This window comes from Misgurnus anguillicaudatus, chromosome 7, assembly GCF_027580225.2.
Source record: "Misgurnus anguillicaudatus chromosome 7, ASM2758022v2, whole genome shotgun sequence".
Classification (NCBI taxonomy): domain Eukaryota; kingdom Metazoa; phylum Chordata; class Actinopteri; order Cypriniformes; family Cobitidae; genus Misgurnus; species Misgurnus anguillicaudatus.
This window is the reverse complement of record NC_073343.2, coordinates 29,790,555-29,862,643: the sequence shown is the minus strand read 5'-3', so window position 1 is coordinate 29,862,643 and position 72,089 is coordinate 29,790,555. Positions and strand designations below refer to the sequence as shown.

General features: G+C 36.9%; 1 protein-coding gene across 2 annotated transcripts; it reads right to left on the bottom strand.

Moving 5' to 3' along the window:
- Positions 1-25,315: 25,315 nt before the first annotated feature.
- Positions 25,316-64,294, bottom strand: htr1d (5-hydroxytryptamine (serotonin) receptor 1D, G protein-coupled). Of its 2 annotated transcripts, XM_055172991.2 has the most exons (3): positions 63,918-64,294; positions 50,392-50,508; positions 25,316-27,566 (listed from the first exon to the last, which is right to left on the bottom strand). In XM_055172991.2, exon 3 carries the CDS (start codon positions 27,055-27,057, stop codon positions 25,897-25,899), a length of 1,161 nt encoding a protein of 386 aa, XP_055028966.1. In that variant the 5' UTR covers positions 27,058-27,566; positions 50,392-50,508; positions 63,918-64,294; the 3' UTR covers positions 25,316-25,896. The 2 variants fall into 2 exon arrangements, with proteins under 2 accessions (XP_055028966.1, XP_055028965.1); XM_055172990.2 differs by lacking the exon at positions 50,392-50,508.
- Positions 64,295-72,089: the final 7,795 nt, after the last annotated feature.

Below are 72,089 nucleotides of genomic sequence, written 5' to 3'. Positions count from 1 at the left end.
TTTGTGTATTAATTTTCTAAATGAACGCGACGTATAGTCCAGTGCGACTTATATATGTTTTTTCCTCTTCAGAACGCAATTTTGCCTGATGCGACTTGTACTCCGGAGCGACTTATGGGCGTTTCACACGGTACGTGGCAACCGCGAGTGTTTAGTTCTTTTTCAATAGGAGACATACGGAAAGCGTCAAAACGGGGGCGGTTACAGAAGTGAAGCGGAGTTGGTCCACACGCCTTGCTTGTGCACCTAGAATCCTGTCCCTTCTCCGGGCATGGCACTTCATGGCAGGCGCCATTGAAGATAAACATATTTGCACTAAATGCTACATAAAACACTTCCAATACAAGAGAAAAGTTGAAGCCACGCGGCGATTTTGCCGCGTACCGTGTGAAACGGCCGGAAATGACTGTACTATTTTTAATTCTGATTATAAAACTTATGCAAAAAGTAACTTAATTCGGTAAGTTAAAATAACATACGTTGACATGACTTATTGATCACATTAGTTTTACCATGTAGTACAAGCAGGATTTCATTTGATTCATCAGATTCATAGTGATATCACAACAGTCCTCTCTGCAGACGTAAGGAATCAGATTATAAAAAAATTAAAAATGATGATGTCTACTGATAGGAAGAGCGCAAAGCAAGGCGTCTTCAAAGCACATCAGTAGCCAGTAGCATCCCAACGGATTATAATGAAACCCCAATTTAAATCAAAATTAATGAGAGCTTGTTGAGTTGTATGCATTACATGGCCACTCTGACACGGCTTCACCCACTAGAAAATCATGCAATTTGTGGTGGTTTCGTCATGTATTGCAGGCATTTGGCTATATCACAATTCTTTACATATGCAGAAGCAATGCAGCATTTGAAACAAAAAGCAATGGGGACGTTGTAATGATTGCAATGATATAGGGCACAGAATTGAAGTATTGAAGTTATAGATTTTATATTATACATTTTCATTAGTTGTTTTTTCGCCAACTTACAATATCAGTGCCAAACACACTCACACTTTAGTTTTATTATGACCATTTCCCACTCACTCTCTGAGTTTTATAGTAGCCGTTAGTCAGGGTAGATGCCATATTTAATGGTTTGGGAAATGAAAGCAAAGTTGTGACAGATGGACATAAGTGACCCTGCCTATGAAAAACCATGCAGGGGCCTTATTTATAAAATGCTGCATAGAAACCATCCTACATTTGATTTTACGATCATTTATCAAAAATGTGTATGTGTAATTCATAAACCAAACCTATGCGCAGAAATCGCACGTACCCCTTTCTTTCAGATGTGAAATCTATAAATCACAAATGATCTTGAACTTGTGCGCAGCGGAGCAGTTCAGATCTCTGCCTTTAAACGATGCATACTTAATGTCATTGACATATAAAATAGCGCTTGTCAATGTTTAAACCCTTTTCGAGCAAGAATGGCTTATATTTCCAAAAACCTGCAGACAAGCAAAAATGTGTACGTCTGATCTACCCTAACGTGGCGCTAAGCACTTTTAAAGACAGTTTTTATAAATATGGACTTTGCCGTGGATGTTGCGTATGCACACTTTACAATCAAATTTATGCATACGCATGCTTTATAAATAAGGCCCCAGCTGAAGTCATTTTTGGTGATTTACTGCAAAATCATCCTATATAATGTAAAGAACATCTTAATGGGAAATTTTAAGGGAGGTCAAAGATTGAAATGAAAGTAAAATCAGTGATTGAAATCAAACTTTGATGCTCCAGATCTCATCATTATATTATGAGAGTTTATCATAGAGAGGGTCACATGTCATAGATCATATGATATATGCAATATCAATAAAAGTTAGACGGAAATATTTTGCATAGAAAACACATCATACAGAGAGAAAAGATTTTTTTTTTAATTTAAGGGTATAAAGTGGCTCATTTTATGTTGTATACTGGCAACTTTGCCTGAGGTTTTCTAAGTCAAGCAGACCTAAACTGATAAAGCTATGCAGCTGTTGCAGTAAAAAAGTATACTTTTAAACTATAAGGGTATGCATTCACTAGGAAGAGAGGAAGAATGTTACTTAAAGTCTAAGTTCTGTCAGTTTGGGAAGAGAGGTTTGGCTTATTCGATAGGTAATATTGTCGTACACGGGATATACATTTTTCATTCCTAAAGGGTCAAGACCGGATATGTTGGTAATAAATCCATGAAGCTCATTAGGGAATTTGAAAGCAGAAGGAACAAGCATGTTATGTTATACATATCAGTGAGGAATTAATCATGACATAAACAACAGTATGACAACAACAGTTTCAGAAAGTACAACATGCATCCCAGTCTAAAAATAATCCCAGTCAAATTACATCCAGTGACACGACTATTTAATGAAGCTAGTGCAGAACTACAGTATGTTACAAATGTAATTGAAAAGTCTCATACATACATACATACACATATATATATATATATCCATGGCTTTGTATTTTGAGAACAATCACGCTTTATGTCATGATGTATTATTATGGTCCATTATTTCGGATTAATTTCTGTTAATTTTGGAACATGATTTTATTGTATGTAATGAATGAAGTTGTTATTAAATAATGAAAATAGCGCCCCCTGCTGTAGGAGATTTATTGAGCACAGCAATGGGGGTCAGAGGAACAAACCAGCAGTTTATTTACAGCAGTGTGACAGTGTTTATGTGGCTGACCCCAAGACAATTTAGTGTTTTTTTTTCTTAAGACCTTCAGGCATTGTGTTGTTGATCACTTTTATAAAGCAATAATGAGGTTTAGATTTGTGACCCAGTCTGTAAAAACCAGCTCAAGTCATTTTTTGGCGATTTAGTACAAAACCATCTGGCAAAATGTAAAGAACATTGTGTAAAGTATAACCTTGATATATTTAATATTGAGAAAGGTCATGTCATAGATTGAAAGCAATGTCAAATCAAACTTTGATGTTCCGTATCTCATCATTAGATTACAAAACTTCAACTTTAAACTGATCTTCTCTAGACATATGATGTAGGTGCCATTTTCCCCCGGACACGTCCTGGCTAGGATTTTGGGTGTCCCAAAAATCAAACTAAAACCAGCATAAGCTGGTGAGCTGGTTTTAGCTTGTTTTGCTGGTGTAGGAAGCTGGTCTAGCTGTGTTTTGGTCACTTTTAAAGAGGTCTAGCTGGACTTAGCTGGTCAGGCTGGAAGACCAGCTTTGCCAGGCTGGAAGGACCAACTTTAACCAGCTACTGCCACCTTAAACCAGCTAAAACCAGCTACCAGCTTATGCTGGATTTTTCAGTAGGGGTGTCCTTCGGAAGTTGCATTTGTCAACCGCATACAGTATGCCATCGAGGTACTCACATTTCAGTTAAAAACATTATTAATTAAGATTTATTTCTCTTAAGACATACAATCATTGTAGTTTTATTCTTACTTTGAAATTTAATGGTTGCTTTATTGAAATAGAACCTGAAATATTAAACCTCGATGACGAAATCCTGGCCAGGACGTATCCAGAGAAAATATGGTCACCCTAATATATGCCAGCTATTTACAGACAGTTGCAAGTTACTATGTTCACGCTACATCCAGCCTAAGTTTTGGATATTAACAGCTGGCATGGAAGTCCGTTGGCGTTTTAAAAAGTTAATGCTGAAAGCTTGAGGGTGCAAATTGCCTCCAAAAGCATCCACTTAACAGGGAAGGTTGCTGAGCAGATGTGACTGTACGCCAGATGCTTTGAGACAGAGTACAACCAAACATAATGTTAAGCACTATTTTCACCCACACCCACTTTTACAGCTCATCGTTGGTTCTTGTTGAGAGGAATTATCCACTAACTTTTCTATATTTAATGAAAATGCCCAAAACAAGCATTTTTGATAAACAATATTAATAAAACTAATAGGATGGTTTTTTTTCAGTTAAGTATATTTAAATACAATTTGATTTCATGGGCCATAAAGAAACAAATGCAGCCATTGGGTTAAATTAAAACAATGGTTTCCTGGAGGGGGGGCAAGATGGTGCCGGGGGGACACAGTTGTATGACATTTTATAAAATACAGTATATTAATTTATTATAAAGTCTGTTAATTAAACCTAAGGAAAATAAGGCTACAACCAACAGCATCACATTGTATAATTGTTTTGTTTAATTGAAATTCTAAGTTTGAGATTGTTTAATATTATGAATTTTCATTGGGGGCCATGAAGAGATGCACCCTATACAAGAGAGGGGGGGGGGGCATGCCAAAAAGTTTGAGTACCACTAAATTAACCCATTATCCCAGAAAATGTTCAACAATGGGTTAAAGCAACCCAGCATAGGTTATGATAATGAAACGAAAATAACCAAGCCATTTTAGAGTTGATTATTATTGTTTTAAAATTAGACACGGCCAATATCCACACTATTCCTGAGGTAAATGCGGGCAACGCCATCTTGAGGTCAGATGGGTAAAACTTCCGGTGAGCCACTACAGCTAATAGTAGGATACGAGTCTGCCGTTTTGACTGGCATTTTAATGCTTATTATGAAATCCAGGAAGATCGGCATAATTTGTGCAGTTAGGGATTAACATAATAGATGATACAAACGCAGTAAATCTTTACAAAACGGTTGTTTTTACTATAATACACGCACAAGAACTGAATGTTTATGTGGCGCATGTGCATCTATTAACTGTATCCACACATCCATCCAGTAAAACCGTTCATACAAACTGACAGTGAACAATAAATACAATAATTATTCAAAAACAACATATTATGCAGATAAAAATATGCTGATTTATTTATTCTGCTACTATATATTATTACAAAAATGAGATTACAGTACATAATATAAAGCCTACGACATTAACTGCTTATTAGTTAATGTTTATTATAGTTTGTGATGTGTTTACGCATACCGTTACTTTTGTTGTGTTTTAAATGAATTTTTTAAGCAAATAATTTCATAAGCTCATGTCTTATTTACTGTATAATATTTTCATAAAACGAAAACTGAAAACATGTAATAGGAGTTAAATATGTTTATTATGGTTTGTTTAAATAACTTACATTGTATTGAATGAGAAGCATAAGTTACTGCTGCTGTCGGATCGCGTGACTTGATGTGTAGCCATAAAAACTCGGTAAGTCGATTAAAAATTGCCGTTTAAAAAAACCTCACACCAGGGACAGTTGTGACATTTTAAACCATCACCTGAAAAGTTTAAAAACAAGAAGTCTCTGTATATTCCATGTATTAAACACTCGACTGACTGTCCCACTGTAAAGATACGGCATGTCTCTGTGCTTTTATTTGCACATTGAAGATCCGTCACCCCCGAGGAACAACATGAAACGATTAAATATATCTTGATGTATCAGGACACTTCTTAATTTCATCCTCACACTGGTTCATACATGAAATTATGACCGTAATCATCATGGAAATCACAGGCTCTGGTCCAGTGACAGTACGCGCCGGAAGTCGCACCCACAATTCGCGCAAAGCGTCATGGGGCGTAGGAATAGTGTGGATAGATACAAAAAAATCCTGGGTTGTTTTTAACCCATGGGTGGGTAAATATTGGACAGAACTTAGTACAACAGTGCATTCTGTCCAATATCTACCCATCCATGGGTTAAAAACAACCAAGCTTTTTAGCATCTAGATTGGTTTTGTTTTTGAGCCTGACTTTAACATATAAAATAATATTAAAGGTGCCATAGAATAAAAATTTATTTTTACACAGGCATAGATGAATAATAGTTCTGTACATAGTAATCACATATCATGAGCCTCAAACGCATTTGTTTCCTAATTTTTCATACAAAAGACTGCTGGAAAACAGGCCAATCTCAACATAACACCAACTGTGTCCCAAACATTAACTTACACATTAAATTAATTACAAAGTTTTTAAAATGCTAAAATCAAAGTTGTGACTGCTGAGTTAGCGCTAAATGCTAGTTAATGCTATATGCTAATGTTTAGGCTGAAGTTCTACTTTTGACATTAGATTTATGTTTTGCAGGTCCATAAAAGGTCCAAAAAAAAACCCCACAAACTTGCCACTCAGAAATGTCCATTTACAATCTCCAAACAATTAGTTGTTTCTCAAAATCTATGTTTTCATCTGATACAGGCTCAAACATATAAGGTCTGTTTACTAATGTGAGCTACTGGCATGAGCCGCAGAGCAGGGCAATCAGAGCAGAGCTCAACATTATTATTCATATTCATTCGAAGGACAAATCCTAGGGTTGTAAATAGACATGTTAAAACATTTCTGGATAATTTTTGCACTTAATAAAGTTACATACCTTCTATGTTATTATCAGAGAAAAATTTTACATATTATTTCAATGCATTCTTTGGCAACATTTAACTCTAAAATCTGCTTGGTTATTTTCAACCCCGCACTGGGCCAAAAAAGGATGAACCCAACCCATTGGGTTGTAATTTAACTTATGCTGAGTTGTTTCACCCCAAAATGCTTGGTTATTTTAATCGATTTTAACATTTAAGATTTTAACACATCTAGGCTGGATTTGTCCCTTTTTAACCCATAAGCTCTTTGTAGTGGTGAATGTAGCTGTTTGCATTTATGATTAATTTCACATCGATTTCAATCTTTGATATAACCTACTGAGTCAATATTAAAGATATTAAGGTTATTTTCACAGAATGTTCTTTACATTATGGATGATTTTATGTACAGTAAATCACAAAATTGACATTGGCTGTTTTTTCACAGACAGGGTCATATATTTTCTCTATATCACCACCTGTCCATTTGGAAAATACCGCAGTAGAGACTGTATGAATTATAAACAGCTCCCAGCATCTCAGAGGTTCACGGGCCATCTGTTCTTTGCACCAGATTGAACTTAGAATGGATAAACGAGACTTACAGTACAACTCTTGAATGTGGTTACCCGCCCGCTGAACTATTGATGGATGGAGATCTTCGATCCAACTCACCGTGACATAGGATTTTCTTCAAGCGGGGATAAGGAATGTAAGAAAGGACAAGGAACAGCAGAAAGCAAACAAGAGATTTTTTGTTGAACCACTGAACATTTGAACTCATCTGGGTTACCCGATGCCTGTTGCGAAGACTTAAATCCAGATACGATCCCTCGTCTCTACACTAGAGTAATAATTTAACAAGTTCAGCTATGATCCCACAACTTCAAACAAAAAGTTTAGTATGAGAAGAAATGGTCAGTATGTCTTGAATAAATCTTCAAAGACATAAAAACCAATGCTAAATTCAAACATTTATATATTTTTTTTATTTTAATAATTTAAATAAATATACATTTAATCCAGGATATAATTCAAGGTAAGTACTGCAAACTTGTTTTTAAGTAAAAATATCTAAAAATTGAATTAATATGCTTTTTCTTGATGACGACACAAGGAAATAAGTCTAGTTTTTAGACCAAAAATATAAAATAAGTGCATAAAACAAGCAAAAAAATAAATAAAATCTGCCAATGGGGTAAGCAAAAATTCTTGAAAATTTTTCTTAAACACTAAATTCAAGAAAAAAATCAAGAAAAATTTGCAAAATTTTTTGCTTGTTTTATGCACATAATCACTTAAATTTTATATTTTTGGTCTAAAAACTAGACTTATTTTCTTGTGTCATCTTGCTCATCAAGAAAAAGCATCTCAACTCAAGAATTTTTTTATATTTTTACTGAAAACAAGACTAAAATACTAAGAATTTTTTTTCTTGAAAATAATCTTTTGCAGTGAGGTTGAAATGAGTGTCTATATTTCATTCATATGAATGTCAGGCTGACTCTCATATATTACCTTGACAAACCCACAACGGCATGTCAGAGCAAAAATCACATTATGTTGGAATACTTGTATGGATTACAGATCCAATGAGATGGATGGGCAAAGCAAAGATTTACAGCAAAGGTCCTTGAACTCAAGCAACTATTATCGTGTTAACAGTTTTAGACTGTACAGATCCATTGTGGGCTGAATGTCCACAGAGCAGGTTCCTGTATATAGCAGGTATCGTCATAGCAACCCCGAGGACAGGCCGTTTTCGTTTTGCAAATGCACGGATGGATCGTTTGTCTGCCTCTCAATCTACGCATGCAGCTTGTGTTTTGTAGCACACTGTACATGTACATCTACCATCAATTACTACTTACTGTTCTGTGCATGTTGTTCTACACAAGTTAATGAAGCCTTAATGAGTTCAGGGAATATTACAAGCCATGTAAAAAAGCTTCATGCTTCAGAATCGGGTTTAGCAAAGGAGCTTATTGCACTTCTCTAGAGACATGGCGTTTAACTCATTCCCCGCCTGCCTTTTTTAAAAGTTGCCCGCCAGCCGTTTTTGTGATTTTCACAAAAATTTCGCAAAATGCCTCCAGGAAAATTTTCTTATATAAATATATAAACATACAAATATATCAGATGAAAGAACAGACACTCTGCTTTGAAATAAACAAACAAACAAAACAGGGAAAAAATTTTCATCCTATAAAAATTTTGAGCGAAAAGCTGAGATAATTGCATTTAAAACTATAATGGGCAAACACGAAAGCTTTCTTCGATCAGACAGCTTTGTTCCCAGGTGGACTGTTAAAGAACACAAAACACACGTCTCCATCTTGTATAATTCAACCAATCAGAGCATGACTTTAAAGACCCACCGCGGAACTTTTTGGCCACTAGGGGGTGCTAGACATGTATTTTTCACGCTTAGCGCCCCTAGAGGCCACAAGCGCTGCAGCAGTAAGCTTATGACTTGCGAATGTAATGCTCAGTTTACTTTAATAAACCAGGCTTGATGACGTATGCAGCCTGCATATTTGACCTCCGGAGGCTGCAGCCTTCCAATTGAGAAACGACCAGAAGTATTTCCTTGCCTTTTTCGAAACAAATATTGTTGCATCGTCCCTCTTTTCCTCGCCACCAGGATTTCCGCAATGGCACTCGTTTTTCCTCTCTTTGTGTGAAAGTTGTCGCTCCAAATCCAAGTAAACCGATGTGTTTAGGTCAGCGGATGTGTTTAGAGTGAGGAAGAGAGAAGAGAGAAACGCTCGGATCTGATTGGTGAATGAATAGGGTTTGGTTTTACACTGTGTGAGTTTGAGCAAGTTTGACTGACTAGCATGCTGGATTGTAATGTAAGTACCATAGACAGTAAAAGAAAGGTAAATATGTGAACACGTGAATGCAGCATCTGAATACAGGGAACTATATGCAAGATAATCGCCGTCATTTATAAAGAAGATCAGATTTATGTATGAATCAAGTGAGTTTATATAAAAAATTGCCTTAAAGGGGATTCAAACCCGGGACGCCCGTGACATAGGTCCATGACACTAACATGGTGCCACAGAGTCACAAAATAGAAGTTGCTCTCTACACTCCTTAAGTAGCCTCCAGCTAAATTCACGTAAAAAAAATTGTGTTGATGAAGTGGAGGAAGTGACGTATGCCGTAAAGCAGTCGAATTTTGTAGTTTTTTTGTGCTCTGGTTACTACCCGAAACCCTAAGTTTTAAAGTATGAGTAAAAGCGATACAGACCCCGTCAGGCTATGGTAGACATGTCATTCCTATTTAAAGTCGATGTACTATCACAAGGGTCTTGAAAATTTATTATGAAGGTTGAAAAACTACATGGTGTCGCTTTAAAATGCTTTTAATTAAGTGTCTGTATCCATCAGACGTTTTAGCCTGATCTCACGAGAATTCGTATATATTTTATAATTTGGCTAATTCATATGAATTTGTACGAAGTGAATCGTACAAAAACATACGATTATCATAAAAAACAATAACGAAAACCCACCCCTAACCCCACCCCAACGTCACAGGGACTAGCAAATCATACAAAATGTATGAATTTGATCGTACAAATTAATATGAATTAGCCCCCATATAAAATTGTTTAAGGACAAGTTTGGTATTTTACACTTAAAGCCCTGTTTTCAGATTGTTTATGATGAAATAGAACGTTTTTGACTGAAATTTCGACATATGCGGCTACCCCGAGAATTTTCGGGTATTTGTTGTTTCACCTCCCACCTCTACAATGTGTGTATAGGTGCACTGGAACAATCCTTCCTAAAATGCATTAAACGTTCGTTTACAAAGACGTGAAACTCACCGAGTGGTCAGGGGTCACTGATATGCTCACCCAAAAATCGCTGCAAAAGATGCTTTCCAACAAGTGTTTTACCATTTGTTTTAAACTTGTGGACCTATTTTTCCAAACGCCTCACACCCGTATATTCTTCTGTTGAGAGCTTGGATAATAGACACTCCAACCCAGTTGGTGGCGATAATCGACCTTTGCCATTTGCAAGAATACAAACAAGGTTCCCGGCGCGGAGTAATACCGGACCTCACAGCACAACTTATACAAGTCAATGGAGTTGGCAAAAACTACGATAAAACCTGTTGGAGTGCATCTTTTGCAGCGATTTTTGTGTGAGCATGTCGGTGAGCACCCCTGGCCACTCGGTGAGTTTCACGTCTTTATAAAGTAGAGTTTAATGCATTTTAGGAAGTATTGTTCCAGTGCACCTATACACACATTATAGAGGTGGGAGGTGAAACAACAAACACCCGAAAATTCTCGGGGCAGCCGCATATGTCGAAATTTCAATCAAAACTGTTCTATTTCATCTTATTACACAGCTCTCTGGAATGCTTGATTCTGATTGGTCAGTTGAGACATTTGCAGGTTCGTTCTTTTCAAATAATAACCGCTCTAAAGTAATAACGCATAGCCGGTACTACTTGTATGTTTAAAATCCCTCCGCGCTAACAAAGATAACTGTTTGGCGCCATCTTGTGACAAACACTGGACAACCACAATTAAGAATGGAAAATTTTGACATTCATTTTAACATGTACGGAAAAAACAAAACATTTAAACAGTGGATAGAAGATCGAACAACGACAAGACACCGAGAGCTTACTGAGACTGAACTTGACAAAATAGAGCATGACAGCTACGAAGCCAACACACAAAAAATACAGAATGGTCATTAAAACTTCTCAAAGACTGGCTAAAAGAGAAAAAAATGGAGACAGACAGGTATGAAGCAGGAGACAGACAAGTATGAAGCAGAGGATCTTAATAAGGTATTACGATCATTTTATGCATCTGTGCAAAGTTTCGCAGAAGGATAAAAATGTTAATTTAAAACAAATATGCCAATAAAATGTTTCAAATTCATGTCCAGTTTTTTTAACTTATGTGGCAAGTAGCCGTGTAATAAGCTGGATAATGTACAGGCAGCCTGTAGTTATCGCGAAATAAGCCCCTTCAGTGTGATACAAGACCCTCCGCTTCGCGTCGGGTCCTGATCACACTGTCGGGGCTTATTTCCCAATAACTACTGGCTGCCTCTACATTATACCTTACATAAACAATCTGAAAACAGGGCTTTAAGTGTAAAATACCGAACTTGTCTTTTAATTTGGAGGAATTTATATAATGTAAATTGTACAAACATGTCCGGTTATTTGAAAAAAGCAATATTGAAGCACCACCATTAAACCCACTGACGCAAAAGTAGTTTGTACGACTGAAATCGAACAAACTTGTACTCTTATGAATTATTCATATAATTATTTAAAATTATTATTCAAAACCACAAGATTATGTTGGTTTGGAGCACAATGAGGGTGAGGTAATGATGACAGAAATATGTGAAATATTCTTTACAAAAAAGAAGTGAAGAACATTACGCACTATTTGAAGGCCACGGCTCTCAGTTATACACAAGCTAAAGTCATTATCATGAATCACATCAAACTGTTCCTCTACCCAAGAGCAAACTATCCTTTTATGATGCAACAGTGTGACAGGAGACATTTTGGGTACGTCCTGCAAAGCTTGGTATCCTCGCGGGTCTCCATTATTTCACTCGTCAAAATCGTTTTTTTGACATATCCTAACCTTTTGTTCTATAATTATCACTGTCTTTAAATCAGGGACTTCAGACCGTCTCCAAGGGTCTCCCACTCAATTCTGTGTCCTGGTGAAATATTGCTCGGCTTTCATCCGTTTCATATTTGCTTTCTAGTCATGTCATTTGTCAAGACAACATCAGCGCGGCGTGTGTGGTGTCCCCTGATTATTTGTAATAACCGGGAACGAGAGGGAGTCTTATTAGAAACAACTCCAACTGAGCAACCCCGTCTGTTAGCAAAGCAATCTCAGCAGGACAACTGACACATTTTAGACAAAACCATCAACACTGATCATCTGTACTGTCACGCTTAATAATTAGTCGCTGTTGTTATAGATGGTTTATGGAAAATGTTTCCCTAGGGTCACCAGATTTGAATCATGAGACAAGATGCATTAATCACAAGAGTAGTGATGGTACACAGGTTCCTGAAATGTACAATGTCAGAAAAAAAATAGTTTAAAACTGTACATTTTCTGTTGGGATGGTACCCTCAAATATATTTTTTTGTATATTTATGGGTACACAACACATTGAAATGTTTGGAAACAATAATATACCCTAAGGACCTATTGTGTACCAATTAAATCTTATGGGTACAAAACATTTAACTGTTCCTTTAAAGTTACACATTAGGTACAGTAATATAGGTACAACATTGTGTTATGTTTTGTATACCTGTAAAGGTATTAAAATTAACCAAACCAGCAAAGTTTTGTACCTTTTATTCTGACAGTATATCGTCGTTGCCCGATGAAACTCACGTATGTCCAAAACGGTTACTTTTCAGGATGTGAAAAAAACACCGTATTTCAAAAGCAGTTGAATGTAGCGTTGGTACAACATCTTAACATGTAACCATATTCTTGCCAGTGTAATGATATAATCCACATTTGACCAAAATTTAGTTTAAATAGACATACGTGCATATTTTACAGTAACGGTGGTCGATACGCGTTCTTCCGATCATTAATTAGAATGGCCAACTCGCGTTTCATATTGACAGATGAATACGTTCAGTTTATTAAATAGCCTACATCTTAGTTTATTAAATACACTTAGTTTATTTAATATTAATTATACATTTAATAAATGTCTCTTGCAAACTATGAAGGGACAATGAATCAATACACTGACATCAGGCTTGTGCAGAATTCAGAATTGAATTGAGAATGACTCCTAAATTCCAATTCAATTCTTGAATTTGAATTGAGATTGAATTTATGTCAAAAACAGGATGTGGAATTACAATTCGAGTTTGAATTAAAGGAAGCAGAATTGCAATTCAATGGAAATTCAAAGAAATTCTTATACATATTATACAGTAAGTGAAGTGTTAAAAATGAAGCTTTCAGTATATGTCAGATATGATTGCATTACATATTCTATAGATCTAATTCAGATTATATTAACAGGAAATGTTTTTCCCCAGCAATTAATTTTAAAAACACTAGTCACATAACAAATAATTAAGTTTAATTTTTTGCAATTGTAATTTTATGGAACATGATGTAACATGACTTCATTTCCCAGAATGCTTTAATTTTACCAAGTATTTAAAATGGTCGCCAAACAATTTTCCAAAGCAACTTTCCTAACACTGAATGTATGTGAGATTCTTTCTGTTGTGTGACTGTGGAATTTCTTTGAATTGCCATGAATTTAATTCCACTTCCTGTCATTCCAATTCCAATTCAACTTCCTGTAGGGTGGAGTCAATTCAATTCAAATTCCAATTCATGAATTGAATGGAGGCCAATTCTGAAATTCTGATTTGTGCACAAGCCTGACTGACATGGTAATGCTAGACAGATACTTTGTTTGCACAGTCCTACCGTAATTTTGTCACTCCTAGACGTACGTCTGGCGTCAGGGGGGAAACGTTTACCTCGACGAAGGAAAGTCATTTTTGTCTCACCAGGCTATGTTTATTCGGATATCCAGTGCTGAGCTTCAATAAAACTTCACGAGACCGGCGAGATGCTTACACAGGGCGGGGGATATGCGGCGTGATTGACAGCTTTGACACCAAATGGATATACGTGAAAATCAGATGACATGATTTCACAACTTTTTATTGGCATTTAGATATGTGAAGCATACTGTATACGGAAATTAACCTGGACATTCAATCCGTCTAAAAATCTCAAAATCTGCAAAATGGACATATGTGGTTTTCATCGGACAGCGACCCTGCTGGAAAAAAAACACAGTAAACTGTTAATAAACAATTTCTACTTGATTTTATAAGTTGTCACCTTTTCACAAGCCAAAACTTAAAGGGGCCATGGCATGAAAATCTGACTTTTTCCATGTTTAAGTGCTATAATTGGGTCCCCAGTGCTTCTATCAATCTAGAAAATGTGAAAAGATCAACCCAGTAACTTAGTTTTGGTAAACCATTTTCTACAAGCATGTGAAACCGCCCCTTAATCTGCACTATCCAACCACTGCTCAGCCATTTAGTTCAGAGAGAAAGAGAAAATAATTCACAGCACAACTGAGTTTCAATTGCAAAAAAACCACCATCATTGCGATCAGTGTTTGAATTTCATCAGCTCATTTGCATTTTAAAGAACCCACCCAAAAATGGCACATTTTTGCTCACACCTACAAAGTGTCAATTTTAACATGTTATAATAAATTATCTGTATGGTATTTTGAGCTAAAACGTCATATGTGTCTTCTGGGGACACCAAAGATTTATTTGACATCTTAAAAAATTATTGTGACATGGCCCCTTTAAAATAGTATGTTGAATTGACTTAGCATGTTGCTAAATATCTATAAATATATTATAGTATATATTTTTTATTTAGTGCAGTCAAATCCTACAATACAGCTCACTTTAAACTAAAAGTACCTTCAAGTTAGATATTAGATGGTTTACTGGTATTGATAGTTCATAAAACATCTAATAAGCACAAAAAAGCCTGGTGTCTCTGTTTCATATTTTTTTCTTTCTCTCAAATGTTATAGGACATCAAAACGTAGCGTATTTTTAAAAAGTGCCTGAAGATTTTTAATGTCTTTTCTTTTGATTTACATTCACCTCAGTCATTCTTTAACTCCAGAGCTTCAGTTTTCTCCAGCTGCTCTGGAGCTGCAGTCATTTCTCTCAGAAGTCAGACGCCTCATCGATGTGCACACAGATGGCAAACTCGGTTTGTTTTCTTGACTGTTGTGTCCGTGTGCATGTTTGATAATTCCTGATGTCCACTCTGTGTGCATGCGGTGTCGTTTAATGTTTCGTTTGTCCTCATTTAAACTCCTAAACTGTCCTGTATGGGTGCATGTGTTTTGTTTGCCCGTTGTCTCTTTCTGTCCCTTAAATCTCTGTTTCCTCTTAGTGCGAACAGACAGACACCACCCAGTGAGGTTAAATGGACGCTGACCCTCTCCAGTCCGATTAAGAGCAAACTTAACATTATCTGAACCTTTAATTCTTTTAAAGTGAGGTGGCAGGCTATTTCTCTTCTCTTTCCCCCTCCGACCGTAATGCCTTTTTGTAATTTACATTTCCATTTGCTTTAAATTGATTCGCCAATGCTGTCGATGTTAAAGCATCCTGAGGCTGAATTCTGGAGATATCTAGCTAATTGCTTCTCTGTGTCACCTGTGATTACCTTTCACTTATTGAATGCTCTCGTGCTACACCTTTCTGGAAGAGAAAACAGACGAAGGAAGGAAAGAAAAAACAGGTGCTTTCTTGGAAGCTTGCAACATACAATATTGTTTTTGTAAATACATTTTTGCTAATCGGTAGAATACATCATTGCCAAAAATTATTGTATTTAACCAGTCCTAAGATATTTGAAGACTACAAATCTATTTGTATATTGAAAATGAATGGACTAGCCACATTTGTGTCAAATTAAATGGTAAAGAATTTTGTTATTATTAAAATCATAGAATCATAGGGGTCTTGACTCCCACATTTTGGTCCATAGTGTAGATATAAATATGCTGGGTTATTTTTTTAACCCCTTGACTGGCACAAATCCCTTTTTTTGGGGGGGGGGGGGGGTGAAACTATGATGTACACCTTCGAATTAATATAACTTTGGTATTTTTGGTATAGAAGCCTAATATTGGTCGACAATTTTTAAGGTTTCTAGAAAAAATGTAATTAAAAAATGTTATAGCAGTTTACATCTATTTTAATAAATAAAAATAATGCAATAACATTAATTGTATAAATAAAAATTAAAAAATGTATGTTTTACAAAAGTAATAACGTAAATGTGAATATACGCGTTTCAAGTTAAAATTACAAAAATTAGGGTTTGTGTCACAATTTTAGTGGTTTTACCAACAACGGCCACTAGGTGTCAACGGTTTGCTGCATACTCTTGTCACAAATTAATAAATTACTGTCACTGCATTATTATTAATGCAAAAAAGTTTTGAAATATGAAAACTACATTTTTAGAGCTTTCCAATGATACATAGTTTGTCAAAAAATGTTAAGATTTATAATAAGATATAGTGTTATGAATAAATAATAATTAATATGCATTTCTATGGGGCGAGGTCATGTACAGTAAAAAAAACTGCCACTACATTATATCTATCATCAGATGAACTTGAAATATGAAAACTACATTCTTAGAGCTTTCCAGTGATATATAGTTTGTCATGATTTTTTAGGTTTGGAGACGAACATTTTTAAGGTTTCTCACAGAAGTGTCTGGAGATGAAAATATTAAATAAAGAAAAAAATGTTATAGCAGTTTAAATTTATTTTAATAAAAAAAAATAATGCAATAACATATTAATTTTATAAATAAAATTATACAAATGTAATGTTTTACAAAAGTAAAAATAGTAAAAAAGTAGTTAAAATCACAAAAATTAGGGTTTAGGGGTTTTACCAACAGCGGTCACTAGGTGTCAATAGTTTGCTGCATATTCTTGTCACAAATTAATAAATTACTGTCAATGCATTATTATTAGTGCAAAAAAGTTTTGAAATATGAAAACTACATTCTTAGAGCTTTCCAATGATACATAGTTTGTCAACATTTTTGAAGATTTATAATAGTAGTGTTATAAAAAAATAATAATTAATATGCATTTCTAGGGGGGAGGTCATGTAAGAAAAAAACTGCCACTAAATTATTTCTAATATCAGATGACCTTGAAATATGAAAAGTACATTCTTAGAGCTTTCCAGTGATATATAGTTTATCATGATTTTTTAGGTTTAAAACAGGGTATTAGAGCTATACACATGTAAAAACAAATTGGGTCCACCTGTGGCCGTGTGACATTTTAGAAACTGACTCTCACTACGTCATCATTTTCCCAAAATGGTGATTAAATATCAAAACTAAACTCTTAAAGTTTTCCAATGATATAAGTTTGTTAAGATCGTTTAGGTTTAAGATAGGGTATTAGTGTTACAAATATATAATAACAAAGTGGGTCCACCTATGGATGGCATTTTCATTTCTTTACCAAAATGGTGATGATAAATGAAATTTACACTAGAGCTTTCATTTGATATATAGTTTGTCATGATTGGATAAGAATTCACATGCAAAACACTGAAGTAAACATAGGCGTCCCCCTGGCGGGACAGTGACATTTCTCAGGATCTAAATGTTTTGAGGCACGCTCTTTTCATAAATGAATCAATTACTCTCCCTACATAAATTATTTTATTAAACCCTGTTGAAATATGTATTCTAGAAGCTTAGACATTTCCAATGATACATAGTTTGTCGTGATAGATAAAAATTTACTTGCAAAATATTAAAGTGTCCCACTCACGGGACGGTGCCAGTTAAGGGGTTGTACATATTCAAAATAACCACTTGGATGGATTTTCTCTTTGCTTAATCAAATTTTTAAATGGCATAACCTTTTATCTATGCCACTCTAAAAATGCTGGGTTATAATCAACCCAGCGTTGGGTCAAAAAGGGATAAAATTGGGTTAAATTAAAACAGGAAATGTTTTTGGTTGACCTAACAATGGGTTAAAATAATCCAGCATTTTGGGTTTAAACAGCCCTTCAGGTTATATTACAATCCAACCGGATGGGTTGGTCCATTTTTGACCCAACGCTGCGCCGAAAATAACCCAGCATTTTTAAGCGCTCCGGTATTACACCGGTATTAGTAAATGAACAGCATACATGTTGGAGCAATACAACTAAACCTTCACCATAAGCCCATCGTGCACATCATTTGCAAAAACCAATACAATAAATATTATCCTCTCACTTACTGAAGTAAACAGTTGTTATAAATACTGATTTTGTATTTTGGGAGATAAAGAATAAAATGGTATTTTACATCAGGAGGCCTTTAGTACCCTACTGTTAACTGATTTGTTTCTGTTTAAAATACTCAACTTAGCTGTTCCCAAATACTTGTCTCAATTTATGAGGCAGAATTCACGAGCAAATTTGTTCTGTGTGTCAAACATGAATAATGCATCATGCAAAACTGCAAACTTGGGAACATTAGGGAGGAAGAATAGACAAATATGTCTAAAAAGATGTCAAGAAATCTTTTGGTAACAGATGGAAGGCATTATAGATACGTTTTGATCAAGTGCTAAAAAAAATTCTCATAGAAATACACAAATGAGATTTTTGCTAAAATTTAAACAGCAAAGAAATAAACAGAGAAAGCTAAAGGAGACTTTTGCTTACTGTAAATCTGCTTAACGTGTTCTATAGACAGTTTCAGCAGTAACAACATAAACAAGCGGCTTTCGTGGTCAACACGTAACTTCTGGTAAACTCTACAAAGATTTAAATAACACCAAAGTCATTTTAAAGTAGTTTATTTATATAACAAGGAAAATAAACAACACGTAGATATTCGACGAGGTATTTGTTTAAGAGTTCAGTTACAGTCAGACCATTAAACAAACAAAAAACCGGAAGTAAAGTTCAGACCAGATGCTTAATCGCATCACCGCACGTGCGTCAGATAAAAAAACGTCTATACACTGGAACGGTACAGTTACATTATAAGCGACTTTGTCGCAGTCGCTCGTCTCTTTCAAAAGAGGCGTTTCTATCACAAACAAATGAGTAACGTCCACTCCAGTAACTGACAAGAGACGCATGACGTGAACTCCACTCCTTCGTTCTCATTGGTAGTCGCTCCAGAAAGTCGCTCATCAGTTGCATAAAGTCATGGCGCATTTACACGGGGCGTAAGCGTTAACGCTTAACGGAAGGCTTGTCTGAAGCGTGGCCAACAGCCAATCACAGTGGCCGCTACACATGCTCTGTTCTTCCATAAACGTAATTGGCTGGCTCTGTCTAGGTAATTTGCATAAGGCGATCTGATTGGCTGACGCACGCGTTGCCGCTTGAAAAGTTGAGAAATGTTCAACTTCTGCCGCGAGCAACGGCACTGACGCGGCGCCGACGGATCCACAATTCAGTTCGGCAACGCATGACGTCACCCATTATAAGTGAAAGGGAAGCGTTAACGCTGACGCCCCGTGTGAATGCGCCGTCAAACTTCTTCACAACTTTGTCACGAAACTGGACACGCCTATCCAGCCGCCAATGATATCGCATCGCTTTGCTACTGCTAGTCGCATATAATGTAAATGTACCTTTAGGGGGCGTGTACACCAAAGCATTTAAACGAGCTGAAAACGGCAGGCAGACACTGACTGTGGGCACTTGCCAATGTTTTTTCAGCTAAGCACTTTTGTTGTGACATTTATCCTCCACTGTGATTGTACGTCCACACAAAACACGCTTTTAATGGTTAAAAACACGAGGTGGACCGCACTGCCTTTATTTAATTGACATCAGAAAAAAGCAGTGCACTGCGTTTTTTAAATTGCTAGCTGTCTTGTCACTCAAATATTGAAGCGTGAGCGCTCCTTTGCTATTAACCTTCATATTAGCACAAACTTTAAAAAGAGGGTGCTTGCTCTGACCTTGATCAAGGGTGAGAGATCCACAAACACCATGAGTTGTTCCAAGCATCTGTAAACTTCTGTCATCGCAATGGAAAGCCCACCTCTCTCATCATTCGATTGGACAATGAAAAAATTAATGACGTCGTGTGCTTTTCAGCTCAGAGGCACCTGCCACTGTATCCACCCCTAAAGAACCTTTCAGGCAACAGAAAGGCTCTTCAGTTGTTGGAACCATACAGCCAAAAATGGTTCTTTTATGGCATTATGTAGCACATTTACCTCCTAAAACTGCCAGCCTCATCATCACACTTATTTTAAAAATCTATAAACTCAGCTTTTTAAGCAGTGCGATCAATTTTGTATTCATATGACATATTGACTACAGTCTTATATCAGAGATTTGAACATCAAATCCATTTACCACGATATTAAAGCTATGCTATCTATATTCATTTCATAGCCCCACTGTTTATTTTGTATTTCTAATAAGAAATTTAAAGAGAAGTAGCTGCGATAAGGTTGATACATAACTTAAACTAAAATCTATAAGCCACGATATGTAAGATTTTTGTAATAAAATATCCATAAACCACTTGCACACTGTGATATATTTCATGAAGTTAGCGTTATCCCAAAAGTTACCAAGGATTTGTGAATCCAGAGAATATGCTTTTTTTAATAATGGCTCATCCCTTGTGATTGTTGCCTGTAATTAAAGGGGATATATCATCAAAATCAGACTTTTAAGTGCTATAATTGGGTCCCCAGTGCTTCTATCAACCTAGAAAATGTGAAGATCAACCCAGTAACTTAGTTTTGGTAAACCATTCTCTGCAAGCATGTAAAAAATAGGTCACTGAAAATTGGCTCCCCGTGATGTCAGAAGGGGATAATACCCCTTTAGTGGCATTTAGTGTAGAGATCAGCTCATTTGCATTTAAAAGGACACACACAAAATCAGCACATTTTTGCACACACCTACAGTACAAAGTGGCAATTTTAACATGCTATAATAAATTATCTATATGGTATTTTGAGCTAAAACTTCACATACGTACTCTGGGCACACCAAAGATTTATTTGACATCTTAAAAAGGCCTTGTGAAATTTAAGTAATAAAACCCCTTTAAGTAATATCCACCCTATCCTCAGTTTCCGGTTGCAAAACGCGTGAACAAATACGGAAGTGGTCTATCACGCAGCTGTTGTGCCTTGCAGATAGTTCATTATACGATGACATAAAATAATGTGATTAAACGCTAAAACAACATCTCCCATCGCTCCATTCATAACTTCATTAGCTTCACCTTTGTTATTGTTTTGAAAATGTGACCTCTTGTGGTGAAATCCTACATGTTGTGCCTTTAAGCTTCTAAGCTATAAGAATAACCTTTAACCTGAGCAATAAACTTTAACCTTGGGTTTACTCTCACGAGACAAACCAAATACACAACATATACACAGAGAAATCAGTTCTTGAAAATGTTTTTTTTTTTTGAATGTGTAACAGACCCAAAAACTGCCGATGATGGTTCTTAGATATTTATTGCTCTTCTGCAAGCAAATTATAGTGAACGATCTATGTGTCCTGATTCTGAAGTCTGTCTCCCTTCATCACAGTTCCTCTCACTAGGCCTGTAGAGACTTGAGGTGAACCATACGTTACTGTCCACAGACAGCACACTATTTCAAATGAGATGCTTACCGAGCATAAACAAAACACAATGGCTTGACTGCAGGATGCTAAAACTCCCACTATTAAAAATAAATGTCTCTTTGTCAGTGTACCAGCTTCCATAAACATCCATTAAATCTTCTTGTTGCACAAAAGCTTCTTTGTCTTGAAGTAAAGTTAAAGTCTCGAAAAAAGATAAGATAGTGCTTCTTTTAAGAAACTTTGACTCAAGTTCTTTTTGGGAACCATATTCATCTATGGCATTGCTGTAAAACAAAATTTTTTTGCACCTTTATTTTTAAAACTTTAGCATCTTAAAGGCGTGTTTGTTTAGGTGTTTTCAAATATCGACATTGGCTTTCAAAGATCATGCACCCTGCCTTTAATCTGTATCTCAGTTGATAGAACACAGTGTTAGCAGCACAGAGGTTGTGGGTTCAACTCTGAGAGAGCACACATACTGATAAAATGTAAATTGTAGCTTAAAGGGAAAGTTCACCCAAGAATAAAAATTCTGTCATTATTTTCTCATCCTCATGTTGTTCTAAACCTGTATGAATTTATTTTATCTGATGAACACAAAAGAAGATATTTTGATAAATGATGGTAAGGACACAGCTGATTGTGTTCATCAAAATAAAAAACAACATGAAGGTGAGTAAATGATGATAGAATTTAAATATCTCAGTGAACTATCCCTTTAAATGCACAGTTAGTCACTTTGAATTAAAGCATCTGCGAAATGCCACTTTTAAAATGGTAAAAAATCTTTTTAAAGGTCACAAAACAATAAAACGTTGCTATAAATCATGCAATTCAACCTTCGGAATTTCGGAAGTGACTTAATTTCATCCACATGCAAAATTTTGGAGATTCAAACCGTTGCAGTCTGCATATGAAGAGTTTGGTTCCAAAGCACAATAAATCCATTTTGACTAATTTCAGTAACATGTATTCTATACCAAGAAAGTGACAAGATGAAAAACACTAAATGCTTTAACACTTTAAATCCATAATTTGATTTTCAAAGATACAAACTGATTATTTTTTCCACAAAATGCAATACATCCATGTTTTTTTTTTCAAAATGCTATAAATCTATTGAATCAATATATAAATGTGCATTCATCTTTGCCATGTTATATTCATTTAGTTGACTAGTGGTACACTGATTAAAAAAATTAACATTATTGGCATTAATCAAAACACTTACTTTGTCATATTAAGAACACTGTCATTGCTGCTGTTATACTTGGGACGTCGTCGCTAAACTTTTTTGGCAGCCATCAGCTGTAAAATGTTCTGCTTGATTTTCGTTGAGTTTGAGTAAAATAAAATAATGGAAAGTTTTTCATAAGATCCTCTGGGGTCAATGTGTTAGCATGACAGAAGCTTGATGCTGTCAGGAGAATAAGCAACAGCCGACATTTTCCGTCTCCCGAGTGCCTTTCACGTTAATTATTCGATTTTGATGGCTTACGTTTCTTCCTCGCCACAGAAAACCACCACAGGTTTAACAATGCCATCAAAGTATTATTTTGTTTTTGTGTGTTTGTCGATCACGAAGTACAAAGTAGATGAGGAAAACTAGGATTCTGTGTGTATTCAAAGCGCCATTGTTGTTTACAATGCGTGGAATGGTGCGCTGTGATTTGTTGAGCGGATTTATTGCATTCTGCAGAGAAGGAGGACGGGCATTTATCGTGTTTTGGGAAAAGTGGAGAAAAGATAACACAATAACACGGCGGATATCGGATTTTGCGTAAAATTAAGAATTTACTTTTTAATACTGACCTGATACAATACTGAGTTTGGCGGTAACTATTTTTTTTTAAATGGCGTTTATCGCGTTTTGGAACCAAACTCTTTATATGTTGGCATGAAGATTTTGTTATCCATGTCTACTAAAGACCACACGCTGGTGAGGCGGACACATATCAAACCACCCTTCTTGTACCAGACAGACGCTGGAGTTCTGGTAAATGAATGTATTCATGTTTAGATTTAGAGGTGGTTGTGAATCCTAATGAGTCTCTAAACATCTGTTTTATGAGGTGTGACTTTATCTCTGGTGTGTGTATGTGAGAAAGAGAGCTATTTCTGTTGATATACACGCTGTGAATATACAAACCATCCATCTCGAGTGAAGAGCTCAGCGGAGCTCTGTTCTGCTCACCCAAATGTTGTTTGAAGGCCCGTGGGCATCATGTTCAGGGGATATGCCTCATTATTTCGGTCTGACTCAGGCGTACTGCTTCTTATTGCCTTGTTTTCTCATCAGAAACCTTTCTGAACCACCATAGCTGACCTTCATCACAGGAAAGACGATGGAGGGCACAGTTTGCCAATTTCTGAGTCGCAATTATTCATATGTTGCACCGCAGACAGAGGTGAATCACTTTCCACAGACAGTTTGAGAGAAACTGCATTATATTGGGATGGTTGAAAAGCATAAAACAATGACCTTCACATCACAAAAATTTATGAAGATAATGGGAAAACAATTATTCCCTCACCTCCACCATCATTCACCTGCCAGGCGGATGTTATGGTTTGGTCGTTATATGTTTTACTTGCATCATCAACCCAACACCTGTCACTCACATGCATCAGGGTCCATTAACAAGTCTTTATCTTTAAAGAATAAAACGATAAAATAACAGCCTCATGCAAAGTATTTATTTTGGAAACCAGAAATCATCATAATTTTTCCTTCAGATTTTCTTTCCCAGAATGCTTTGGACGAGGCTGTTATTTTAGTTTTATTCTGTAAAGATAAAGACATGTTAATGTTTAATGTTTAATAGAGCCCGACCGATAAAGGATTTTGAAGGCCGATACCGATACAGATGTTTGTTGGTTTTAAAATCCGATATTCCGATAAATCGGCCGATTTTTTTTTCAGAAACGCGCAATACTTTAACAGATTTCCCTAACATTAGTTATTTGTAGTTATCTATGAGTTTTAACTAAAATAATATGATAATGCATTTTAAAAAGAAACTTGTTTCTTTTATTGTTACAACAGAACAGAGGAACATCAAAAATTATTGACAGTAATAATTACAAAAAATAATGATGACATTATTACTATCATCATAATTTATATTATCATTAAACAAGATATAAGTCACTCCTAAATGTTTGTGTGTGTGTGTGTGTAATAATTAGTCCCTATATTAACTTATAAGCTATTATTACCGTATATACCAGAATATAAGACGCCCCCCCCCCCCCATTTTCCAAACTTATTTTTGGGTTTTCACCAGAAAATAATTTAATTTTAATTTTTTTATTCTCTCTCTCTCTCTCTCTGCATCTCACGCATTCACACCTCTCTCTCTCTCTCTCTCTCTCTCTCTGCGTCTCTGTGTTTCATACTCATTTATTGGCTATTATGAATGCCGATACCGATAGTTTGGAAAAATGCCTAATATATTGATATATCGGTCGGGCTCTAATGTTTATTTGACTTTGAACAAACTGTTTGGCAGTACGTAACATAATTTAAATCTACAGTAAATTACTGGCAAACAGCTGCACAACTACAGCTATTTTTTTACAGTAGACCTGGCATAGTCCGGTTATGAGTAGCCCACTTCTAGCCAAAAATAAATAAAGAAATTTGGTTGTAAATTACATAAATTTTAAACTACAGTAAGTTACTGGCAAACAGCTGCCAGTAATACTGTAATTTCTACAGAAATTTTTAACAGTGAACCTAGAAGGTGAAATGATGCCTATTGTTTGCTGGGTGTATATGGGATTGAGCCACACCGTCTACACACTGTCATCATCTATGATCATAAAACCCATTGAGCTCTGATGAAAACAACTTGCAAATGAATGCAGGAAAACACAAAACTTGTTTTTATGTTCTGTTATTAATATTTTATTTAGGGAGTCTAGGCTAATTTCCATGAACCTTTATTTCAGTACGCTCCTCTGAGGCCATGCACTGTTTCTTGTTCCTATGGAAACCTCAACCTTGCTTTAGTTCAAAATAAAGTCTGTATTTCATTTCAATTTCAGTCTCTGTTAAATAAGGCAGTTCATAGATAGCTATTGAATACGGAGACAGCAGGATGTGGCTCTCTAGCAATGGGTTCAGACTCTTAGCATGCATTCATAAGCTACAAGGAAGCATCAACAATATGGCACAATATTTTACAAGGTCTCTCATTAGATTTCTTTAAACACTGATCTACATTGACACTATGATTGCGTTCTGGAAATATATGTCGGGTATGGCTATTAAGGTTTTCCACAGCAGATGAACGACAAGAAGTTTATAGGTTTCAAATATTTCCGGCTAATTAAGTCGCATATGTCATAAGACGATAGGTTGATTAGCATATTCTCTCTCAGTAGCATCTTTTAAACTTTGTGAGTTTGTGAAAGGCTTGTTTGAAGTCGTCGTTGAAGGCAGTGTAAATGACTGGGTTGATAAGCGAGTTCAGGTATCCCAGCCAGGTGAAGACATCAAAGAGCACAGGATGAAACCAACAGTCTTTACAGATCCCCATCACCAGAGTAAACACGAAGAATGGAAGCCAGCACACAATAAATGCCCCCAGGATAATCCCAAGGGTTTTAGTGGCCTTCTTCTCTCGGGCGGCACAAAGACGCTTTCTTTCCAGGACGCTATCGGCCAACTTAACTTTCACACTGTTCGTGAACAGAGGAGATCCACCTCCACCTGCTCCACCCGCTCCACCCACTCCTCCACTACTGGGATGAATCTGTCCCTCTTGATTCGACGTGGAGTTGAGGGAGCAGAGCGATGAGCCGGTCGAGTTTTGGATGAGTTGTGCTGCTGTAAAGCGCTTCCCGCTCGTTGCTGGCGTTTTGAAGATCCGTGAACGAGCCGCCACGTATATACGGCCGTACAGAATGATCAATAGAACGGTTGGAACGTAAAACGCACCAAACGTAGAGTACAGCGTGTACGAGATCTGGTCCGTGTTCACCATGCATTCCGTTAGCTCCTCGCTAGCCTTGGCTTGCCTCCAGAAAAGAGGAGGCATAGAAATAGACACAGAGATCACCCACACTACGGCGACCATAATTGCCACCCTCCGTATGGTACGCCGCTTCGAGTACTCCAGAGCGTCAGTTATAGCCCAGTATCTGTCCAACGCGATCACGCACAGGTGCAGGATCGAAGCCGTGCAGAAAGTTATGTCGGATGATAGCCAAATATCGCACACTATCTGTCCCAGCGTCCAAGTCTTACTGACCGTATACACGATGCTGATCGGCATTACCAAAATAGACACCAGCAAGTCCGTCACTGCGAGAGAGCCTATCAGGAAGTTGGCGGGGGTGTGAAGCTTGCGGGTAAGAAAGATGGTGGCGATCACAAAGGCGTTAGACAGAGCGGTGGCAAAAGTGACTATTGCTAGCATTGCAGAGATGGAGATCTGAAGGCTAAGGAGTGTGGCATCATCCAAGGGTTCCAGGGTTGTGGGACTGACCGTAGCATTGATGAGGAAAAACTCATCTGTGCCGTTGAACGGATCCATAATGCATAGTTCATCTGCTGAATCTTGTTATTGGTTCACATGAGCTACGCATGATGTTGACCTGAAGATACAATTACTCCATAAAAACTAAGAGTAATATATATTTCATGCTTGCAGACACTATAACTTTGTATATGTATTATGTAAAAAGTATATGTATTCCCTTAATGGTCTGATCCCCTCATTATTTCGTTTAATGTCCTTTATTTTACTATATAGATGTGGGATTCCTTAATTTCTGCTCTTGTGAATAGCTGGAAGACTTTTTAATTAATTCCCCTGTGTTTTGGGACTAATAGACCAGAGTATTCCCTCATTCCCGGTAGTTTGCGGATAGTTGCAATTGCTATAGAAAGCTGATACAGTCTCCCAAAAGACAAAAAGGTGCACATTTAAAGCTTTAAATATTGTCCAGAGGAAGATGTAAGTCCACATGAAAAGTGCCAAGCATGGTACCGCAAACTCTGTTGGACTTACTTCAACCAGAGGTGGTCTTCAAATGAGGGGACCTGGAACAGAAAGAAAAGAAGAGTGAGGACTTTGAAGAGCACTTTATGATTTGGGTCTCTACACTCACTAGTGGTTATATACTGAAAATGTATTTGAAGAAAACATGCAAATTTTATTTAAAAGAGCCCTTGGTGCTCTCATTAACTGCTGAAGCGGAAAAACCTACACACACATACATCCACAATATACCACCATGATTTCCAATACAATTACAAGCTAAGAACAAGGTCAAAAGTACAATTTATACTTCTGCGTAGAACCTACGCCATAGGCTGTGCATAGCTGACACGCACTTCTGTAAAAATTTAACAACGCATCCGTTCTACGTGTCACTTTGTACTTGCCGGGTAAATAATGCTGCGTTGGTTTTTCTAATATGCATTTCCGATTGATACTTAACAACTCACGCTGCAAGAAAAGTTGTTGTCTATTCATCTCCATCACTGCTGATTAGGGCTGGGTATCGATTCAGATGTTCCAGATCGATTCAATTTCGATTCACAAGCTATCGATTCGATTTCGATTCTCGATTTAATTTTCGATTCCAGTTCTTGGGTCGGTTTGTATCCTCGATTCAACTCAATGAATATAGATTTAATACAAATACTATATTAATAAAAAAGAACAGTGAACATAAGTTTACAAGTGGGTAATTAATAAAAACAAATTAAAAGCCACAACACTATCGTTGTCGTCTTGCTTGTGAAATCTAAAATGCTTCCATACCTCTGATTCCATAGCCACTTTTTATGTGAAGGTGGCATCAATGTCGATGAAGCAGCTAAAACCGCCATTTTAAGCACTGAATGAAAGAATGACAGGCTCCTTGGTAACATTGCGCAAGGGAAAAAAAAGGGTGACATCTAGTGAAGAAGACTAGTAATTTGATTAACGTTAATCTTACGTTCAATGTTTGCAGAAAAAAATATGAAAAAAATCGATTCTGCTCTTTGAGAATCGATTCTGAATTGACCACGTTATAAAAAACGATTAATCGAAAAATAATGTTTTTTGCCCAGCCCTACTGCTGATGCTTCTCCAGCAACTTACACAACATACTGCTGCTTCATTGGCTTTTGCCTTCATAATGTAACATGTCCGTAGACTAGTGATCTGCATGTGTAATTGCACATTGACATGAACAGCGATGCAGAAGTAAAAATGAAAACTGTCGCGGAGCTTATGGCGAAGAGGTTACGGTGTAGGTCCTACGCAAAAAAATAAATAGCCCTTAAACGATAACATTAGCTACAATGGTAACGATGGCTTCATCCAAAAGCTTAGGCAGCTGACATGTTGCCTTTATGCCTCATGAGTCAATGACTTCGGAGGCATGAAGGCAACTTCAAAAAATGCTTTTGGATAGACTTCATAGGCAGCAAAATGGAATTCTGTTTGAAATATAAGCAGAGAGTGCCTCTGTGATAACTAAGCACATATTTGAAAACTACAATACTAATTTCTCCCTGAAATGTAATTAAACGGTGTAAAAATATAACTTTATTTACACCTTGGCCGCCATTTTATTTTTTCGAACTCGACCAAGCTTGACCAATCACATTCTCCGGAGGTATCTCAGAAGACAGGAAGTAAACCTAACATTGGATTCGGACATGACCTGATGCCTTTATGCCTTGGAGGGTTAGGACACAGCCTATATTAGCATCAACACCACCAGACAATAACATTATATTTATTCGCTTGCATGCCGCATTATTTGCAGAAATCATTACAAACTTTTAATGGCATTAACTAACATAGTTATATATGATGTAATATTTCCTTAAATATAAACTTTTACAACATACGCACAACCGGCGCAACGTCATAGAATGTCTCTGAACAGGTTCACGCCCACTTTTGGGGGGAAATCGCACTAGACGTTCCATTGACTTCCATTCAAAATAGCGGAACAAAGCAACCTTCGTACACAGCCGGCAGGCGTAAATAACTTATGAAATCAATCAGATTAAACACGTTGAGTAATTATCTGTCCACCCTGCCGGCCATAGAGCGCGAAAGATACATTAACACATTTAATTTGGTCAATATAAAAACATGTCTCTTTCATTCTCCCAGCATCAAATTTGTGTAACAACGCTCCCTATTGGCCAGAGGTGTCTTACCCGGACATTAAACACGTACCTCATCAAGTCAACAGGGAAGCAAGTGAATGATTTTACTTCGTATTTGAAAGTTACTTCGTATTTATTTATTATGTCTTTATATTTAGAGTAATGAGTGCACTTTTCCTTCCAGCCATACAACTAACTGGCTTAGCGATATTTCCAGCAATCACTGGATGGCGTTGTTACACAAATTTGACGCTGTGAGAATGAAAGGGACATGTTTTTATATTGACCAAATTAAATGTGTTAATGTATCTTTCGCGCTCTATGGCAGGCAGGATGGACAGATAAATACTCGACATGTTTAATCTGAGTGACTTCACAAGTCATCCACGCCTGCCGGCTGCGCAAAACCGCTGCCTTGCTCCGCCATTTTGAATGGAAGCCAATGGAGGCGCTGCTTTTTTAACCCCCGAAAAGGGGCGGTGACGAAATTTACAGTCAAGTTCCCGGATGTGCCGGTAGTCCGTATTGTTTTACAATGCTGTTCTTGTTGCAGATGTAATTAACACACTTTATTTTGTGTATCGCTTTAAATTTGAATAGATTTCACTGACGTTCCGTAGTTTATAATTTATCAGTTGGCAAAAAATAGGTCCGACAGTGATCCCTATGATATCGCTCCTTGTATCGTTATAGTTGTGGTATGAGCTTGCTATTATCTTTTTTATTTAGAATGATTTTTATAACTAGTTATTGTCTATCACTGTTGGGGGTAATGCATTAAAAGTAACTTGCATTACGTAATAATATTACTTTTCTGAAGTAACGAGTAAAGTAAGGTATTAGTTTCTAAATGTACAAATTAAAGGCGGAGTGCACAATGTTTGAAAGCCAATGTTGATATTTGAAATCACCTAAACAAAAAAAAACGCCCCTACCCAAATAGAATCTGGACTTTCTTTTGATAGACCCGCTCCACACATACGCAACCCCAGCAAGGATGTCGGTTAGTAGACATGCCCCTTATTGCTGCTACAAGTGTGTTTTGGTAGTCGGCCCAAATCCCTTTTCCAAAGTGTTTTTTCAAACGTCATGACTCCACCTTTAACCCATTTGCGCCTGATTCTGCGCGCCGAAACATTACATCTAATGCTGGTGCACGCAGCATCAGGCGCAAATGGGTTAATATTTGAATTACTTTTTCAAAAAAGTAATGCGAGTTACTTTTCAGTTTAATAAATTTGGTTTAAAAAAACAATAATGTACTGAATTAAACTGAACGCAGTCATGTAGAATTATGCACTCTATGCATGCGTGCATGAGTGGGAACAGTTTGAGTCAGAAACGAAGATGGCAGGCCAGTGCTGGACATTTTTGCGATGAAAATATGCAGTTTCTGAATCCAGAACTTCTCAGTCATAAAAAAACACCAGCAAGGCCTGAAAGAGATCAAGCCTCAGCCAACAAAAAATAAAGCAAAAGTAACTTAAAAGTAACTTAAGTATTACTTTCCATGAAAAGTAACTAAGTAACGTAATTAGTTACTTTTTTGGGGAGTAACTTAATATTGTAACGCATTTTCTTTTAAAAGTAACTTTCCCCAACACTGTTGTCTATAATGTGGATGGTGCAAATGATTGAATCAGGGCTAAAAGACAGCATGTGTTAATCAGTCATCCAGGATCGATCTCAATGTTCCCATCTTTTCTAGTTATTTATTCAATGTTAAACATTGAGAAGATAACTTTAGTCCGAGTTCATGCAGAGTATTACACTAGCTTCCCATATGCCGTATCGGGCATTTCAATTCCCAGAGCTCTTGATCTCCTTACCTCTACCCTCCTTACTTCTACATATATAAAATCTCAAGGGCTTCAAATTATTTAACATTCAAGAAATTGTGCTAATTAAGAAGTTTTCCCTTCTTACTTGGGTTATAAATAAATGTTCTTTTTATAAATATGAAAAGTTTTTGCCTTAGTTAACATAATTTCATTCCTTTTGGCTCTCTTGTTGTAAGGCCCTAGTTCTGATTGATGAGTATCTCGAGGATTGTGCCTCATGGGGAAACCTGTCACCATAAAGCTACCGTTCCTCTGTCTGACTAACATCACGCTGTGACACCCGCAAGCGCTCTGCTTCTGTCCTGATGGGAAAAGAAAGCAAACCGCACGGCTCACTCTACAGCCATCAGGTCACACATCAGTCAAATCACCTGCCAACATCTTCACTTCGGCACCGCCAGCCTCCAATAATATACTCTGCAGAGATTTCTGATATTTCCTTTCTTCGAGGGCTTGTGTGTGTGTGAATAGGAATGCCTAAATATTTATAGAAATGTCTTGCCTGTCCTACCTCCCTACATGAAATGAAGTAGGTGATGCTGTTTAGAGCCAAACATTCAGATCTCCTGTCTGAAAAATTCATATTTATTGTCATTTTCAGGGTTCCCACACCTTAGTTAGCTTCAAATTCAAGGACCTTTCAAAGACTTTCCAGGTCCAATACCCTCAAATTCAAGGACTAAATGTGGGGCCACATTTCAAGTGAGATCAAGGTTACATTGTGTTACCTTTTAAGATACATTGTTACAGTTCCCTTTTGAGGGAACTCGCGCTGCGTCACTGCGGTGACACTTTGGGGACGTCTCCAGTAGTAAGTGCGTCTGAATGTGTATATCAAATTCAACCAATGGTGAAGCTTAATGACAAAGACAGGGTGACGCTGGAGCCAGGAAGTATATCGCTATCTGAAATTTTGCCAAATACGGCGTTACAGGGACGCAGGAAGTATGGCAAGGGAGACACAGCACAGTTACATACGTAATCCGAGACATTTTCATGTGTCAAACACTGCAAAAAAGCATTTTGGTATGAACCAACATTCGCTTACAGACGATATAAGCATTTAAAGCGAACAGTTTAGCAAGTGTGCTTAAAAAGTCTCGAATTTTTATGATATTATCCTACACTACACAAGGAATAATATGGATACTTTCAAGGATTTCAGGAACCCGTAGGAACCCTGCATTTTTGTACTATAATTGAAAACCCTTATATGTGCAGAATAGATCATATATGCCAGTGAGACAGATTTGATGTGTTTTTGGTATGCAGTATTGGTATCTCATTCAAGGCACTCACAGAATCGGGCAAGGCATCACTTATCTCATTTGCAGGTGGGTGAACTAACACTAAATAACCTTTGATCAGATTAACTAGCCCAAGGCTCTGTTGCACAAAAATCAATAAGGATGCTTTTAAATTAGTGTGCATGCTCTAGTGTTAAAGTGCAGACAAATGGTGTAGACAACAGCACCTTAACACCACAGTCTGTAAATTGTACCACAGTAGGAGATTGACATTTTAATGAATTAACTAGATAGAAAAGTTTGTTGACAAACTTTATGTTGGCTTGACAAAGCGTAGCCTGTACGTTTAAAAAGGTTTGACAGATGTATAGTTTAGTAGGCTATCTGGCTGTTAGTATGTTTAAGTATGAAGCTAGCCTGATTTAGCACGAAGCTAGCATGATTAGCCTGAAGCTAGCATGAAGCTAACATGATTAACATGAAGCTAGCATCAAGTTAGCATGATTAGCATGAAGATAGCATGATGCTAACATGAAATAGCATGAAGCTAGCATGATGCTAACATGAATTAGCATGAAGCTAACATGATGCTAACATGAATTAGCATGAAGCTAAATTAGCATGAAGCTAGCATGATGCTAACATGAATTAGCATGAAGCTAGCATGATGCTAACATGAATTAGCATGAATCTAGCATGATGCTAATATGAATTAGCATGAATCTAGCATGATGCTAATATGAATTAGCATGAAGCTAGCATGATGCTAACATGAATTAGCATGAAGTTAGCATGAAGCTAGCATGATGCTAACATGAATTAGCATGAAGCTAGCATGATGCTAACATGAATTAGCATGAAGCTAGCATGATGCTAATATGAATTAACATGAAGTTAGCATGATGCTAATATGAATTAACATGAAGCTAGCATGATGCTAATATGAATTAGCATGAAGCTAGCATGATGCTAACATTAATTATCATGAAGCTAGCATGATGCTAACATGAATTAGCATGAAGCTAGCATGATGCTAACATGAATTAGCATGAAGCTAGCATGATGCTAACATTAATTATCATGAAGCTAGCATGATGTTAACATTAATTAGCATGAAGCTAGCATGATGTTAACATGAAATAGCATGAAGCTAACATGAAGCTAACATGAATTAGCATGAAGCTAGCATGATGCTAATATGAATTAGCATGAAGGTAGCATGATGCTAACATGAATTAGCATGAAGCTAGCATGATGCTAACATGAATTAGCATGAAGCTAGCATGATGCTAACATGAATTAACATGAAGCTAACGTGATGCTAACATGAAGCTAACATGATGTTAACATGAATTAGCATGAAGCTAGCATAATGCTAACATGAATTAGCATGATGCTAACGTGAATTAGCATGAAGCTAGCATGATGCTAACATGAATTAGCATGAAGTTAGCATGTTGCTAACATTAATTAGCATGAAGCTAACATGATGCTAACATGAATTAGCATTAAGCTAGCATGATGCTAACATAAATTAGCATGAAGCTAGCATGATGCTAACATGAATTAGCATGAAGTTAGCATGATGCTAACATGAATTTGCATGAAGCTAACATGATGCTAACATGAATAAACATGAAGTTAGCAAGATTTATTATGAAATTAGCATGAAGCTAGCATGAAACTAGCATGAAGCTAGTATGACTTAGCATGAAACTAGCATAAGGCTAACATGACCAAAAGACCCAACCCCCATGTCTCTATGATGTTCGGATCCAGAGATATAAGGCTTTGTTTATTATGTTGCTAGGGTGCTCATATTTGGTTTCTAGGGGCGTGTCTTAATACCTCAATAAGAATCCTTAGAGACTGATTGGATGCCTGAGTAAAATGAGCCCACCCCCATGTCTCTGTGACACTGTGCTGCAAAGATATCCATCTGGGCATTTTATAATGGCAGTCTATGGGAGATGTTGCTAGGGTACCCAAAAATGGTTGCTAGGGGCGTGGCTTAACAGCTATGAGACGATCCAGAGAGACTGATTGGATGGCTGAGTAAAATGAGCCCACCCCCATGTCTCTACGACACTCTAAAGTGAAGATATTCCATCTGGGACGCTTTTATTCCCTTATATGGGCATGTTCCCTGTCCCATTATAAGTCAATGGGGAAATTTGGGTGCCTCTTACACCCCAGGGGTGAGACTTACACCCCAATGTGATGTATGTTCTTACAGAGCCTGCCAGCCTCTTCAAATGTGGTAACCCACAAGTTTCTACAAATTTCTCGCTTGCAGCTATGACCCGTCAAAGTTTGTCGCAATGTTAAGTCAATGGAAAATTTGGGGTGTTTGAGCGCCCCGTTTAGGAATTCGGTAGGTCCCATCAGTTAGAAAAGATATAGCATAAATCTACGTACCAGTCTTAAAAGTTTTGTAAAGTTTTGTGGGTGTAGCTTGAAAGCTCTAGGAGGAGTTACAGTTAGAAAAAGTGTGGACCAGAAGAATAATAATAATAATAATAATAAGCTTAGATCGAAGAACAGTATGTTGGCTTTGTCAAGCCAACATAATTACTTTACATTTAGTGGAATTAAGTCTTTGTGAGTAATGCCAAAACCTATCAAAACATTATTCAGTCTATGACCATGTGGACATAGCAGATGGCTTTACACTGTGAAAATAAACAACAGGATTACTGAATAAAGGCACATTTTTCATATGACTTTTGTGTTGTGTAAGATGGCAACGATTTCTTAGAAAAACACTATGAAATTACATATTTTATAGAAAAGAAACAGCTCAAGGGAAGTCTTGTAACTTAAAATACACTGCCTTTGTTAACAAATATTATAATTATAAACTAAGTGCTAATGTTCGTCTGCACAATATTTGCTTTTAATGCCCCCTCAGGTTAGATTAAATTCTCAAAATATGAAATGTACAAAGCACTAAACTTTAAGGGGCGGTTTCCTGGACAGGGTTTAGATTATTCCAGGACCAGGCTTTAGTTATTTTAGGACATTTAAGTAGTTTTTACAAACAAACCTTACAAAAAAACAATAGTGGGGTGCATCTTGAGTTTTTTTTATTGTTGCGGGCAAAAATCCTTGATATTGCGTCACGTTTTCTTAAAAATGCGATGGAATCTGCAGGATATTTATGCAATTTTATGCAAAAAATTGTGTGTTCTTGCAAAACCGCAGGAACTTGCAAAAACAGTTTGCAGCTTTTGCATCTTTTTAATGATGTTCACGTCACATAATCACTGCACTTCATAACGTTCCCATGGCAACAGGGGACATGGCTGCGCTTGTGTGAAGTAAATGCAACATTTTTCAACTTTCGCATCGCATAATCGCGTTTTTCTGGAGGGACTGGTTACGATATGTCAGATCTAGGGCTGTTCCAATTCTGATACTAGTATTGGAAATGCTGTTGATACCACAACAAATTCTGGCATTGGCATCTGCAAGTACTGGAACCAATGTACCGATCCGATACCATTTTCTTAAACAATAACTAGTTATGCCCACTATAGCTAACGCTACACGATGAAATGAAAATGCACTAGCCGTATGTCCAGTATTTCTGACTAGTAAAACTTTGACGTCTCATATGCCATGCTGCAATTTCAATGGGTGGCACAAGTATTAGCATCTTTAAACAAGTAACTTAATAGCATTTAAAGATGCGTCACACTGACAGAGTTCCCACACCTTAGTTAACGTCAAATTCAGGAAGTACATCGCTATCTGAAATATCGCAAAAGGTGACGTTACAGGGAAGAAGGAAGTATGGCAAGGGAGACGCAGCATCTCGTTCTTTTCTCAGGGAACAACAGTTACATACGTAACCAAAGACGTTTTAATGTGTCAAACACAAATATACAAAAAAAAAAAATGTTGGTATGAATCAACATTCGACTACAGAAGATATAAGCATTTAAAGCGATTTTTAGCATGTGTGCTTAAAAAGTCTAGAATTTTTATGATGATATCCTACACTACACAGGGAATAATTTGAATTGTTTTCCAGAAAACTTCTTGCATAAAATAGATTCAAGCACTTTTAATGACCTGTATCTATGTATGTATATTTTCAAAAACTTCCCAGGGCCTTGAATTTTTTTCCCCAGATTCACAAACTTTCAAGGACCTGTGGGAACCCTGCACTGAAGAACATGATGGTTACACAAAAGGCTAGAGAAGGATGTGCTCTTCTTTATTACTCAAATCTCTTATTTCACTACATTGTGGCTGCACTTAGTGCTTTAAAGGACCTTTTTGTGCTTTTATACTTAAAAATCGAAATGCCTTTTATTTAACTAAATTGTTTCTAGACTTTTGAGAGACTTTTTAATTTTTAAAGAGAATATTTTCTTATATTATTCATATATGTTTTATATTCTTAGATTTATTTGATGCACTGTTTTTTATACCATTATATTCTAAAACTAAAATACACTTTCAGTTTACAGTGTTAGATTTGTGGCTGCATTTGAAGTTCTTTTTCACGTAAGGAAAATAAATAATATTACAGTCAAGTGTATTTTAGATAATAAAAATACTCTAGTTCACTGTGTGTATTTGTTCATGTTTTATTAAGAGATAAATCTGATGTAAAATAATTTATAAATTTATACAGGGCTAATAGTAGTATATACAGCTGTATATACAAATACACAGCCAATGTTATGGATCAGTACTGAGCCCAGGTATCGGGAAGAGAAAACGGGTATCGGAACATCTCCAGTCAGAACAAGGTGTTTTCAAATTAGAGCAGCTCAAATATGCATTTTACTGTAGGATTAGGGTAAGCCCTGTCTGGGAAACCGCCCATAAAGGTATTTGTTTGACAAAATATTTAGCAAAAATGCAAAATGTATTAGGAGTGTAATCTGAGTTTTATTCAAATATAAAAAATGCATAAATAAACAAAAAGCTTAAATTAACTTTTTAATAAAAATTGTATCTGTTATTAATGTTTGTTGATCCTCTTTTGTGGTAATATTCAAATTTCATTATGTCTTAATAAATGTTGCATCTGTGTGTAATTTTTTTTTACAAAGCCTCATTAAATTATTTTCAAAGCTAAGCTTCAGTTTATCATCCAAGCACACCAATGTATCATGCATACAAAATTTTGAGTGCATCTTTAATACAATTTTTACTTAAATAGCAAAGATGTCAATTTTTTCAGAGTTGGACACAAGTGACGTATTAAAAGTTGTCTTCATCTACTGAACTAAAGGCAGATTTACTAAGTGATTGGAGTGGTAATATCTGCGGGTTATTTACTAATAAAGCACAAATTAAATAACACAGGCGCAACAGCTGCCATTTCAGTAGCCATTTCAAGCGCAAATTGAGTTAAGACATGATTTTTTTTCAGCGTTAAATAATGGCGCAAATACCAGTCATATCACACCAAGCGTGCCGCACAAGCCATGGAAAGTAAAGGAGGAACGGAGCAGACAAAGTTCACATAGAGCAGGACTATGTTCAGTGCAGCGTGTGCTTGTGATTGATCATGCGCATTCTGCAAGAGCGAGTGCGGGGCCTTGATTTTGCGACTTTACTTTCTGCTCACTACTGCGCAGGACTGGTCCCAAAATCGCTTCTGCACAAACTCAAAACCAAAGATGTCAGCGCCATATCGTGACACTGGCGGCTTCACTTTCATCCACGGAAGAGAGCGAACGGGCGTCGTCCATCTTTTTTTACAGTCTATGTATCACACGCGCAAACATTAGTAAATGCGTGAATTAATTAAATAATCTCCTCCCAAAGATTTTGCTTCTGAAATGGAAACTCTTAAAAATGCATATGCAAAAATAACTAGACCACACCTTTTCAGCACTAATTATCCAGTGCGCGTCTTTAGTTAAACCCGACAGTCGTTATTTAATGCCAAAATGATGGTTTGCACTGGCACAAGCTGTTAGCAAATCTGGCCCCTAGAGTCAGCTTTTACCATTTCACAAGCTGTTCAAATTTAAAATTTGGCTCTGGGAAACCGATCAATCACATGAAGCTTTATCCCGAGAAGCGGTAGGCAGTGGATTAAATGTGATATCCTGTGTGCATGAGCTGAGGGTTTAAATCAAATGCGTTTATGTGTACGTTGGAAGGGTAAAAGCAGAATGCATTGACTGCAAATTAGGGAGACTAATTTGCAAGATCATGCATGATTAGTAGTGTTGATATAAGGCTTTGATGCGTCTGTTAGTCTGCAAAATCTGTTTTGCCAATATAAACTGTTTTTATAACTGAGGGTGCTATTATGTTCATATGCAGATTCAGGACTGAAAAGTAGGCATGCACGATATATCGGCTTATTTTTAATATTATCGGTTATCGGTCTGATAGCAAAATTAGGCCGATAAATGAAAGCCGATAAATGATGGATTATTTTGGTTTGTTGAACCACTTCACTTGCTCATTGCTGGTCATGTGAAGTTTTGATTGGTGCTTTCTGTGACATAGCACGAAGATGACACGTGTTGCGGGCTTAAGAAGAGTATGCTAGTCTAGCGCAAAAACAAGATGTCCGCCGTCTGGGAGTTTTTTATTGTGAAAATAATATGAATATTTATCGCCCTATAGATATAAATATTATGAATATAAAAGCCCATGCATTTTACCTTAATCAGGTTTATAAGTGACTATTGAATAAAATTATGGTTGATGTTGAGTCTTGCATGCATCAGTGCTTGAAACAGAAACACATCAATGACAATATTTCCAATTAATATATATGGTTTTTAACATGCAAGTCAGCAAGCATGTAGTAAATAGTTGCAAATAAAGTGCAAAAAAAAAAAAACATGTCATGTGAAATTAAGCATGTGTGATGCTGCACATGAAACAGACCTTGGCCAGATCTTGGCCAGAGTAAGCAACAATATGCATCAAATTTAATGCCGATAGTCAAAACGTTTACTCGTGAGACTCTTGCTGTAGTCATAATGAAAGAGTCAAAGTGAGTCTTGTTGACCAGAGATAGAGTGCTGCCGAATTTACAAGAATTACCCTGCGAACAGAAAACTGTGTAGTATTGACCACTTAAAGCACTGCATGCTACATGTGTGATGCCGAAACTAGATGTCAAGGGAAGAAAAGATACACAGAACAAAGAAACAAAATTGTGCTGTTACTTGTATCTGACTTTATGTGAAACTGCAGAAACAACAACGGATTATCTGTAGACTACATCAGGTCCAACGGGCAGCTTGCTAATGAGAGCAACCTGAGGGTATTGCCACGCTCCAAATGTTAGCAGGATGTTGTCCCCAATTCTGTTTGGTTCTGTATAATTGGTTAAAGTCAGAATAATACAATTACAAGCCTTGGTCAATATATCAGGACGAAGAAGGAATTTGAGATTGTTGGCCTTATTAAACAAATGTTTATACAGCACAAATTCTGTTGACATCTATTGTCAGTGTTGCCTGGATGCTTGCACGCTGACAAACACACGCAACTTGTCGTTTCTAATTAGGAAATTGCATTTGTCAGTTGTCTAACTTTTTGCCTGTTTGACTTTACAATACAGAGAGAATGATTGTTTTTAATAAACATCTTAGCACAGAATCATTTCAGTCTGTCACTCATTTTTAATAGATTCAACACCAGAGCCTACAAACCAGGAGCCTGTTTTAACCAACTCTGACTTAAAACTTGAACTATGAGTTGACTTAGTCTGAGATGGGAAACTCTGAGTTTTCGGTTACAGATCGACTCTTAAGTAAATTGATTTTGAGTTAAGCATGTCCGCCACCACTACGAAAAACCATTATCAATGAAGCACAGAAAAAACAATTCACCATGGAAACAGCACGTGAAAAAGAGGTCTAGATACTTTTCATTAGTAAAACTGAAAGTGCTGCTGCAAGAGCATATATTTTAAAGAAAAAAGTTGTTGTGGGAAATTGCGTACATTTAATTTTTCATCACGGTTAAAATATCAGATGTAAATAAACTGAGGAATGTACGTTATTAACTTTATTTTCATTTTCATGCAGATGCAATCCCATGGACAAAAAGATCATGACAGCAGATGAGCTAAAAATGAAATTAGGCATAAAAGGCCATGAACTTTACAAATGTTTGTCATTAAAGCAACACTATGTAGTTTTTTTACCTTTAAATAATGTCTCTAAAATTATTTCAGTGATAGAACAACTTTTAAATGGACAAATTGTACTGTTGCTGCAACCTAAGCAGCCTCCTAGCTGCTACAAGCACACTCTGAAAGTGGCGGTGGAGGGTAGGAAACACAGCCCCGCCCCTCCCCCTGCTTGCAGAAGAGTGTCTGATACCAGGCACTGTTGCGCTTTTCAACCACATGGGGGAGCCGTAAGTCATTTTTACATGGAAACTACATAGTGTTGCTTTAATAAAACCGATATAGTCGTTAGATCGCCGAAAGTATGTCTACCCACTATGCACAGCACTACCCACTAGACCAGTGGTTCTCAAACTTTTTCAGCGTACGGACCCATTTGTGTACAGTGCATTTCTTCGCGGCCCCCCCAAAGAAAATTTATGACAATTTTGCACTAAAATGTAACATTTTAATTAAACAAAACATATAAAATTAAAAGTAGTGCTGTTGGTTAGTAGCCTTATATATTTTTTTGATTTAATTACACAGAATTCACGATAAATTCATTTTCATGATATTTTATAAAATGTCATAAAACTGGGGCCCCCCTGGCACCATCTCGCGGCCCCCCGGGGGCCCCGGTCCCCAGTTTGAGAACCACTGCACTAGACCAGCGGTTCTGATGAGTTAACTAATAAGAAACGTAAAGGCAACCGTTCAGATGTAAGAGTACGGCCACAAAGGCTATTAGTTATGTAAGGATGAGTATTGATCTATTAAAAATGACTGCAAAAGATCCTCTCCCAACATAAATGTAACTCCCTACAAATAAATACAATATCATCATCTACAGGATCCTCAATAAAAGGACATGGCATTTTAATCACGGTCTCTGCACCTAACTATATAAAAATTAGCTTTACAAGTCATTTAAATTAATTGTTTTCAATTTTTAATTGAAATTTTAGTGTAATATATAAAATATATAAAGTAAGTAAGTTAAATTGACTTGCACTGGCAATTTCATTAAAACTTTAAGACAGCTAAAACATGTTTTATAATATAAACATATTGATTGTACTAAATGAACTAACGAGATTCACAGGTTAACAGAGTAAGTTACACAGACTCTGAGTATAAGTTACATCTCCTTTTGAAACAGGCTTGACTTACCCCGCTGTCTTGGGTTTGACAATTCGAAAAAAGAAAAGCCAGAGTTTTCCTGATTTCAGGGTTACATACTCAGAGTTTGCACTTAACATTATTTCTGAAATGGGCCCCAGGTCCTTGTACTGTATGTAAACAAAGATTGAGCACTCTTGTTACTACAGTATAAATAAGAGCTATTAAACAAGTTATCTAATCAATTAAGAGAAAACGCTTCCCTGTCAATGACAAGTTTTTATGGCAATCCATATTTCCGCTATTATCCACCAGGTGCCGCTCTTGCCCAACTTATAAACACTGAAGCACACTGATCCAAAAAACAGTAATCTGATGGCTAACAAAAGTCCTTTACAAAAATACAATTATTTGAGCATTTTTTGCAATTTTTTTGTATTTTTGAAGAAACCTACCCCTATATATTTGAAGAAGAAGCATAAGAAGCATAAAACTTTTGTGAAAATTACAAAAAATGCTGGCGAGGAAAGAGTTAATTGTGATTTTAGTACTGTATATATTGTACCTCACAATTCATAATTAAAAAAATTAATTCCTGGAGGCGTTGCAAACATGGAGGTCCCTAAAGGGAAATATGATGAACAGGTATGTCCATTATATGATGCTGCCCAACAGAAATGACAAAAATCTTAAATTATTACCCCCCGCCCCCAATAAACAAGCAAATTCTGCTAAAATATTCTTGTTTGTGTGAAACAAAAAGAAAAGAATTACATTATCCTTATTTTGTCCATACAAAGTGGAAGTAAATTGTGATGCTGTTAGTCAGAAACATTATGCTTACACTCCTAAAATGCTGGGTTGTTATAACTCATGGTTGGGTAAAATATGGACAAACCCAACAGCTGGGTTACAAATTAACCAATCAAATTTTCTAGATTAATTTAACCCAACAGTTGTGTTTGTCCCTATTTTACCCAACCTTGGGTTGAAACAGCATTTTTAGAGTGTAATGCATCATTTTGTGTTTCAGAAAATGTGATTGTTTTCAGGCGTACCTAAAGTCATTCGCTATCTCACCCAAGCATCCTATTTCAGTATGAAGTACGTCCAAACTGGAATGAAAACTGATTTCATGGGGTTTTCCAAGGTCAAATAATGTAATGCAAATAAAATAACAGAAAACAAGTTACACAGTTACAGATAAAGTGCTAGGTTAATAGAGTAAAAGTAATGTTTGTTCTGCGAGTGAAAACCTGTGAGGGATGAAAATTTATTTGATTTATTTTTTAGTTCCATCACATCTGATTTGTCTGGCAGTGGTTTTAAATGAAATATGCTGGAGCCATGGTAACAGAGCAGTATGATCCGGTGTTGTATTTGGATATTATTATTAAATGACATCAAACTTACATGTGCGTCGATCTGCGTCAGTGGAGTATAAATATATGACATATGCGTAGTGATACTTATAACAAAAACCACTAATCCTAACTTCACCTCAGCTCAACCTTGATGACAGATAACAATCTCTAACACAAGTTTTTATTTTCCTCAGATCTAATGCAGTTTCAGAGTTTGGCTGGAACATGAAGTCCTTTGCTATCAAGCTCATCAATAATAAAGTAAAATTTGACTGTTATTCCTTGAGGACTTTGCAATTTAACGGTTGATGTGTTTCAATTGCTGTGACGTCATAATGATGGTATTACGAGATGGATTAATTCAGAAAGACACCACTGAAGGCCTCGGTGTGAAATGCACGGACAATCACTGTCAAAGAGACATAAAAATGGTACATGGTTAGGACCTTTTAAAAGGTGCTGGCCCAGTTACAACTTTTGTGTCTTTTTTTCTGAAAGTGTATACACTGTAAATAAAATCCTTGTTCCACTTGAATTTTTAAATTTAATTAACTTAAATTTACAATTCATTTAACTTTCTTGACTAATAAGGAGTTGTTATAAATTATTAAGTTAAATTAAGTTGAATAGCTTGATATGGCCTATTTAAACTAATTTTTTATTTATAGTAACTCCTAGTTAAAAAGGTTTAAATTAATTGTGTCTTGTCCCACCCACATATAGACCATTCTGCAAGATGTAAACAACACTGGTCCAGAAGCACTTCCTGTTTCACTTTCTTTATTTCACATACTGTATATCTTAAAGATATATTTTTTTAACTTTTTGACTCAGTTCTATGTTCTGTTTGTTCTATTTTATCCCAACGTTTATGTAGTGTTAAAAAACTGAAACAGGAAGTGCTTCTGGACCAGTGTTGTTTACATCTTGCAAAATGGTCTATAATGGTTCCGTCTAGTGTTGTAGTCAAGACCACCTAAAGCGAGACCAAGTCATGACCAAGACCATAACAGGCAGAGACCAAGACAAGACCAGGCGTTTTAGTAATAAAATTAGAAAAATTATCATTGGGAGAAACTTAAACAATGCCAACATCATTTGCCAAACCTGAATAAACTGCATAAAATTAATGATAAAAAAATTGTGATATGCAGCTCACATTTTTGCAGTACTTTTAATTTATATAATTTTTTAATTTGTCATGAGATAGAAAAGTGTCTCTGATGCATAATATGTTTTTGCATACTGAGGTTAACATACTATTCCTTACACATAGTTTTTCACCTATAGTATGGAAATAGGAGATTTTGTATTCAAGAAATGCAACATTATTTCTCAAAACGTTTTTGTTTTTACAGTGAAAGCCATTTTCGATAAGTAAGCCAACAGAATTTAGCAAAAGTGCTGTTAAAAGTGCAGTAGTGGCTCGTGACAGCTCATCCGAGGGGCACAAATTCAAAATATGTGTACGGAGTGTCATGTGTGTTGTTCGTGTTTTCAAAATATGTGTTTGAAGCGTCATGTGAACAATGTGCATCACGTGTTTTGTCAAAATAAGTGCCTGCTGCACACCTGTCAAAAACGTTTATGATAAAAGAGACACTCACGTTCACAAAATACACACAAGACACTCCCTTTACAGTAAACTCTGATTACGCATGAGATTATGCGAGTATCCGGCAAACGCAAGCGTCTCTTTAATCATAAACTTCGCATCGAGCGCCCTCGAAAGAAGTCACCGGCCGCCACTGTAAAAGTTTGCAACAAAGTTTCGCAAATGCAATGAAAAGTCAGAGCTGTGGCATTGTGGGTTGTGCCCATGCTTAGGGCATACAAGAGATACTTTCCTGCCTACTCCATTCGTTTCTGTGAGGGAAAAAAAACTATAGTTCAAAAAGAGCAGTTGTGAGTTATCAAATTTTGGCTGACATAAAAAGATCCAGGACCAAACACAATGACCGAACACCTCTGAATATCTGGATCTTCTAGTGGCTGAAGTGCTAATGCACGCACTATTACAGTACATTCACTCATCTTCTTGGATGTTCTTTTGTGTTGTGTAGGAGGAACATCAGTCCGGAGTTAACAAAACCATTGTATCTCTACCACCTCTCCGTATGATTCATCAGGTAAGCACAGCAATTTCACACTTCCATTAAGCAGCACCTTTTATGGGCATTTGATAAGAGAACTTCTGGTTTTGATGTAGCTTTAGATGGAGCATTCAAAGTTCCTAAAGCTTTGAAATCTGAAGGCCTTAGACTTTTGGTATCTCTTAACCCTCTGTGAAGGCAGATGTTGTGATCTAATGGGATTTGGGTTGTACTTTATTGAGTTAATTCATCCTGGCAGTTTCTAAGCTTCAAAAGCTTAGTTTGTCCTTTTTGGAGATGAAGTTGTGGGCATGACTTTGTCCTCGGGGCAGGGGGACTGTCAGAGTCACTTTAATGAGGTGAGATGGGTGAGAGGTACGGCAATGACAATATTACGAGTGACATTTTATGTAGCGTCTCAGCAAACGTTGCAGAATTCTGAATGATTACATTACTGGCTCGAAAACTCAGCTAGATCATATTTGAATGATATCTGCACGGTTGCTATATTGCCAAACAAATTACATTTATTTTGTGTGTGTGTTATAGCGCAATTTGTTTGACTTGGGCGTTTTGAAGAAGATGAGTCACTAAAGGCACAAATGGGTTAGATTCCCAGTGAACAAACATACTGATAAAATGTATATTATAAATGCAATGCACATTGCTTTGGATATATGAGTGTGCCCAACCCTTAAACGTAAAATGCAGGCAGGTATTTTTTAATGCCACAAATAAGTGCCACAAGGTGACTTTGCTAGTGCCTGATGTCCTACATTTATCTACTCGATACTTTTTTATTTTTTAAAACATTTTCAGGACACTTCTACAAGGACATATTGCTTCTTATATTTTTATATACGGATGCAAATTTAAATGTGTGGCTGAAACAAGCAGGCCAAACAACAAATGTAATACAAATCTACCCAAAGCACAACAGAGCGTTCATCTGACCTTTCTCCTCTCCTGTCAGATCTGATACAAGTTACATTTGCACCAAAAACATCACTCAAAAAAAAAAACTTTGTGTGAAGTACGCTGCAAGGCATGTCTCTTAGAAATCGTTTGACCTCCATCGCTACCTTTCAATTGCCTGGCTAACACCAGACCAGTCTCATAGAGAATGAGAGGTGGTCTTGGAACCACATGCTCATTTTCTCGTATTTGAGGCGTGGTTTATGAATGCACAGAGCTGTTTATTGGGTGCTACGAATGTCTATTAAATGCATCTGCACATAGCTCATAGCCAATCATTTAAATTATACCAGATGACGTATGTAGAGCGACATAAATTCAAACGTAAACAACTTTTATCGATACGTGTACACGCAGCTGAAAGCTACAGTATGCAACTAAACCAGTTGTATATAAAACTCTGTGGTTATCATGTTTTTCCATATCCAAACATCCTTCTTGGATATGAAATTATTTAACGCCAAAAGTTGCTCTTTTTTTAATTAAACTTGCATTCAAAACTACTAAGAACACTATCTAAGGCTGCATTGAAAAGTATCTTCTCATCTGCTGCCGTGTTGGATAACCAAAACTGCTTCAGTGTGTCGCATAAATGTCTTCATCGTCTTGCTGCCCCCTCCCCGTTCTCTGATTGGTTCCCAATTTCAGGGGGAAAATTGGTCCATAGTTTCCATACTAGACTTGCAGCGTGAATAAATTTGCGAGCAAGGCGGAACCCAGGCTAACCTTTCACCATTTCCGCCCTCTCTTTCCCTCACACTTGTATTTGGCTTTGTATCTGAAGATGGCTAAATGTTGAACGGTAACGATTATACAAAAGCGGTTACTCAGGCCGTTGATGTTTGGAAAAGCCTGTTGACGGAGGAAGAAAAGCAGACATTTAGAGCTGCCACTCACTTTACGTGAGGGAATATAAAGTATGTAATACAAAAAAAATTATATAGGGAGATAGGAATCAAAAACAGACTTTTACAATCAATGTATTGTAATAAACATAATCATACTGACTTCTACACTGCATAGAGCCAGTCTTACTGATATTGATTTGTAGTTTCAGACTATTGTCTCCTCAGAATGATGTTGATGCTAGCAGACAAAATGCTCAAAGGACCTGTTCAATATCAGAGCTCAATCCATGACCTTAATTTGTAAGTGCCATATTGAGTTTCAAAAATCCATAAAAATGTCAATTTCTAGTAAAATATGTTTTACTAATCTTTCTATAGCGTGAATTTGCATGCATTATAAAAAAAAGTAAAATATGTATATGTATGTATGTATGTAAATTATTTGATGTCTTCTAAGTAGCGTAGTAGTTTGTGGTCATGAACCCAAGGTGCAAATTTAATTATTGGCATGAGAAGATAACATACAAAGTCAATGCAAAGATGCGAATTTCCGGCAGGCCACGCAAGTGATGCAACTTGTGCCACAAACACTCAATCACATCTTCGATGATAAAAAAATGCTAAAATTCGAAATGAGCGGGAAATCATATGAAGCATTGCCACGCAAGCCAATCAGCGGAGAGCTAATGGACACATCCAGTTGTATCCAAAAATAGAGGACAGCATTGTTTTCATATGCGCGAGTAAAACTTGTGCTCCTGTATAGCTCAGTGGTGCAGCATTGTGTTAGCAGCACAAAAGGTCTTGGGTTTGAACTGAGGGGCAAGTTAATTCCCATAGACCTCCATGTTAAAATGGCCATCTTTAGAGCAGCAAAAATATGTTTACAGCCTGGTACAAAAATAGTTTTTTTTGTATAGCTAATTTTGCCCTTCATGACAACTGTGAAGGGGTAAATTTTTTTTGTTACTCATTCTTTAAATTATATTAAGTCTTAAAGTTCTGCAAAATTAAGAGCGTGGCCACTTGAGTGACGATTGAGCCACTGCTGTCAATAGAATCGAGCTACTGTAGGTGGGCATGGTTTCATCAACCAGCCATTTCAGCTTCACTCACGTCCCGCCTCTTTACCCATTTTCATATATTACGAGTGATGCGCGGTGACGCACGGGCAAGATGGCGGCAGCTGGCACCGCCTACTATTGGCTTAAAAAATTATCTTTATAAACCTATGGGTGACGTCACGGACACTACGTCCATCTTTTTTTACAGTCTATGGTTTGAACCCAGGGAACACACACTGTGATAAAACAATGTATGTGTTGTAATGCAATGTGAGTTGCTTTGGATAAAACCATCTGCCAAACGCATAAATGTCAGTGTATGACAAATAAAGCTTGACGAAGAGTCTGGTTTTACATGTACCATGCAAATGGTTAAACAAACTCAGGGTTACAGGATTAGTTCCAAGTTGACAAAACCAAGCCAATGTGACCAGGCATTGTAGCTATTTTCATGGGACCAAAAACCCAGGATTTGCACAAATTAATCCTAAACTTATGGCTAACCAACTAAACCAGTTTCATTGTATAGGTCTCTGATGTATCCGAAAATAGAGGAAAGCAAGTTTTCATTTGTGAAGTGACATAAACAGTGATCCGATCTAGAGCGAGGACAAAACAAAACACTGCACTCATCAATGCTACTTTATATTCAGCCCTCCAATCACAGTGGAGGAGATCGAGGCGGGACAAATACCACGTCAACCAACTAGTGCATTGTACAACAAATAATAAACAATACAAAGGTATCATCAGCCAATGTATTGCCTCACTGTACGTGCACACCGCCGCAGACTTGAGCTTCCAAAGAAGCTCAGGTCGCCCGGTCAAGGATGCTTGTCAAAAAGTACAGGGAAGCTTGTTGATGCTTTGGCCGCTCTGAAGTCTGTGTCACCATAAAAAAGTTAAAAGAAAAAAACAATACATTGACATTGTAAATCTTTTATAATTACAGCATTTTTATATAATCGTTTTGGTTGATTATTTGAATCTGTGCAATTGGTTAAATTTATGTTACTGTAAGCGAATGAAACATGAATCACGGATCAACTACAATAGCTACCTATTCTTCCTGCGATGTGAACTAATGTTTTGGTAGGAACGAAAGTTTACATTGTATGTTTCGCCGGAATCAGCCAGCGAAGAACGTCTAGGCTATATTCCGATTGGTTGCTGGTGTTTTTCCGCTGCTTGCCGCTGAACCGCTTCACAGCTCATTACCATAAAGTTGAGCTTCTTTCAACTTTCTGATTGACGCTCTGGTCGCTCAAGACGCCCAAAACGCGACGCCGATAGATTTGACGCTCCTTGCAGCTGAAAGAAGCCAGCTTCCGTTGTAAATGAATGACTTCCAGTAACTTTGGAAGCTCAGGTCTGCAGCGGTGTGTACTTACAGTCAGCTGAAAAAAACGCCCACAGTCTGGCGTTTTCAACTGCATTTAAACGCTTTTGTGTACACGGCCTTAGACTACTAAAGTAGCTAGAGTGCTTTAATAGCAAAAATCTATAAAAATAATGCAATGTTGGCAGACCTCAGCCCCACAAATATATTTCCTTGACTTTATAACTTTTTCACTCTTAGAGTGAATGTCCTGTAGATGCGATTCATCAAAGCTCTACGAACACTGCCGTTAAAGAAGGCCTGGATTGATAAGTGTGATGGAGTTTTTTGAGGCAGGGTGGTTGTTTGCTTTTCTGAATTAAATATTAATGACCAGGTGAAGTGTCAAGCGCAGACTCCAGGCAAGGTGCAGTGCAACTGAAAGATTTAAGAGGCTGGATGATCACGGGTTAAATATTCTTGAATTGATGTGATGAGATTGGTAAATTCAGTATCAATAAACAAACCACACACTAAGCACACTTCATTTTCGGTGATCAATATGCTAGAAAACAAAACCAATTAATGTCCACCAGGGCTCATTTTATTTTGTCCATTGAGTGTTTAAGAGTTTGTGGTCAACCTATAGAGGTACTGTATCTAATGATGCAGTAAATTGAATCAGATTACACAGTAAAAGGATGGTACATTCAGATTCCAAAAAGCATGCTGTGAAGGAGATTTTCTTTTATAGTTTAAATAAAACGGACCTGTTCTGCTTTGATATGCTCATGGGAATGTCCTCGATCACATTCAGAGTTGGCATCTTACTGTGTTTCACAGAAGAAGCCTTTTGACTCTCGTGGGCAGCTTCTCCACAATTCCAACTAAATTCAAACAGGAGAAACAAAGAATGACACGAAGAGCCACATTTATCCATGTCAAAGACTAAAAAGTGGTTAAGCAGCTCCTGAATGTTAAACCAGCTGTAACGGCGTTCAAGATTTTCTTCCTTTGGTTTATCTCTTGTCGTCTTAAACCTCTTCTAATCATCTAACCCGCTAACTAAATGATGTTGCAAACTCAGAATCCTGGATTAAACTACTACCATTCCTTCAGAAACTCAGATAAGCCTTCATCTCTTCATCTTTTCACTGCAGCTTTCAAGATTAATGAAGAACGGTAAAATTAAAGAACGCAGAGGAGCTTAAAGAAATAGTTCACTGTCATGCATGATCTGTTCTGCTCGTGTCAAAACGCAGCGTTACTGGAACAATGTTCTTTGAACATTCATTAACATGAACCAATCAGATGTAAGATCAAAGTAGCAAAATAAAGTCATCAAGCATAGGCCGATATGTGGGCCTATAAAAACGACGATCAGGACAGATTATATGGAGAGCTCAGATGCAAAACCCTCTTAGTGCGCCAGGCATGTTTTCTTGTAAATTTGCATTTTTTATTAGCCTTATAATTGATTCTGCCAACAATTGGGTATTTCTGAATGGCATGAGGCCAGGATTAAAGGAATACTCCACTTTCATTAAGAAATAAATCCAGATCATTTACTAACCCCCATGTCATTTAAAATGTTGATGTCTTTCTTTGTCCAGTCAAGAAGAAATTATTTTTTTAGGATAACATTTCATGATTTTTCTTAGTTTAGACTTTATTGGACCTCAACAGTTTGCAGTTTCAATGCAGTTTAAAATTGCAGTTTTAATGCAGCTTCAAAGGGCTCTAAATGATCCCAAACAAGGCATGAGGGTCTTATCTACCGAAACGATTGTCATTTTGAGCAAGAAAAAATAATAAATATGCACTTTTAAACCACAACTTCTCGTCTTGCACTAGCTGTGTTACGCGCCAGTATGACCTTACATATTGCACGTCGAAAGGTCACGCGGGATGTATGCGAAACTACCGCCTCAAGGTTTTACAAGTTGTACGTTGTATGTGTAATGATACAAATTAATGTCTTTTTGTCAGATTATTGTTTAAAATGGTCCGCAAATGTGCAAATATTTTACATATGTTATGCATGACCTTTCGACATGATTACGCAATACGCAAGTTCGCACTGACTAGTGCAAGACGAGAAGTTTAAAAGTGCTTTTTTTCTTGCCGAAAGTGACTTGTTTTGCTAGATAAGACCCTTATGCCTTGTTTAGAGACTGTTGAAGCTGCGTTGAAATTGCAATTTTAAACTCATTGGAGCTGTAAACTGTTAGGGTCCAATAACATCTATTAAATTGAGAAAAATCCTAAAATGTTTTCTTCAAAAAACTTAACTTCTTGTTGACTAAACAAAGAAAGACATAAACAGCTTGGATGACATGGGGCTAAGTAAATTATCAGGATTTTTTAATGAAAGTGGAATATTCCTTTAAGCGGATGTGAAGCGAAAGTATTTGATGAAGAGCATTCGATCAATATCCTTATCCAATTTTTGACACAGGTGGCGTTCAGCGGCTTTTACAGGTGAGCTCTTAATATCCTGGCAATTAAAAGGGACGGAAACCACACTGTGTGCTTGAATTAGGTGAAAATGACAACAGAATTGCAGTTAGTATGCTCTGCACTTTTAAGATTTCATGACATAATTTAAAACAATGAGTAAAAAGCAAATCTATTGGTATCCATTGAAATCAGAAGATGTAATCCTAAAGTGAGTCACATACCGGACGAGAAGCACCATGTCGCATATTGGACAACTTGCAGGTATCGCATACCTGATGTGCACATTTAATGGCGCGATCTTAGTCAGACAGAGTGACTATTTTCCAGATGCAAAATATGCGTTATTGTGTTAAATGGTAACTTTTTGGACAAATATTATGCTATTTAATGCACACTATGTAAGTGCCGCGGTAGGGATTAAAGCAGTGTGCAGAGTCACAGCTGACAGCCGCCATCAGACGCCGCCATTGTGTGTACATTCATAGAAAATAATGTGTTTGATTATTAAATACATGGCGCAATGCAGCGCATGGTTTAAATTAGTAGACCAGAGATCAGAAACATCACAAGCTGACAAAAATGAACTCTCATATGACATATGAACGACAATTTTATTTTAAACAACCTATACACTAAAGTGTCTGTGGGAGATCTGCTGTAGATCAGCAATGCTAACAAAAGAACAGAGCATCGGTCAACGTCGGTCCTGTAGTGCAGATGTCCTGCAGAGTTTAGCTCCAGCTCTAATCAAGCACACTTGAACAACTAATCAAGGTCTAAAGAGTCACCTGAAAACTACATGTAGGCAAGGTTTTATCAGGGTTGGGGCTAAAATTTGCAGGACATTGGCACTCCAGGGCCGATATTGCCTACCCCTGGTGTAGACGGCTTCATTTGACTATTTTAGGAGCAAATTGCTTGTGACATGCCTCTTGTGTCCAGTGTAGATGGGAATGACATAAATCCCTAAAAAGTCGGTTTCTTTGTAGTTGTGTTTACAAACTTTATACTTGTGTAAACCATACATGGACTGGTGAACATTTTGTTCTTTAGAAACTAACAAAAACTTCTAACGCTTAATGAGCTTGTTGTTTGTCCAATATGTCAGGTTGTCCATCACATAGATTGCAGTGTGCTGGAACCTGAAAAGTAATGAAATTTTGATTTGTTCAGCAGAGCAAAGTCCCAGCAAAGTGTTGAAGCTTAAGATGACTCAGACCTGAACCTCTTAAATCAGATAATAAAATCATCTATATGCTTTTATTCTAGTATGAATGTAGTCGGACCGGGACTGAGTTTAAATTTAGCCAGTTAGTTGGTGTCAAGCAATGTTTTTTTGTTGCTGTTGTGATACAAACTGTGCTAAATGTTAAATATGTTTGATAACCTCACAGCTATGATAAACTTCTGGAGGTAGACAATCAGCATTTTCTAAAGGATAAGCAAATCTTTTTTACTGATTAAATTATGACCCTAAACCGCAAAACCAGTCATAAGGGTACATTGAGAATTGAAATTGAGATAAAATAAATTGAATAAATACATAATCTGAAAGCTGATAAATAGGCTTTCCATTGATATATGGTTTGTGAGGACTATTTGAAAATCTGGAATCTGAGGCTGCAAAAAAATCAATTGTCCAAATAAGGTCCTTAGCAACAAATATTACTAATGCATAAATACATATAAATACAAATGTACTAAATATCTTCATGAAACAACATATTTACAAACACTCTAAAAAATACTTTGTTATTTTCAACCCAGCGTTGGGTCAAAAAGGAAAGAACCCAGCAGCTGGGTTGAAATTAACCCAGAAAATGTTTATATTTGACCAAACAATGGGTTTAAACTAGCCTGGTCCAACCAGACTCTCGTACATTCATTTCATTTGTACATAGAGTCTGGCCACGCTCCATTGCAAAGCGATACTTCCGTTAAGGAGGGTCCTTTGTTAAAGTTTAAAACTATTGGATCTGCCCAGAGTCACTCTGAATCTGCCATAACCAATCGCTAACGTTTGGTCGTAACGTATATCATGCACCGAAACCGTCCGGAAACAACAAGTAAGAATAATCAGACAAACAAAACTAAGCAAACCTGGTTCTTGCTCCGGCTTTAACTTCTGTATATTCGGCAGTTTTGCAACAACGGACCGAATAGATTTTCTCACGTCTTTCTCCGCTGCCATTACTGAACTACAACTCAAACTGACGCACGACCTCAACGTCATCGTCTTAGATACCCCCATTTGTTCGCTGATTGGTCCTGCAGATTTTTGCAGGAGAAAACAAAATTCTACAGAGCAGTCCCAGACGTAGAACTGAAGCGAAATGAAAATTAAGCGGAAGCACGTAGGAGGGTGGAGCCAGGCTAGGTTTAAACAACCCAGCAGTGTGATATCCTAATGATTTTTAGCATTAAAAAACAATAATTTTGACCCATACAAAAATTTGACCCATGCTACGTATGACTGGTTTTGTGGTCTAGGGTCACAAATGTTATTTTTAAGGGTTTACTTATTCAGTGTTTGTGAATAGTGCCCCAAGTTGTAGTTTCGTGAAATGGATTTAAAATTATAATGGAGTCAGCCCAAACATGAAGAACATCAGTAGTGCCCTGGGTGATGGAGCTACAATGTATAATGATTTTTTTAAAACTACTTCTCCTTGTGCATATCATCCATCTGGCTCTCCGTAAAAATATCTTTTGGCTCACTGTCACAACGATTGGCTGAAATCCTCTATTCAACACTGCAAGGCATGCGCAGAACCATTTTTTGGGGGGGGAGCACCAAACTCTATAACACACATACATATTCAGCAACTGAAAGTCCTCCAAGACATCAAGTTTACGCGAAGCATCAGCAAGTTGCATCAGATGTGCTAAAAGAAGATGGGTTTTAAAGAAACCTCATAAAGGAGCACTCGATGCAGCAGAGGTGTTTTATATTTCAATGAACAGTGAAACGTGATAGGCCCTGATTTTAGTCATGCTTCCTAAAGACCCCATAAAATCACTCTATAAAATGAGTTTTGTAGCTTTTGGTTCATGTCGGTTAGTTTTGAAATCTTAACTGTTCTAATGTCATCCTAATAGTTGGCCAAAATCACTTTTTGCAAAAAAAAAAAAATGCATTCAAAATTGACAATCTTTCTCTTTTTAAGAAAATGGACCAAAAATTGATGACTCAAATGGCACTCACTCATATTGTTCAATGAAACTAACTTTAACAATTGCAAGAAGCAAATCATGTTAAAGGGATAGTTCACCCAAAAATGAAAATTATGTCATAGTTTACTATCCCTCAAGTTGTTTCAAATCTGTAAACATTTCTGTGTTCTGCTTAATACAAAGGAAGATATTTTGATGTTTTTAACCAAGCAGTTTTGAAGCACCATTAACTTCCATAGAAATTTCTCCTATGCAAGTCAGTGGTGCTCCTGTTTCCTGCTTTGATTGCAAATATCTTGCATATGTGTGTTCAGCAAAACAAAGAAATTTATACAGGTTTGTACAACATGGAAATTTTAATTTTTGGGTGAACCATCCCTTTAAAGGCGGGGTGCATGATCTCTGTAAGCCATGTTGACATTTAAAATCACCTAAACAAACACGCCCCTACCCCAGAAAAATCTGGACCTTCTTTTGACCCGCCCCACACATACGCAACCCAGGCAACGATGTCGGTTAGTTGACACGCCCCTTACTGCTGACTGGCTACAAGTGTGTTTTGGTACTCTGCCCAACTTCCTTTTCCAAAGCGTTTTTTCAAAAATTGTGCACCCCACCTTTAATACAGATGTGTATAAATCTTTATTTCTATATAGCTATTGACTAGGGCTGTGTATCGCCAACAATTTCGCTATACGATACGTATCTCGATACAAGGGCCCTGATACGATGCGCATCACGATACAAGATTTTGAATGACATTTTTTGTTCAGAACTTAGTAACATTATTATTATTATTATCTGTTTATTGTACATTGAATAAGCAGTGTTGTAACAGTTGTGTTTTTGCCATTCATTTATTAGCTTTTGGGGTAACTCATAGAAATACTTAAAATCCCCGAGTTAGTACTTAACTTATGTTTTTTTTAAAGCAGTTTTACAAAGATGGTGCCTTACTCTAGGCATTATATTTGTCTCTCATTATTCTATATCTATGAATATATCTATAAACATGCAGTCCGAGTTAATACTATTTAATAGAATTCAGATTATTAATGTGACAGTTATAGTTTAAAGTAGCTCTGTATCTCTTCTCTAGACGTACACTTTTGACATGCAAATCTTTGTCGTGTTTCTTCTCAAATGCGTTAGTACTGTTTTATAAGAGAGTGGCTAATAAAGCCCTTTGCAGTAGGCTAAGATATCTGTGCTATCATACTGAACTCATTGATTTTAAATACCCGCATGCAAAAGAGAGAGAGCGCGAGTACGCGGCTCGCTATGCAGACACGTGTGCCAGCGAGACAGACCCGCAAAGTGAAAGTATACCCCGCTATCTTTAACTCCACGTACTCCGCGGGACACATGCGTCCTTTCCATATGGATCACGGATCAACAGCGATTCTTCACGTTACTTTCAAAAGTGCATCCGAATGGATACGGAAGGTGCTGGCGTCCATGACGATGTATCGTCGTATGGATATTTTGAACACAGCACTATTGACTATTCAAAAAATGCAAACTGTCCTATTTCAATAGAAAGAAACTGTGCTCATCACATACATTCTTGGTGGTATCTTTATGTGTATATGTCATGCTTGCCTGTGTAAATGTGTATTTGTGTGTGCTGGCCTTAAAGAATGTGCAGAAATCGTCTCTGTTTGTATTACAAAGAAGAAAATTGAAAACACAATGGAAAACTGAGATAAATCTTCAAAAGTCACCTTAGGCTGCTCACATGAAAGTCTCACAGCCTTATGGCTCTGCGTGCATTATTTAAAAACGTTTTTCTGTGGTGGGGTCGGATACAGGTTGACACTGAATTTGCATTGCTCTGACATCCAGACTTTAGGACCAAACAGGATGAAATCACCATGTTGAGCCTCATTATGACATTGAATAGATAAGTAAACTATTTCCACACCTTCTGCACTTAATCACAGCAAAGAATCAGAGGTAAAACCTTTGCTGTGATTTTTAATTATAAAGCTCATGCTGTTTAAATCTGTTAACGCAAACAAGAACGCTGAAGCATCCAAATGCTGTTATTCCAAGGTTTTGTTTGAAGCATTTCATATGCTATATCTATACTGCCATGTCAAAAAAAGATCTCAGTCCACACTATACACGACCATAAACACATCAAACATGACCATTCATGCACACTGGGCATGCACATACAAGTGTAAAAGAGCTTAATGTGCTAATAATAGCTTGCCTCCCGTGCATGTAGGCAGCCACAGTGTTATAACTGTTTTAATCTTTTGAGCTGTTTGAATTTCATACATGAGCCCCTGACGTGAGTTTATACCAGTGTTTCCCATACATTGATTTATTTGTGGTGGCCCACCACAGAATCATCACTGGCCCCCACAAATAGAATTTTCATGATTCCCATTTACATTTTTATTTCACTATTTAAAACAGCTTAATTCGGCTTAAAATATAATTTGATATATAATACAGATCAAATACAGATACAGATCAAAGAGTAGAAGTGAAACATATTTCAGGTGCCAACACTAGATCAAACGCAAACACAACATGATGACGTCATATATTAGCGGGTGACGTCATCACCACCACAGTCTCTCAAAATCCTGTGGGAAACACTGTCTACCATATACTATGGTATATGACTGAACAAGCTGATATTAATTTGCACTGACAGGGGCCTGGAATGCTTTTTAAAGAGCACCTATTATCCGTTTCTTGTTTTTAAATTTCCTTTTGTGTGTAAGTGTGTATTAGTACATGTAAATGATATGTAAAATGATACGTAAATCTCTTTTCTTGGACTACAACAAACACAGATTGTAGGCAACAGTTTACTTCCTGGGATTGGTGATGTAGACAACACCGGCATTATCATAATTCCTCCCGCTTCAGACTCACAGCTTGTAAATGAACTCAGCATTGCATTGTGACCGAATCTTATGAACATGGTAAGGAGCGTCACATTCAGTTTTTTATAAATTGGGTAAGAGCGCCATCTAGGGGATAAAAGCGGATTACAGTAAAAACTCGTCAGGAATTGTAATTTGCAGGGAAATGTATTCTCTTAATTGACGAGATAACTTGTCAATGGTGGATAAAGAGTTAAAAACTACATGCTTTCATGTTAAAGCCGGTTGTCGCGTTATATTTTCTGATTAGTTGCCAAAACATTTATAATAGTACTTATGTGCTTGTTAAGAGTGTTTGTGTCATGAATAAACTTGTAAAAACCTGCAATTCCATCTCCATGTCATTGTTTACATGGCCATTGCGGCTGGTCATTGTCATCTTTTGGTAGTGTAATGGGATAGGGACTTAATGAATTTGAGAAAGATATGTAATGATCCAGAACACCCAATCAGGGAACGAATGTGGGCACTCACGCCTTCATTTACAAAAGTCTCTGTGTAGGTCTGGCTACACTGCAGCAAAACTGAGTTTTAAAACTAAAACAGGATCTGCAGCATTTACAAAAATCTCTGTTTACGAGGATCGCAAACTCCGGAGTAGCGGGTATGCCAGTCGTAACCGTAGCAAAAATAATTAGTTTTAAAACGAAAACGCACTAATGTAAATGCAGTCTAAATATGAGGACTCCTGAAACACCACTCATCAAACCCAATGAGAAATTCTGTACTAACTGTTGTATAAAACTCACATACATCTTGTAGCAAGACAAGGTTACTTCTGCAGAAACACATTTTTAAGAGCTGCCAAGGCACACTTTTCACAACTATTTATGTTATGGATAGAAATTAACTCTAATGACTGGATGGAAATTGAAGAGTGAGGCAGTTACTGCTAATGATGTGGAGGTAGTTTGATATCTTATTCAATCATCTACAGAGAAATTAACTCACACATTTATGAAAAACAATTACAAAACAAGGTTGAGACCGAACAAATGATCTGTACAAACATGAGCGCAAAAGATTGTAACTCAAAGACAAAAACTGAAATTCATTTTGGGCCCTATCAAAGAAAATGAAGTCGGACCCCCCACTACACCCATTTCGCACCAAAAATACAAGCCAACCTAGTTATCTAAAATCTTTGTCTGCAATTTAATAATACAGATCTATTACGTTTGCTATTGCTTTTGACAACTATTATCCTTATTGTAAATTTATGTACATTTAAAGGGCACCTATTGTCCAATTATGATAAACTTTTTGTTAAGTTTAATATTTAGAATAACCTTAGCTATGGACATTTGGCATTTAAAGATGGATTAATGATGGATTCTGAAAAAAACTTGATTAAATCAGATATTTGATAACTTTTGTTATTTTGTCAAATTGTGTGTCAGATGCTGAATTTAATTTAATTTACATTTATTTGTATAGATACTAGATTATAGTGTTTACAAATTTAAAGGGCACCTATTTCATTGCTAAAAACAATGTTATTTTGTGTATTTGGTATAATACAATATGTTTGCGTGGTTTATGGTTTAAATAACACATTATTTTTCACATACCGTACATTTTTGTAGGTCCTGATATTCCTGTCATCCTGAAACGCATGGATTTTGTACAAAGCTCATTGATCTTAAAAGCGCTGTGTCCCTGATTGGCCAGCTAATCTGTTGTTGTGATTGGCCTGAATACTTCTGACGTCAGTAGAAAATGTGACGCTCCTTACAGTTGGACACTTGAATATTTGAGTTTACTCGCTTCAATCGCGCGTGAAATTCTAGTGTTTCAAGACATTCACGCGGAAATTCGCGTCATGGGATGGGCTTCTGCGACTCCGCTGAGACTCCGCTCGCTTCCTGTAATCACGTCACTACTACAGTAAGGTCCAAATTGGTTAACGCGGCTCGAAAATCTGCCTAAGTTCAGATTTTTCAACTTGCGCGTTTTCCACGGCAACGCTCAATTCGCGCAGAACACGACATCCGCACACCGCGCTGCAGGAAGCTTAATCGTGTCTTTGCATTGACTTAACATGTAAATCACTCGCGCTTGCCGCCTCTACCACGTCTGGTGTGAACCCTACATAAGATTCAAAGTGGGAGCAATTATGATAATCTTGGTCTTGTCTACCTTAACAGGCCCAGGAAGTAAACTGTTGCCTACAATCCATGTGTTTGTTGTAGTCCAAGAAAATAAATTTATGTTGGAGACAATAACTTTGGGGTTTGTACCTTTATTGTTAACATGTACTAATACACAATTACACACAAAAGGAAATATACTGTAAAATCTTGAATTGGAAGATAGGTGCTCTTTAATGTGTACATAACTTGAACACAAATCTATGATGTTGTCTGCTCTATAAGCTCAAATGCAAAACCCAAAAAGTGTGTCTGACATGCTTTCTTGTAAATGAGCATTTTTAGCAGAGTTTTATATTTGGGTTCAGTAATTTCACTTTAATAGCAATGTAAAGGTTATTAGATAGTAATTAAAATGCCTTATTTTCACTAAATGTCACGGTCTTTCCCTGCAAAACCCTCTAAGTAGATGCTAAAATCTTCAAAAAAATATCCCAGTCACTCGTCACTGTCCCTTCTAAATAACGGTAAAAGTCTCAAAAAGTTAGTCAACATCCTAATATATTCAGTAACCCTTTAACCGGGTAAAGAAATTTAGCACCTTGATATATGTGCACCGTTATGCATTCAATTCTTCAACCGATTCTGACAACAAACCAGTATTTCTGAATGGTCTGAGGCTGCAATTAAGTGCATTTGAAGCTAAGGTATTTGATGAATGTATAATACGTGCCGAGAGCATTTGGTCAATATCATTAATCTATGAATGAATAAATGATAGCGAAAATCATTTTGGGTGAATCATTTCTTTACCTTTTGCACATTGGTTCCTTGCAGAGCTCAACCTTTCCTAAATTCAAGAATAAATGGGTTCTGCGAGAGACTGCTGTTTCATGCACTTGAAAGGTAACTATCAGAATACCTTTTTCATGACCTTTCTAAGTCAATTTCACAGGCTTACATACAAGAGATTGCCAAGAAAATGGCATTCGTTATTTACACACTGGCAAATCCATGGGGTGTTCCTATGAAAAGCAGCCTAACTAGCCCATACTTTATTCTCAATAGTAAATAGACACTGTCAATTTGTACCATAAACGTACCACATAACCGAACTTTGCAAAGATGAGTGACTACGATACGTTTAATAATACATACGTGTAATAAAATATTATATGCATGCATACATAAATCTAGAAAAAAATGTAATAATTAGGAAATGAAATAGTGTATTTACAGCAACACTATGACTTACGGCTCCCCCATGTGGTTGAAAAGCGCAACAGTGCCTGGTATCAGACACTCTTCTGCAGGCAGGGGGAGGGGCGGGCCTGTGTTTCCTACCCTCCACCGCCACTTTCAGAGTGTGCTTGTAGCAGCTAGGAGGCTGCTCAGGTTGCAGCAACAGTACAGTTTGTCCATTTAAAAGTTGTTCTATCACTGAAATAATTTTAGAGACATTATTTAAAGGTAAAAAAAACTACATAGTGTTGCTTTAAATTTCACATCTACCTTCACTGACCAGTTATCTATGAAGAGCATCACCTAAATTGCTTTGATTCTCTCGAGGTTGCCACGGTTACACATATGCAAGATTTCACAGCTGCGAAAACCTCGATGGACGGAGAGAGACATACTGCATGTGTTTAAGTGAAAAGTGTAAGGTAAAGTGCTCTTCACCCTTCCCCCGTCCTTCCATTTTCTAATATAAAATCTCAGGATAATTTGCTTCTTACATTGATTTTATTTAACTGGATGGAGCCAGAAGATGGACAGCTATCCATAGAGAATACCTTTACTGGATGAAATGTGTGTTTGTGTGTGTCAGGTTTAGCAGACATTGTGTGGACCAAATGTCCCTCACAAGGACAGTAAAACCTAAAATCACCTGCATCGGACTATATTCCCCAATATATAAGGTAAAGGTTTCTATAAGGTATATAAGGAGGGTGAAGGGATAAAAAGATAATTTGGGATAGTAAAACATCAAACTGAGTATTGGGTTTGTGTCTGTCTAATGTGACCCAGACTGCGAAAACCCAGTTTTCTACATAAAATCATCCTACATAATGTAAAGAATATTCTGTGGAAAAATATATCCTTGATATATTTCATATTGACTGAGCAAGGTCGTGTCAAAGATCAAATAAAAGTGAAATCAATTATTGAAATTAAACTTTGATGCCCCAAATCTCATCATTAGTTTGAGACTTTAGCCAGACAGGGTCAAGTATAATGATAAGTTTAATTCAAATTTTGGTTTAAAAAATAAAGATTTCAAATGCATCCCTGCAATAAAGTAATGTTAATGATATTTATCTCCTCGGGATGCTTTCCCGGAATCTGTACAGATCAGGCATAAGTCCCACATTAGACAGCTTTACGTTTCTGAATCCCTCTCTGCAATCCTTCATTTCACTGACATCAGACCAAACGGAGGATTTACTCTGAGAGGTCACAGCTATCGCCTGACGATTCACGCTGGGCATCAAGAGCCAGCAAATATGTTTCTCTTTCACCCCAACTCTCCGTCCATCTCCAATGGTGCAGTTGTGCTGTGAGTATGTGTGTGCGCGTTTGAGAAAGAGAGATAAGGGTGGGTGGTCGAGCGGGAGCGACATTAAGGCAAAAAATGAGGAAAAACAATTATCCATATGTGATTGAGCGAGTCGCTGTTCTGCTGCAAAGCACCAAGTTCTGTTCTTCCCTGTACACACAACACATTATATTTTGATAGACTGTGAAACTCGTGTACAAGCAATCTCACACCTTATGACTCTGATCACGGTCATGACCTTTATTCGTGTAGCTCAGTTGGTGGAGCCCTGCGTTAGCTGTGCAAAGGTCATAGGTTTGATCCCTGGAAACACACCATATCATAGCCTACTGATTTAATGTATACCTTGTAATGAACTGTACTGTAAGTTGTTTTGGATAAAACCAGAGGCACACATCACCCAGTATGTGGTGTGAGAAAACTGAACATAGCACCACAGGGTGATCCTGGTAATTACGTCTTGTTAATTAAACCATAGACCACAATCGTTAACGATTGACAGGTTGGTTGTTAAGCAAGAATAAAGAGGATATTGCTGTGTGCCATGAGCGTTGGGTATTTTAACCATCAACACATATGTGATGGTGTTCTGATTTACATATGAACAAATTACCACTAACTAGTTACACATTCTGGTACCAAATCACTTCAGAACAGAGATTAACCAGATCAAACGAATCTAATAATAAGTAATAGGTGAGGCAGTCTGCGAAATCCCAGCTAAAGTAATTTTTAGTGATTTTCTGTTTTACATAAAACAATCTTATATATTGTAAAGAACATTTTGTAAAAATATAACCTTGATATCTTTAATATTGACCGAGTAAGGTCATGTCAAAGATTTTTGCTCCTATCTCATCACTAACGTTATAGATCATGAGACTTTTGCCTGGATTTCACAGACGGTCAGATATCTATAAGCTAAGCAATCTAATAAATATCAGACTTTATGTTAAGTGATCATCTTTATAAACGAAAAACTAATTTTTACATTTTATTTGACCCGAACACATATACTTACTGAAAGTGAAAGCTTAAAATAGCTTAAAAACAAATCGCCTCAGTTTGATGAGCAATATTAGATATCTTCAAGAGTTTCAACAACTTACCACGTCCGTCTGTCAGCTTGAGACTTCAAATAAACGAAAATCACCAATCCGTTTAAGGTCCAGTATCCAAAAAAGTCACTTTTACATCTTAACGGTAACGTACCGTGCCTCGCGCCGACTCGTTCACGCGCATCTGTCATCCATCAGTAGCCTATGTTACGTATATGGTCAAGGCAATGCATGGTTACACGCGACTCCAAACACGAAGTCGTTAAAAAGGCGCTAATGTTTAAATCTGTATCCATATGATAAAAACATATATTTTTGTAGTCCCTTCAAAGACACATATACTAAAGTACACGCGAGTACACTGTCCCGTTTCGTGCTGGTGTATTCCGTTTCATTCTCTCTCTCTCTCTCCCTTTCTCTCTGTCTCTCTCGCGCGCGCTCTTTCTCTCTCTCTTCAGTCAGTCAGATGAAGAAGCGCGAAGTCCTATCGCAACGTGATTACATTTCTATTGGATGCCTTTCCCCTAAGTTTTGTTTTTCTCTGAAAATGAATTTAAAATTAAAACCTTAATTTGTATCTCTCTTTTTCGTATTTATAAGGTTAAGACTCATAATAGGCTAGACACAGCTGGAACAGCTTATATATATTACTTAAAAACAAAATGTTTTTGTTGTATGACAGTGTTGAGAACGGGTGGACCACGTATAATAATTTAATCTAAATCTGTCGATTTATCATATATGATTAGGCTACATCCCAGCCAACCTTGATACTGTATGTGGGCCCCGGGTCCTATCAGCATGGGTTCCATGTGGGCATATGGGCTTAACATGGACAATATATGTGGGTCCCATGTGGGTTTCACTATGTGGGTCATATAGATATGCATGTTGGATGATGGAACCCTCATGGGACCCATATGGGCAAAATAATTGTATACATCTTTATACATAAAACTCTTGAAATAATTTCATATAAGTAGACATCATTATGACCTGCTCACTGCTACAACACATTACGCTTGACAAAGTAGTCCTGCTTCAGATGTTTTTAATTTCGAATTTCTTTACATAATGTAATATCATATTTCATATAATCTTTGAAATAGGTAGACTTTTAAAATTACAATTATTAAGATTATAAACATTTAAACCACAAGAATTCCCACCCAGGCGCAAGGATACACTTTCTACCGGAGCAGCAGGAGTCCCTCACAACCATTACTTGTCTGGTAACATTTGTATACACTTGTAATTTATTACCAGTTTTGTTTTTAGAAAACGTAATACTACGGTACAAGTTCACGTACGACACAGCAATGAATCAAAGAAAACGTGCGAGGATATTTAATGAGTTTGGCTGTGGATGCTTTTGAAATTCTTCATAAAACTGTTGAACAAAGATTGGTTGATCATCAGAATTAAGGCTTAAGGGCACCCCTAGAACAGTGTTTGTGTTGTTTTTGAGTCCCAAGTAATTAAAGGGTTCCCAATGGTACATTTTTAACCCAATGGTTAATTTGCCTAAAAAAATAAAAACGTAAAAATAAAAAATGTAATTACTGACAATTGGTGTTTTTTATATTGTGTCAATGTGGTTTATTTAGAAGAACAATGAGGGAACTTCTTTAATTTCTTGTTTTAATTTTTATGTTTAATTGTTAGTCAATTTTGTATTGAAAGTCTAATAAAATGAAAATAGAGAATTTTGATATACTGGACCTCTACAACCCTACTGGGCCGTGGTATATAACATGTGGGCTTCATTAGAGGCGCCATAGAAGAAAAACTGTATTTGCCTAGGCATAGATGAATAATAAGATTTCTGTGCATGGTAATGACATATCGTTAGCCTCAAACACGTTTTTCCTCATTCTTATGTAAACCATGTGCATGCAAAAGACCACTAGAAAACAGGCCAATCTCAACATAACACCGACTGTGATGTCACAGCTGAGATGTATGCCCCAACATGTTTACTAATGTGAGCTTTTGACATGAGCCTCAGAGCAGATCCAATCACAGCAGAGATCAACATTAATATTCACGACCCTTCCAAATAGGGCAACATTTTCATTTAAAGGACAAATCCTTGGGTTGGAAATTGACATGTAAAAACGTTTTCGATAATTTTTGCACTCAATAAAGTTACATACCTTTAATGTAAATATCAGAGAAAAATTTAACATATTATTTCAATGCATTCTTTGGCATCTTTAAGTGGGGGCAATATGGGTCCTATGTATGTTGCCCAGCTGGGCCTCACCTAACAAAATGATCACAAAGAAGTTTTTATAAATGATGACATTACTTGCATACATAAGTATAAAAATTTACCATGCTTTCAAGTAACTGCGTAATGTGTCCACCATCCAATGAATGGTTTTCCCAAATATGAAAATTTTCTAATAATTTACACACCCTCCCACTGGTTCTTATGTGTCTAATGCTAGATTTACTAAACTGGGCAATTTAGCATAAAAATGCAATTCCAAAAAAACGCTATTGGGAGTGGGAATTTTTCTGGGTGATTTACTGACAGGGTGCACGTCGAAGAACACAGGTGCAACATCTCATTTTCATAATGACCATGGCAATCTACCAAGAGCAGAGCAAAATGGTTTAAAACCAATTAAGCTTTTTTGGTGGAATTTCCAGCTGAAACATAAGCGGCATTGCGTTTTTTTTATTTAAATATAGCTAAAATTAATTTTGTTAATTGTTGTGTTCAGCTAAAGAAGTAAATAAAAAATCATATTTGTGTAAACTATTTCTTTGAGGAAAGTCATCCCAATCAGCGGCCATATTTCAAACGCTCCCGAGCAGGAATTTGAGTCATTTGAGGCCAAGGCCGTTTCTCAATTTGCATTCTTTTCTGTACTTGTGGACTTTGTCATCAGTCACAGCCCAAGTACTGTTCCAATTTAAAGTTCGCATCTAGCCAAGTTTACATATCATCCCCGCATGATCCGCCCCTTTTATCGAGGATTACTAGTGTGGACTTATAAAAGCCAAGTTTCCCAGAATGCATTTTGAGTAAGCTGAAAGGAGCTGAAAACATGCACAATATTAAAAATAATACTCTTTTTGTGTCATAAAATGTAGTTTTAAGAGCTGTTTAGTCAAAAATATAGATGAATAAACTTAAAATCTGTGGTCAGCACTGATAGCGCCTATTTAAAAATACCCTCCAACGATTTTGCGTTATGTGAGTTACAGGTGATCAGCGATTGGTCAGCGCCATGTAGCCTCATCTCGGCAAGTCCTTCTGAAATTTGCCGCTGGCTTAGTTCTGCTGCTCTGCCGTTCGGTGTCTGATGGTCAAACATGAAATATTCTCTTTAGATATTTTATCTTATTTATTTCTTTCTCTGTATTATTATTATTATTTAATATTATTTTTTTGGCCCATTTTGCCTTTATTTGATAGACAGTAATTAGAGAAATGACAGGAAAGTACAGGGTGGAGAGAGAGGTATGGGATTGGCAAAGGACCTCGAGCCGGAATCGAACTCAGGTCGCGGGAATATGTCGGAGCACTGTCCACTACACCAGTGGTTTTTAAACTGGGGGCCGGGGCCCCAAGGGGGGCCGGGAGATGGTGCCAGGGGGGCCCCAGTTTTATGACATTTTATAAAATACATTAATTTATCATGAATTCTGTGTAATGAAACCTAAAAAATAATAGGCCAATATGTTTTGTTTAATTAAAACATTACATTTTAAAACTGTTTTTATCATAAATTTTCTTTCGGGGGGCCGCGAAAAAATTCACTGTACACAAGGGGGGCCGCACGCTGAAAAAGTTTGGGAACCACTGCACTACACCATCGGCTCCAACTTTTCTCTGTATCATTTAAAAAGACATCTGTTATTTGTTATTATTGTTTTTAGCTGAGGATACTTAAATCACATAATAGTTAATTATTCTAAAATCTTAACGCATTTAACCCTGCCTTTGTACTTTTAACTGGATTTTTTTCTTGTGCTTACTTCATGTTGTACAAACGTTTTGTACTTTTAAAATAAATGGTTGTGTTTTATATCATATTTCATTTTGTAATAAATACATTAAAGCTAATCAGTGTGCACATGTTGCCTGAACAGTTGTATTTTATATAACATTTTGTTTTATTGTAAAAATATACATAAAAAAAGAATAGCCAGGGCTGTACGGATTGGTTAGACTGAATGAGGACCTCAAGTACTCTCCTGTTCCAGCCTGATCTCACAAGAAATCATACATGTTTTACGAAAAGGCTAATTCATATGAAAACGTACGAAGTTAAACACGCAAAAATGTACGATTATCATTTAAAAAAAAAACTATAATGAAACCCCACCTCTAACCCCAACGTCACATGGGTTAAGGCAAATCGTACCAAAATGTACGATAGTGGTCGTATAAATTAATACGGATTAGCCACCTCGTAAAATACATATGAATTACCACAAAATAGCATTGGGTTTTCCATTTGCATATAACAGGACTGTGTTCTCCCATCTTTGGGAGTTCGTACTTCAGAGTCTGAACTTGTCAAGTCCGAACTACGAAGTCTGAACTTTGCGTTCTTGGTATTGAGAAACAGCCCAAGTCATATCTACTATAAATTCTGCTTCTTAAAACACTTTACTCCAGGTTGCTCCAGCTACTGTGCAAAGGTTGGCAATACTTCGCATAACTGCAGAGCCCCTCCCCCAGAAAAATCGTTTGGCTTTAATGATTGATGATTGGCTCTTTTTAGTGGAAGGCGGGACTTTGAACATTGCACATTTTTCTATTCATATTAATAGAACTATGGCGCCTTATTAATATTTAAAGTGTAATCTTTGTCTAGTGGAAGAATCTAGAAACTGAGTTAAATAAAAATGTCAGACTCTCAGCTTATTTTTATTTTAGCTGCACATAGTTCTCAGCTGTTGCACAGGGACTCCTGGGTAAAGGTTCTGCTCTACTTCTGCAAAGTGCTGTATCGATTATACACCAGTTTTGTCCACTTGGCGAGAGCACTATAAAAAATATTTTTTTTTACCTACTGACAAACATAAATGTTCCCTGTTCAGCGATTTGCAGAACAGTGGCGGCTCGTGACTGCACTTCCGAGGATGCGCTAATTCATAATAAATGTTCGGATTGTCACGTGTGTGGTTCCCTTTTCCAAAATATGTGTCATGGGTGCGGAGAGATCCTGTGTGCATCACGTGTTCTGTCAAAACAAGTGCCTGCTGGAGACGCGTCAAAACCGTTTATGATAAAAGAGACGCTTGCGTTCCCTAAATACACTCACTTAACAGTAAACTCTGATTACGCATGAGATTGTGCGAATATCTGGCACACGCGAGCGTCTCCTTTCAAGTTCAAGTTCAAGGCAGCAGGCACCTATTTTGGCATGACACGTGATGCACACACGGTCCCTCAAAGCGCAGAACACACACCTTGAAATGATGAACCACACACATGACAAGCTACATACATGTTGTGATGATCTTCGCATCGTGAGCTTCAAAAAAAAGAAGTCACCAGCCGCCACTGTTGCAGAATAACCTCTAAGTCAATTTGGCAAAGACACTATCAGGTGTGTAGAACAATGTGTTACCTATAAAAGAAAGCCTTCAATACTTTTCACCTTTGTCCCATTTAGCATGGTTTAAATAAGGTCACTTCATTTGATCAGTCACTTTCTAAGCTACACGAATAAAAGATCAGATCATTTCTATGTGAAGTCTTGACTCACCTTTGACAGGCTGTTGTGTTATAAAGAATAATGATCCACCAAAGAATGGAAACCTGTATTGTGCTGCCAGGATCCATTATCAACCCAACAAAACATTAAATCTCTGCATGATTGTTTTCAGTATGAACAGAAAGCTTAATGTAGTGGTGAATACACCAGCCTTTAAATCAAATAGAAATGACAAAAACCAAAGACAGTGTGGATAATGCCCGGCGCTAAGAGGTTTAACGCAACTCATTCTGAGGATAAATTGCAGTTTAGGGTGACAAACTTGTGCGAAATACTACGCATGAATATCTACTAAACATCAGTGTAGAGGAAGACAGAATATTAAAACTATTCTGGACCAATTGCACAGACGGCACAGTAGTTCACAGAGATGCCAAATGATGGCATTAATCTTGTTGGGTGTTTTGTATGTGTTTGTGTGTGTATCAGATGGAAAATCTGGAAACTTTCCACTTAATCTTGGCTTGCTGTCTGCTATAGATTTGTCTGTGGCATTCAATCACAACACAATGACTTCATCTTCAAATTTGTGCTGGTTATGAATATTGTTTTTAATACAGGAGGAGATACAGTACAGAGACCACACATCCTTCAATCCTAAGGACCACACATCTGCACTCTTAAAAATATTGGGTTGGTTTAACCAATGGTTGGGTAAATATGAAACAGAACCAACTGTTGGGTTATAAATAGTCCTATAAAAGTTCTAATATGTACTATTTAGGTACAGATATACATTTGGTACCAACATGTACCTCTTAGGTACTAATATGATTTACATAGGTGCCAGGGTGTATTTTTTGAAAGCGACCAGCCCTAGTGACAGGACCATTTTTGACCAATTTTATTTTTGACAGGGTATGTTTTAAAGTAGCATTTTTATTTTTAAGAATGGAGTAAGGAAACATTTAATACATACACTGTAAAAAGTGTTTCTGTGCCTAAGTAGATTTCACAAAAATAAAATGAGTAAACTGTATGAAAAAAAAATGGAATTCTTGTTTTTATTCAAAATATGAGTTAAAATAACATAAGAAATTAAATAATTATGTAAAAGTGAATTCAGCATCATTTTATCATGTATAATCTACTTAAATTTGTAAAAAGGAAATTAACTTAATCATTTTGTGTTTAAACTACATGATTTTATTAAACATAACTTACTAGGCAATAGCCTCTTAGTTCCCAGCATGCTTTGCGTGAGACTGCATTTGAATTTAAACTCTATTTTTTGTGTTTTTAACTAAAAAGAAAGACTTGTTTGTGTTTAATGTTCATTTATCTTCAAGATTTGGAAGAGTTTCTCTTTCTACTTTGAGTTTTGTAGTTACCATTGTTCAGAAGACGGGTGCTTGTGCGTAGACTGCATACTGAAGTATGTTGCGCTTTAACGCTGGCCAAAACAAAACTGAGTGGGCGCGTTGTTTGAATAAATCATCTCACGGAATAAAAAACAACAACAAACCATAAATAAGTAATACTATTAGTTAACTCAACTTGATTTTAATAAAATTTATTAATAAATCAGAAGACATTAACTAGTATATGTTCATTTAAATGTTACCTATTTTAATTAAGTCTGTGTATAATATCATATGCTGATTTTTTTATATTGATTGTACTTAATTTATTGGCTTTTTCTTAAAATGCTACTTAATATTTTCACATTCATGTCTATGCAATTGCACACTTAAAGGTCGCACATTTTTTAATTTTAACATAACATATTACAGGTGCAGAAACGTCCACATCTCTTCACAAATGTTCCCAAAACACAGAAGAAGAAATATCTGTGCTTGTGTTTATGCCCTGGATGACCACATCACCAGACAGCCGACTTGCCCTGTCTTATATCTTCTTGCATCACTCACACAAATATTTATGGTGGTGTGTTTATCTCTCATGGATTTTATATCTGCTCTAAAAGCTCAGTCTCGATTTCTGCCAGCAAGTGTGAACTGGCATTCAGATATTCTATGATATGTGTGGGTGATGAGCAGGGCCGGATTATCCATAGACGGGATTGGGCAAGTGCCCTGGGGCACCTGCCAATAGGGGAGCACCAAAGGCTCCAGACTGCAACCAAGCTTTTGAGACAGCGTGAGCATTTTTACAATTATTCTCGCATGTGCTACCTGCAAATTTGGAATTTCTTCTAGTTGTTATTTAATGTTAAAAGGTGAGTAGATTACGAGCCCACAAGTGTGCAGTAGCGGATTTAGGAATGGGCAGCCATTTTGTGGGGTGGCGGCGACATGGGGCACCTGTGACAAAAACATAATGTGCAACCGAGGTCTAACTGCTCATTTGCATAATGCGTCAATCTTTTTATGTCACCACGAGCTCAGTTAATCTACCGATGGGTCTATGCAAGTTAAACACATCAAATGTGATCACCCCTAGGGCACTACTTTGTATTAATCCAGGCCTGGTGATGAGTGAATATTTTGAGGTTGCTTAGCGCAGGGAAAATTATTTT

Bases quoted from the DNA above. Each gene is read 5' to 3' on its own strand.
- htr1d (XM_055172991.2), bottom strand. From the start codon at position 27,057: ATGGATCCGTTCAACGGCACAGATGAGTTTTTCCTCATCAATGCTACG.